This window comes from Heterodontus francisci, chromosome 37, assembly GCF_036365525.1.
Source record: "Heterodontus francisci isolate sHetFra1 chromosome 37, sHetFra1.hap1, whole genome shotgun sequence".
Lineage (NCBI taxonomy): Eukaryota > Metazoa > Chordata > Chondrichthyes > Heterodontiformes > Heterodontidae > Heterodontus > Heterodontus francisci.
The window spans coordinates 25,243,177-25,315,265 of NC_090407.1; the positions used below are offsets into that span (position 1 = coordinate 25,243,177).

The 72,089-nt window shown below is 44.5% G+C and overlaps 1 protein-coding gene across 1 annotated transcript; it reads left to right on the plus strand.

The window, feature by feature from the left end:
• The first annotated feature begins 3,805 nt into the window (after nucleotides 1-3,805).
• On the plus strand, nucleotides 3,806-49,444 carry epha2b (eph receptor A2 b). Its single transcript, XM_068017362.1, has 17 exons — nucleotides 3,806-3,933; nucleotides 10,547-10,614; nucleotides 11,511-12,171; nucleotides 30,182-30,337; nucleotides 30,566-30,895; nucleotides 31,994-32,118; nucleotides 35,552-35,714; nucleotides 36,414-36,501; nucleotides 37,335-37,393; nucleotides 37,913-38,038; nucleotides 38,299-38,481; nucleotides 38,634-38,695; nucleotides 39,421-39,630; nucleotides 40,946-41,095; nucleotides 42,105-42,298; nucleotides 45,021-45,176; nucleotides 47,493-49,444. The coding sequence occupies exons 1-17, from the start codon at nucleotides 3,861-3,863 to the stop codon at nucleotides 47,599-47,601; spliced, it is 2,913 nt and encodes a 970-aa protein (XP_067873463.1). The 5' UTR covers nucleotides 3,806-3,860; the 3' UTR covers nucleotides 47,602-49,444.
• The last annotated feature ends 22,645 nt before the right edge of the window (nucleotides 49,445-72,089 follow it).

Genomic DNA, 72,089 nt, shown 5'->3' on the forward strand with positions numbered 1-72,089 from the left:
TTCTATAACTTATCAAAGGTGGCAAGAAATCCTATAGAGGCACAGGATAATTTGAGTAGTTAAAAATAACCTCTGGACACTACTAAAAGTCTACATAGATATCAAGGTTAGTGAAGACACCCTTAAAGGCATAAAAAGTTGTGGTCCATCGAAGAGAGTAATCGAAAATTTGGGAGGCAAAAAATCTATTATAAGAATAGTAGAAAAGTTTCAGCTATGTGACCGTAGGGTTGAGCTGGGAGGATGTTGGGTTGAGGATGAATAGGTGTTGCCAGATGTAACATGCTGGATTGTGATTGATGTTACAATCTAAGGGCTGGATTTTCAAATCAGGGTCGAAAACCTGACACCCGGATAATTTCCGGGTCCCCACCCGGAGCTGACACTGCATCGCTCACGCGACGCCATCTTAAATGTTATTGCCCTAATTGGGCTGAAGGCGGGCACGGGGCCCAATTCGTGGTGCTGAGCGTCTCCAGGAGGCAGGAGCTGCCTGCAGAGTACAAGCAGCAAAAGCGGAAGGCAGCCCTGATGAGCCAGCCACTGCCTTGCAGAAGAGAACAGGTAGTACCTCTGAGGGCCAGCAGCCTCATCGAGCACAAAAGTGGCCAAATCGTAAAGCGCACGATTGTGAACGGTGAGGGGGATGGTGTAGAACTTCAAAAGGACATAGACAGGTTGGTGGAATGGGCAGACAAGTAGCACATGAAACTTACAGCAGGGAAGTGTGAAGTGATTCATTCTAATAGGAAGAATGCGGAGACACAATATAAAATAAAGTTCCGAAGAAGGGTCACTGATCCGAAACGTTAACTCTGCTTCTCTTTCCACAGATGCTGCCAGACCTGCTGAGTGAATCCAGCATTTCTTGTTTTTGTTTCAGATTTCCAGCATCCGCAGTATTTTGCTTTTATAAAATAAAGGGTGCAATTCTAAAGGGGGTGCAAGAGCAGAGGGTCCCTGGTGTATTTGTGCACAAATCATTGAAGGTGGCAGGACAGGTTGAGCGAGCAGTTAATAGAACATACAGCATCCTAGCCTTCATTAATAGGGTACAAAAGCAAGGAAATTATGTTAAACTTGTATAAAACACTGGTTCGGCCTCAACTGGAGTATTGTGTCCAGTTCTGGGCACCACACTTTAGGAAAGATGTGGAGGAATTGGAGAGAGTACAGAAAAGGTTCACGAGAATAGTTCCAGGGATGAGGAACTTCAGTTATGTGGATAGATTGGAGAAGTTGGGATTGTTTTCTTTGGAGAAGGTTGAGAAGAGATTTGATAGAGGTATTCAAAATCATGAGGGGTCGCAACAGGGTAGATAGGGAAAAACTGTTCCCATTGGTGGAGAGATTGAGAACAAGAGGACACAGATTTGAGGTAATTAGTAAAAGAAGCATTAGCGACATGAGGAAAACTGTTTCCACGCAGTGAGTGGTTAGGGTCTGGAATGCACTGCCTGAGAGTACGGTGGAGACAGGTTCAATCGAGGCATTCAAGAGGGAATTGGATTATTATCTGAAAAGGAAGAATGTGCAGGGCTGCGGGGAGAAGGCCAGGGAGTGGCATTAGGTAAACTGCTCTTTTGGAGAGCCAGCACAGGCACGATGGGCTGAATGGCCTGGAGCACCTTCTGTGCTGTAACAATTCTGATTCTGTGACCGCCAGCTCCCGAAATTTTTCATCACCAATAAAAAAAAACTTTAACCTCTGCCCGCTTTGAACCCGACAGCTCTGCACTAACGTGCACCAGACAGCACGGTTCAGCAATCTCAATTTTGAAAAATGCCCTTTAACCCTCCCCCGCCCATTAACAAGCTCCTCAAGGATCTTAATGGGCTGTTAATTGAGGGTGAGCAGGTTCCCCATTTCCCCAACTCCCTCCCTTCCCTTTGAAAATTGACTGGCGTTCCGGAGACGGCAGGATCCTGTGCCACCCTCCCGGTGCACAATATTCCAAATCGTGCCACACCCCTTCCCGACTGCACCGACAATTGAAAATCCCAGTCTGTGAGGGACCGGAATGTAACATTCTTTATTTACATTCACACAGATAATTGTTTCCACATTTAACAAGATATTTATTGGGAAGATAACCTGCTAGGGAGGGGTTTGGTGATTTGGGATAGATTGGTGATAAGAGAAAGATTGTTGAAGCAAAATGTTTCGAGCGATGTTTGGCAGAGAGCTTGGTTCCTGCTCTTAGGCTTTGGTCTCAAATGAGGTGATGTTTGCGGCAAAAATGTTGTTACAGCCCATTTCTAGGCACATAACTGACGATATGTTTCCATCTGATCCATGAAGCCCAAGGCGTGACACAAATTGGGCCTCAGGCTATTGTCTTAATAATGGCAGGTTGCCAGGGCTCATCTCCAGAGGCAGTTTGCTGGTGTACCGGAAGCCAAATTGGCTCATTTCCCTCACTGGCAGCAGCCCTCAGGTAAGTCTTGGGGACAGGGGTGGAAGGAATAACAAGCAAAAGACTGCGAATGCTAGGAACACACTTCGAATCAGTTAGCATCTGTTGAGAGAAGAAATTCCTTCAGTTCTGATGAAGGAATGTATGTGACACTACAACTACTTCAGGTGCAACTTGTGTTGTCATGACTCAAGAACATCCAGTAGCTAAGAGGAACCCTCATTGTCTCCTTACCCTCACACACTAATGGCTATTGATGCAATTCAATTCCTGTGTTTGCTCAGTAAATGAAGCTTGTGTGAGAATCTGAGTCTCAGTTTTTTTTTGCAGAGAGCCTTTAATGCTCAGTGGAAGCTTTGATCCCCATCGGGTGGGGGCGTGGGAGAGGGTGTTTCCTTTTCATGCAAAAGGCGTTGAGGTCTTTAAAAACATGTTAACAAGGGAGCAAAAATTGGTTTTGCACTGATCATTAAACTCCAGGCTTGATCCCTGATAAATGCACAGCTCAGCCAATCACACTCTGGACATCAGTGGGACAACTGGGCCTGGTGCCCCTGAACTAGGGAGGGGAAAAAGCAACCCGCCTGGATTTGTGCTCCAGACTGCTGTATGTACATTCCTGTCGCCCCGCCCCCGACATATACACAAGAGGATGGCAGTGTCTAACATCCTCCAGTTGGCATTTTGAAGTGTTGTACATCTACATACTCTTTAACCCACTTACATCCCACAACTGTAATAAATGCGGTTAGAAGACTGCAAAGCCTGGCTTTTAAATTCATAGAATGGTTATAGCACAGATGGAGGCCATTCGGCCCGCCACCTTTAGCTCATAGGACGAAGGGATGACTTAAAGGCAATGAGGAATTCACAGATTTTGTGGACCTGGAAATGATATAGAGTCGGAGATGGTGTGATAAATCCTGATTTCAACACAGTAAGGGTGGAGCGTCTAGGATGCTGCATCCCGAGGTGAGGAGGAACAAGCCAGGAAAGGTCAAAGGAGCTGTGAACTGAAGTTTCCAAAAAAAGAGTGGAGACAGGTTGGTGACGACGGAAAAGTGGATGACTCGACTTCAGGTGTTGGGTTAACTCCAGTCTTTCAAAGGCAGAATTAAATTCTCCCCAGCCTTTGAATCTACCTGCCCGGGCCTGTCTGCTAATGATAGGGCAAGTCAGAGTGCAGTATGTGGGAATAGCAGGAGTTCTCAGGCTCCCAGTTCCGGGCTAGGAGCCGAGCCCCGCCCACCTTGAAATTGACACCCTACCCAGGAATGTCGGCCGCTCGCTGATTGGATGTCTCCAGGTAGATTTCCATTGTTCAATGGGGAGGAGGCGGGGCCGTGACGTAACGTGGAATGAATGAAAGTTTGGCTGGGGGAAAAAAAAAAGTTTCCTGAAAGTTTCTATTGAAGTTTGCTGCAGCCGGGGGCCGCATTCAGCATGGAGCCGCGCCACCTGCACCTCGTCGCCCTGCTGCTCTTAAATGTGGTCCCCACACATCAGGCCGAGGAGGGTAAGGAGCACTTTTTAAACCTTTTTTTTAATTGTTTAATGACCGGGAGAGGGGGATCGATCCGCTGCTCGGTTCCCTGCGGACCATCCCGGATTTCGGTGGAGCGGGTGAAATAATTTTTTAGGACGTTCTCAATGTGTTAGAGACATCGCGGACGTTACTGGTCCTGCCTACACTGTGTATGTCTGTACCTTGTACATCGGGCTCCCGGGCTGTAGACTATTCCCCACCCTCCTCAGTCCCCTCGACCCGCGAGGTGACCCCTTTCCCTTCTCTCTCTCCCTTTAGAGTAATTTTTTTTCTGAGTGATCGATTGCTCGGACTTGGAGACTGTTGGGTTAACTGCCCGTGATTTTCTTTTCTCTTTCTGCCTCTGTTAACTTGCTAGCATTGCCGGACGGTCGGTGGGTGCTTCTACTCTACACCTGCCACTCCCTCCGGTGTCTGACGGCGACACGGCGCCAGAGACGGAATCTGTCTGTTGCGAAAGGGTTTTTTTTTAAAAACGTGAATCATAAGATCTTGCAGCATAGCATGAGGCTATTCGGTCCATCGTGACTGTGCTAGCTGCTTTGAAAGAGCTATCCAATTATCCCCGTTCCTTTTCCCATAGCCTTGAAAAATGTTCTCCCCTTTCAGATTTGTATCCAATTTCCTTTTGAGTTTATAGAGCGAAAAGGGCTCAATGTTGTCTCATGGTTTAACACAAATAATTTATTTTATCAGTTGTCTGTACTAGGAAGGGATTTTTGTTTTTGGGGGTGGGGGAGTAACAAAAAAACTGCAAATGTTGAAATAAAATGCTGATAATGTCCAGCCGGCGGGTCAGGGTCTGAAAGAGAAAAGACATCAACGCTCCATCAGAATTCATTCTGGAGCCCACTGACCTTGTTCCACTTTCAGATACTGACAGACCTGCTGCATCTTTCCAGCGTTTTTCCACTTTAGGCACGGGGTTGTTGCACATCTGGAGCAGTCTGATCGAAGAGGCTGGGGGAGGGGGAGTTGACTGGCATCTTTCAAATAAATCAGATGCAAAACAACTGTCTCTGGCACTGATAGGTGATGTGAGACTGTATAATAGGGGCCAAAGTGTCTGCTCCTCGATCTCTGAGTGACTCCTGCCATATGTGCCCATGTCAGGTGAGGTGATGGTGTGCCAGTGGCTGCCCAGGGGTGAATGACCACGTGAGGCAGCTACGAGATGGCACACTGGGTACCCCACAGCAGTGAGTCAACCTCTTCAGTCAGAGAGGGAGATAAATAAATGGCCATAAAGACAGGGGGTTGCGTGCTCCCTCTCTGTTTAAAATCCTGTATGTTTAATGTACATCGTGATGTGTGAAATGGAAGGTGTTGGTTTAGATTTCAAAGAAGTGGTTTAATCCTTTGAAGCTTTCACAAGGCTGTCTCCCGTCTTCTGTAAACAGACACAGGCTGTGAAGGAATAAATCCTTCCAATTTTTTTAATCCAGCAAATGCCTCCCATTATTAGTTTTCTTTATATTGGTTTTATAACTAATTTAATGAAAGATTCTACTGAGAATTGGGGATTGTCTGCTGTAGGTTGGATAAAGGATAATTTCTTTACCCTTTGTGAACACGCTGACTTGAAGAATCTTAGTGAAGGGACAAAAAAAATTCATTGAGCCCCCTTCTCTTGAATGTCTCTGTGCATTTTATATAGCCTTCCTCATCCTGTTGCCGCACCAGACAAAATTCTCTTTGACCACAAAGAAAATTGCTCCTGTTTTCAGGAAATGTGAAGTTAAAATGCAGCTGCTAGAGTTCCTCTAAACTCCCCCTGTTTGGTGATAGCGTCTTCCCATTTGGCTCCTGACTGTGTAACTGAGAGGATGTGAATGATGTATAAATGTTGCTGCAGAACTGCTTTTCCTGCAAAACCAACAATAACTCCCGGGGGAAGGCTCCTGATATCCTGTTACTAGTTGAGTTGGTTACTGGAACCCGGGAGGGAAGAGGAGGAAAAAGATTTGAGGCTGAAACTATATCTTTAAAAGCTGATTATTAACTTGTGTCTCTTGAGCACTGGTATTGTGGTATATGATTCCCAACCGAACTTTGTGATTTATGTGCACATTATTTCTCATTTGTTGGTTTGTCATGTTTGAGTTTTGTGGGTCTAGAGGTTTGGTAAGGGTTGATTTTTAGCACTGTGGATCTGACTCTCAAGGTCTGTTCGCAACTGGAGATGTTTGCAAATTAAAGGGAATGTGTGTTTAAACTTTATCCGTGGTCCCTGAGGTTCCATGGTGTGAATCTACACGGCCCACAAAGTCAAGAACTTGGTTGCCCTCGTTTAGTAAATCAGTGAAAAACAGAATTCCCCGTAACTAGATACTTGTACTAAAGGCAACGAATGTTGGAAATGCCACATTTCCATGCCTCATCTAAAAGAGAAAAGACAGGCTCCGTGTTTCATGTAGAAGCCTCCCACCAGAATACAGTGGAGACGCTGACCTGCTCTTTATCTCCAGCATTTCAAATTTTTTTTAACTTTAGATCTTTTAAAACTTTTTTGGGCTCCGTTGTTGTCTGGAGAGGTCCAGGACTGTCTGAAATTGTTCTAGTCCTGATTTCATGCACCCATGTAAGCTCAACCAATGAAGGATTTGTAACTTGGAGATTGTTGAAACTCTTCCCCGCAGACCCAATTTCCATAGCTGCATTCAGTTCTGATAAGGTGGGGACTGTAGAGAAAATTGTGAGATATGCTAATCTTGCCACAGCCTGACTCACCGAGACTCCATCACTAAACTCCTACACCTCATTTAGAACGTTTTCAACACTTTTTTTTTAACCTAACCTTCAGTGACCTCTTCCCATCAGTAGGCATCTGTTCCCCATATAATTTCTCTATAAAGTGCCTCAGAAGATTTTGAATATTAAGGGCACCCGAAGCAGATTAATAAGTAAGATTTTGTTTTCAAAAAGCAATCAAAGCACTGGGTTTCATTTTTAGAGGGATAGAATTGCAAAGCAGAGATTATGTTAAATTTGTAAAGAACTTTGATTAGACCACAATTGAAATACTGTGCACAATTCTAGTCACCATATTATAAAAAAGGTATACACGCACTGGAGAAGGTGCCAAAATGGTTTACTAGAATGATACCAGAACTGAGAGGTAATACCCATCAGGAAAGATTGAACGGGCTGGGGTTTCTTTCTCAAAAGAGAAGTTTGAGGAATAACCTGATAAGAGGCCTTTAAGGTAATGAAAGGGTTTGATCGCCTAGAGACTGAGGGCTATAAATATCAGATATTCCCTATTGGATTTATTCCTGACTTCTGGAGAAACTTCTTTACCCAAGAAGTGGTAAAGAATCTGGAACTTGCTACCACAAGGATTAAATGAGTCAAATAGCATAGATGCATTTAGAGAGAAGCTAGAGGGAGAAAGGAATAGAAGGATTTGTTGATGGGTGGGAGGAGGCTTGTGTGGAGCATGAACGTGGCATGGACCTGCTTGGGCTGAATGGCTTGTTTCTGTGCTGAAAATCCTGTGTAGTACTATGTAAATGGGAGTCGCAGTAATGTTGAGAACTGAATCTGAATTTGTCAGGATGCCTATTCTCAATGACAGCAGATGATTATTGACACTTTTTTTCAAACAAAACTGAAGCGTAGGTGAAGGGATCAAGGTCATAGTAAAGGATAGCACTAAAGGGCAGAAGAGAAGGTAAAATAAGTCAGAAAGTTCTGATTTGGTGACTCCAACTGTGAATTTAGATAGTTGTATAGGAAATTAACTACTTCCACAGACCAGTTTAGTTTGTCCCCCCTATCCTTGAACACTAATCAAGAATCATTCGTCTTGAAAATGTTCTGTGTTTCAGTCCGGTTAGACTGTTTAGTGCAGGGCAGTAAGAGAATATTTCAGAAAGTGAACAACTAGTTTGCCCCTAACCACCACCCATTCCCTGGGACACTCGCTGATTGCTCTTTTTACTACTCCCCATTACATTGCAGGATTTTGTTACTGTCACCAGTTGCGTTCCATGTAGGTAACCTACTCACAGACCACCTCTCCCTCCGTGTCATGACCAACTCCCTCAATAAAAGGCTACTGTTGATTCTTCCACCCTCTCCCAGATCCTTGATGTCATTTCCAGCCAGCTCTGCTTGGCGCTTTCGAACTCCTTGTAGAATCCTTTCATCAGGCTCCTGCCTCGACCACAGCACTGATTCAATTCTAATCACATGCCACCAGAGATATTGCCGGTCACCATGGGACACTGTCCCTCTCACAGGAGTGACCTGGCTCAGTGAGCTGCTTGCTCAGCAACAGGGAAGGTGGTGGTGCAGTGGTAATGTCACTGGTCTAGTACTTCAAAGGCCCAGCCTAAAGCTCTGTGGGCATGGGTTCAAATCCCACTGCAGCAGAAATTTGAATTCAATTAATAAATTTGGAATTAAAAAGCTAATGGTGGCCATGAAACTATTTTCAATTTGTTGTAAAAACCCATCTGGTTCAATAATTTCCTTTTTAGGGAAGGAAATTTGCCATCCTTACCTGGTCTGGTCTACATGTGACTCTTAAATGCCTTCTAAAATGGCCTAGCAAACCACTCAGTTCAAAGACAATTAGGGATGGGCAATAAATGCTGGCCTAGCCAGCGACGTCCATATCCCATGAACAAATTTTTTTTTTTAACGTGTAACTAATAAAAACGCAAAGTACTGCAGATGCTGGAAATCTGAAAAAAACCCAGAAAATGCTGCAAATACTCAGGTCTGACAGCATCTGTGGAGAAAGAAACGGTTGAAATTTTAGGTCTGTGGCCTTTCATCATGAAACGTCACAGTACTGAAACGTCAACTCTGGTTTTTCTGTCTCCACAGACGCTACCCGACCTGCTGAGTATTTCCAACAGTGAAACTCTGATGCATGCAGGAGGGGGATTTCAGTTCGGGAATTGAATCAGGAACTGCAGTGCGCTCAGGGCCAATATATGAGCTCAACCACTGTGACGTCAGTGGTGCCAAAGTGGCACCCTTGATGCTTTAGCGACGAAAGGAGCCTCTTAGTTGTGGCATTGAGCTAAACGAGTGAGGAAAGTCCCTGATCTATGATCTATGCTTATCTGATTTCAACTCAGACACCAGGGCGTGGGAGGGGTGGTATTAAATTAGCCTCAGTGTCCCTGCCTGGAGTGGGAAATCAGCTTATGTTCCGCTCCTGAAATTGCATGCCCTGAAACTGAATAGGGACAGGATTGAGTCTCCCTGGATTGTTGACACTATAGTGGGATAGCTTCTTACCACTCACTACCTCGGCTGGCACATAAAGCACAGTGACTTGGGTACGCTAATGGATGGCAGCCTTTGTAGCGTGTACCCGAGCAAGATTCCTACTTTCAGGGTAGGAAGAGGGATACAGTTTGAGGGGGAAAGTGTTGCATTCTTTTCTACCGTTGTCGTCTTTGTTCTGGTCGTTTCTGGATAGTTTTACACAAGAGTCCTCTCATCTTATTTAATGATGGACTCTGGAATTTTGCTGACAGCCCACAGGAATGTTCAAAGGCTGAGTGTGGATCAGACACTGATTAGCTCTGACAGCTTGTCTGTATCCAATGGTTAAAAGGAGATTGGTTTTTACAGAAAAAGAACCCTCAGCAGCCCACGCTAGTTTATGACATGAATCGACTTTGAGGTTCAGGGGTCACTCTGCATTTTGCTTTAAGTGCACTTCCTAATAAACTGCAGATGTCACTTTATCCGTGTTTGAGAGCGTTTGTGAGGGGCAGAGGGGGTGAAGGGTGTAAATGTGCTGTAATGTGATCTTGGCGCTAGTTTTCTCATTTGATAAGTTTCTGCAGGTGTTTTTAAATTGAGAAACCTAGATGATGTGGCCAAGGCCCATTGTTACAAATAGTCCCAAAGTTGAAAAGAATAGTAGAGGACAGAATCAAACTGGAAGTGTTGACTTAGATGATGCCAAACATGGGTTTTAAAAGCCTGAAGGTTGTTGAGAAAGGAAAAACTGAGAAATGTAAGGAATTTCACAGCTTTTGAGACCTGCGATAGGAGACAGTACAATGAGTCTTTATCTATGGAACGAGTGTGTAGGATGTGGTATTTGGAGCCTAGCATGAACAGGAGAAAGTCCAGAGGAATATTGATGCCGTAGGGACTCTAGGGTTTCTGCTGGTGCTTATTCCTGGTTGTTGAGAGGACCGTGTCCAGTAGCTGACCTGCCGTCATGTTCTTGGGGACTCGACTTTTGCGTCCGAATATGAACATGTACATCAGTCTTGAGTAGGGCTTCTGCAGTGAGTCTGAATCAATGAAACATTAAACAGTTGCCAGGGGCACTTGGGGAGTCTGCAATGAAAAACTGAATGAGAACAGTCATGCATTGGATATTTTCAGATATTCTACACAATGACAGTCTCATAATCTCTGTCCATATTTCACCTACACACTGATTCCTTCCAATACTTCATTGAATAGAAAAATTGGTAAATGTTCTGGGATATTCGATGATTTGTTTTCTGTATTTGACCTATGGAGTGTTTCCTGTCACTTGATATAGTGGGATTACTGTTTGGTGCTCCCTCTAACCCACTGTTGTATTTTTGTCCTTCAGTTGTCCTGTTGGATTTTGCCTCTGCACATGGAGAGCTTGGCTGGCTGACCAACCCATACAACGCAGCTGTAAGTACAGTGGCTTGATGGGAAACCATGCCTGCCACTCAACAACCCAAATCTATCTCCAATCTACATTAAAGTGCCAGTGATGGCTTCTATTTTAAGATAGTGGGGTGGGTATGGAGTTGGTAATTTGAAAATCCATGGAGAGAAGAAATGTGGCAATTTATAGTGGGAGGGGCAACTGAAGTGGAAAAGTTACCTTCCTGGCAATTCATTAATTGGATATAAAGTCCAGAGTACTCTCTTTTTTATTTCCTGTTCTCTTTTCCCTGCTCCCCACCCCCCAATAGCTTTGTCCTCCTAAGAGGCAATGATTCTTTCTGGGATATAGTTCCAAGGCCACCAGCCTCACAACGCACCTAAATGACCATTCCTCATGTGTGAGTGTTTATGGGTTATTGAGCTGTGGAGGCATCGCTGTTAAACGCAGTTGAACCCAGTCATCTGATATCTGTCTGTGCACTTTCAGGCGGAGGCCAATGGCCAGGGGTCAGCAATAGTAACGTCACTGTCTCTTAATTGGCATGCTATAACTTCCTGTGTCACCCCAGGGTTAGAGAAGAGTCATTTCAATTTGGGTTTCTGTTCCTGACCATTATCCAATAATCCACATAGTAAAAGTCTACCCTTGTGGCAGTTGGATGAGGGCAGGGTTGGGCTTGGTTATGATGCCCCCGGCTATGGTCTGATACTCTGTTAACACACTCGAATAGCGAACAGCTACATGCTGGTGGCACACAGGAAGTGACTGCTGTACTTAGAAAGTTGCCATCTTCAGGAGTGAAAGGGAGAAGATGTGGGAGTGTGGGAAGATAACTTTCCTTTTTCGATGAAACATTTCAGCTTCAACTGTGATTAGCTGTTCACTTGTATTTTTTTCATCCATTCTTGTTTCAAAGTGGGATCTTCTTCAGAATGTGTGGAACGACACCCCCATCTACATGTACAGTGTGTGCAATGTGGTTGAAGGAGATCAGGACAACTGGTTACGGACTAACTGGATCTACCGCGGAGAAGCGCAGCGCATATTTGTCGAGCTCAAGTTCACCGTGCGTGACTGCAACAGCTTCCCCAGCATTGCGACCTCCTGCAAGGAAACCTTCAACCTCTTCTATGCCGAGTCCGACTTTGATTACGGGACAATATTCAGAAAGAGCCAGTTCAAAAAAATTGACACAATAGCGCCCGATGAAGTCACAAGGAAAGAGGACTTTAGCTCCCGAAACGTGAAGATTAATGTAGAGGTGCGTGCAGTTGGCTCATTGAAGCAGAAAGGCTTTTATTTGGCATTTCAAGATGTTGGTGCCTGCGTCGCGCTTATATCTGTGCGTGTGTACTACAAGAAGTGTCCATCCATGGTGCGCAACATGGCTGTCTTTCCAGAAACAATAGCCGGAGCCGATTCTCAAGCACTCTCTGAAGTTATTGGGACTTGTGTCGATCATGCAGTGGCCCATGAGCCTCCAAAGATGTACTGCAATGCTGATGGCGAGTGGCTGGTACCTGTTGGTCAATGCCTCTGCGAGGCTGCATACGAGATGGTGAATGGTACTTGCCAAGGTAAGTGCAGCTATTGAAACTAAATGTTACCCATCTGGCCTTTCCTATCTAATAATACAGCGATGACTAACCAAGCAATAGTTTGTGAAGGAGTAGAGCTGAGGTGAATAGAGGGAAGGGCAAGGGCTCTACCTCAAAGTTCCGGTCCCTCTTTTAATACATGGTTCAGGATTAATCTCTTTACATTTATTTCAAACCTTTCTGTTGGCAATCATATCACTCCTCATTTAAATAAATGTCCTTCTAGTCACAATTATCTTCTATGTCCCCTCCCTGACCAATGTTTGGTAGTTTTCCTTGTCCCACATTTCTCTTGTTTGAGTTGAAGTTGGGCTGGTGTTATATCATGTTGGTATGGTCGTACGTAAGTACAGTTTGCAGCCAGAATTTAGTACAGAATTTGCTTGCATTAGACGCAAATAAGCCCAATTCTGCCAGCAACCAGTGTGTTGTTTGCAGCATCTTGCTATGTTTATGTGTACGATTTGTTTCTTTTTTGCTTTATTTGAATTGCACAGATGGACAGTTATGTTCAGTTCCATACTCCGGAACTGAGTTCACTTAGATGCAGCACCAGAAGGTGGCTGGGTGAGAGAGTGCCGATCACTGAACAAAGCCATGCTTTAAATTTTGACGAAGGGACATTATATGTTGGGGGGGAAAAGTGAGTTGTAGAAAGAATTCATCGGACAATGGGTTCTGTTGTGCAGTGAGTTTGTTTAATGAGATATGGCTTCCATCACTCATCAGTGATTTACTGGAGACCCTCCCTATTTCTGCGCATATGTGAAATTCCATTACTGTATAGAATAAACAGACATTCCACAGTCTCTGCCTCCCTGTTGCTGGGAAGGCTTTGAGAAGAGTGTTTCTCCTCACGTTTTAAGCAATTTTAATGGGGAGTAGGTTTGTTTTTGTGCCCTGTATTGTCCTCACTACTCACTGGGCTGTTGGTGAAAGGTGGGGAATTTAATTTCTCAGTTTGCTGCTCATGCAATGTATTAGTGAAATTGGAATGTTATCTATTTAGTTTTCATCTCTTGGTTTAACTGTGGCGATGAGGCTAATTTCCATCCTTACTGCCAGCAAAGAATTTTTCGCAACAGGAAAGGGTCAACAAGCCTGTCCCTTTTGGATGGATCGATCCATCTAGTCACCATATCCCTTGAGCTGTCTTCCCTCCATAAACATGTCTAATTGTTCCTTTATTCCATTTATATTGCTGCAATGCCCTTCCCTGGAACCCACTCTCTTGGGTAAATAAAATTCCCCCGACTTCTTTTTAATCCTGACTTCCTAATGTTAACTTGTGTCCCCATGCAGAACCTTTCACCACTGTGAACAAATGATTGGATCATTTTGTCCAATTCCCTTCATAATCGGGTCAGCTCGACATCTCTCTCTTTATGGCTTGTTACATCATAATTTCCAAAACAGAATGTCCCTCCTGCCAACGGTTAGAGCTGAATGTTCCATCCAGGGTTATGAATCCATACTTATTCCAAAGCCATCAGGAGTTCTGGCTAAGTACAGACTAGCTATAAATGTGGTCTCACAGGACTGTCAATATTGTTTGTTGCCCCATGCTGATCTCCTGTTGCTTATTACATTAAATGGTAATTTTCATTCTTTGGTATTTGACCTGTTTAAACCCTAGAAGCACTGCAGTCCATTTGAAGCACAGAAGGTGTTTTAATTGGGTAAGTGAGATGAGTCAGGGGCCCGACAAATCATTAACCTGCTTCCCAGGTGTTCAGCTCCATTTGGGCTCTCTGGGAGTGGCTGCTTCTATGCAACGAACGAGAATGTGTCAGTTGCCTGCGGAGGAGAGGAGTAGCAGCTCTAACTGTAGGGAGTCTGTGTAATCTGTGTATCAGCTCATTTCCTTTGCTTAGGCCTCAACTGGGCTTTGTGCACCTTTTGACTAATTACAGACTAGTGCACTCCAGAATGTCCTTCACTTGCAAAACAGGAAGTTAGGTCCACCCTGAGGTGGAGGTAGATTTATTCAACAAAGGCATTGAATTTAGTGGACGATCTGATTCTGTAGAATTCCCACGCCCAAGCACGCAGCTCACTAGATCTTTGTGTAACTCTCTTTCTGTACGACTCAGCGCTCAGATGTCCTTGGATTTGGTACAAGGCAACAAATGACTCTTGACTGTTAAAGGGAGTCTTCCATTCGGCCTGTGCTTTTCTTTTTCCAAAAAGAGATTGGATGATATTTGGGGAGGGACTGGATAATCTGCATTTTGTACAAGATCCAATTGTAGGTGGAATCTGGCAAATGCCCAAAATCATATTGGATATTTTCTATAATGCTTGTTTCTCCAAGCTAAACAAATCCTGCACATTAAAGACAGATGCAGGTGTCAGACTGGTTGGCACCAGCCAATTCTTCTTTAAAGTAGGTCTAATAATCTGGTTATAACGTTAAATTGGATTGATAATTATACCAGCGTGTGTTTACATAAGATTTCACCAAGCAGGAGGTGGGAATTTCACCTAAAAAGGATCTCCTGTAATCCTTGGTACATGTGACTACTGCAAGGGTCTCCAAATTCAAAAGTGAGTTCCTTTGATGGCTTGGTGTGGTGTTGGGTTACAAAGACCAGAAATCCTCCTACATTGGTTCCCACTCTGCTGAGTTAACTGACCTCAACTGGGGTCAATTAGCCTCCATGTTCCTGGGAAAACATTAACTGAAAGGGGGTCCCTACTCTTGATCATCATTCAGTCTTCCCCAATGGAAAGTGCTTGGGACATGAGTGAGGATAGGAGTGGGCTTGGCTGTGAAGTGTTCTGGGAGTATTGAACATTTTGCTTTGCAACAGGATTTGCTGATGATGTTGTGCATAGATAATATGGTTACATCACTGGTCAGTCAAATCCCGCATTCTAATTGGACAGCAGTCCGTGCCAAACATCTCAGCCAACACTCCTGTCATGCTGTGGAGCAGGTGGCGTACGGCAGGATTGGGGTTAATGTGCTAGAATTTCAAATCTTTCAGCAGTCCTGGCCCGGAGTGATGGAATGTGAAACCACAGGCTGTTTGAAAGTCAGCAGAGTAAAACTAGAGAAACCAAGGGGGCTGCTTGAGAAGCAACACCTTTTTATTTTAAAAAGAGAAAAGTACAACTCAAGCTATGACACAACGTACTCATTAAAGTATTGAGAGAACAGGAAAACAGGGCATTAGTCTGACTGCAGAGGTAGCAGTGAGCTCCCCTGTGATGAATGTTATTTTTGTATGGGCACTTGGGCCCCTGTTGCCACCTCTTTCCGCCCCCCCCCCCCCCCCGGAGAATGCCAATGCTCTATAAACATTCCGAACTTTACTCTCCTATATTTTAAGCAGCCGGGATGCTGTGCATTGAGTAGGATTTTTGTGTGAATTCTCCTCCCTCCAAAGCACCCCCCCCCGCCCCGCCCAGTATCTAAGTAGGTAATGGCTACTGTATCATTCCGAATCTAGAATGGTGCCCAGGAGCAGAGATTAAACAAACTCCATTGCTGTCAGCTAATCAGTATTTCTTGATTTACTGCGCTTTCCTACAACTGCAACCTTGGTGCTGTTGTGTACCATACACCTCCCCCTGTCACCTGGGTTCCTTAATTATATGGGAGTTTTTTTTAAAAAAAAGCAGACGGGAGATTGACTCTTGCTCCGTCTCAACGTTTTGTGCCAATGACAGTACGGCTGGTACAATGTTTGCATTTTTGAGTTTGTCCCCATTGTATTTCTAATTTCCCGGCATATAGACAAAGGATGCTGGTGTCATCGCTGTCTGATGTGACGCCACCACTTTATTCAAACTGAAAATCTGTTGTTTTTTTTTTAATTGAATTTTTTTCATGTAGTTGTATACATTTTCCTGTTCGTTATTGTGGTTAAATTATCAACCACAATAACGATGTGGCTGAGTATGAGTCTAAAACGGAAAGCCGCGCGAACTGTGAGGCTGGCTAAAGCCTGGGGTGGTTACAGTTAACTGGGAATGGTCCGTGTGACCTGTCAACTGTTTGTGGTTTGAGTGGAGACACTGGCCTTGAATGAATTCCCCGTGATGGCGAACGACATACAATGACTAGTTGCCTGGATTCTATCCATCAAAGACAGCCCCAGGCTACTGAAAACCTAAAATTGCTAATGGTTTTGTTAAAGATTGTGGACTGGCTTTGGGACCCTGAAATGTTTTTTTTTTAAAAAGCGTCATTCTCCACTCAACATGGGGACTTCTCACTAATACTAACATGTGATTCCAACCCCACGTCCGGCTTTGACCTAATTCAGAATTTATTTATTGTTTTTTTTTGTTTCCCTTGGCGGAAGCATTTAAACAAACAAAATATCCGCCACAGAGGAATTGCTGTTCCATTTCTCTTTCGAGCGCACTCTTTCCTTTGCTCCGTCATTCCCAATTTTATCACCATGCTGTTCTCCCAGACGATGAAAGATTGAGTCTTATCTGGACACACCAGAGTGTGGTTCAGTTGCTGCTATAATGCTTCTTGTCCAGCTGGCATGCTAACTGCACAAGCGCCGCACTCTTTTTTTTTTTGTTCTGCCCCACCTACAATTTTTTTTGCATGAGTCACCCTGTTATCTTTTAAGTAGAATGGTCAGTCAGTTCCTTCCTTAACCCTCGTCACCAGTTTTGTGATTTTCTGATTTTAGTTTTGTGTGGGCGGAAGGTTGCTTGGCTGCAATTTACAGCATTTTTGCGTGACCCCATTCTAGCTCAGTCTATCTAAAGGCAAACGAGCCTTCTGGAAGCTTTTCTTTCATCATCTTTTCCTAAAAGACATTTCTTTGATAAATAAATGTCTCTGCTATTTTTGGTGAGGGACACGAGCATGAATGAGCCAGGGCATCACGTAACAATCTTTCCTGACTTAGAGGCTCAATGTCCCAGGGGTCTAGGAAGATAATGACAAGACTGACTGACTTATTTTTGCCTGTAAACGCACCAGACCTCATTTCACGGACATTGTCTCCGGTGTAACGAGTCTAATAAATGTCTGGAGAATTTTCATTCTACTGCGATGATCTGAGACCCTACTTTTCAGCTATCACTGTTTCTTGTTAATGCTCTAATAACCCTTTTTGTTTTTGCTATACACACATGCTAGGGTTGAGCAGGTTGCTAGCTGGAAACAGGTGTGGTTAGCTGAATGGCTTCCTTCTTTGCTGTAATTCCTGTGATTCTATCTGCTGTCCCCAAGAGTCTGGCAGAATGTAATGCTTGGGGTGCTACTAATCCACATGCACCCGGAGTAATGACCCTTCGGAAAGGAATCCTGCTATCCTTGCCTGGTCTGGTCTATGTGACTGCAGTCCCAACCCAATGTGGTTGACTCTTAACTGCCCTCTGAAGTGTCCTAACAGGCCACTCTGTTGTATCAAGCTACTAGAAGGGCCATTACTATGTGAATTGGGCAACTAGGGATGGGCAATAAATGCCAGCCTTGCCAGTGCTACCAACATCCTGAGATTGAATTCAAATAACCCAGGTGCCATCCCCAGTTAACTGATCTCATTTGTGGAGTTACAATTAGTTTTAGTGTCTTTAGGCCCAAGGAAGAAAAATCATTTGGGGTTGACACCATTCCTAGGGTCACATGTGAATTCATACTAGAGGGAGGTAACAGGATACCTGCCACCTATAGAACTGTACTCCAGTCACATGTCAGTGCAATGGGTGAAGGAAGAAAATCGGTATACTGCCTAGTGATGCAGTCTCTTGTACAGAGATGATTATCACGAGAAGATACTCACGGCAACTGTGGACATAATATTGACTGAAATGTGAACAGCAGCTCCGACAGTGCTAAAGCCATCTATGAGACTGTATTAGTGCTAACCTTGTGTCTGTTCAACTGCCTTTAAGTACGTGACTGCTCCCTCATAGCTATTATTTAATCTGACTTTGTGTAAGTCTTGTTACAACGTCGTTGCCATATCCTGTTGTTAATGGCAATATGTTTAATTTTCAATGTGCTAATTTATGGGTGCCATTATGAGCTCAGCTGTAATTATTATGTTTTTAATTTCCTCTCTTTTTAGCTCTAGCCCAGTATCCAATTTTATTGCGGAGCGACTCTAGGGCAGTGTTAAGCCATAAATATGTACTTAAGCTGCTGATTCACATCAGTCCTGGGCCCATCACAGCAGGAGAGGAGGCTTTTATCCAGCTGGGTTTTCTCCTAAAGGCAAAATGCCTGTTCAGTGCACTACCCCTCCACCCCTAGGAGAAAGGCAGCCTTCATCATCTCTGCCTGGGCTGAATTTGAACCCAGATCAGTTTTCTAACCTTATCCTTAGTAACCTGTTCTAGTCTAAGTGAAAAGTTCCTTCTTTAGGACGGACAACTAGAAAGTCTAGATAAAGTAAGGAACCTCCGATGCTGGAAAAGCACAACAGGTTCGTCAATATGTGGAAAGGGAAAAGTCAGGATGTGAATCAGCAGCTTAAGTTTTAGCTGGAACCGCCTTTGTTCTCATGCAAGACCTTTCCTTGAAATGTTGACCTTTTTATTTTCTCCTCTTAGACCTGTCGTGTATTTCTAGCTCTCAAGTTTCCAAAATTGCAGCTGAAGCAAATTTTACTGCCTTGATGCAGATGTTGCTGGCCTGTTCCAATGTGTTGCTGATTCTTGGAATGTTTTTGCTGGTGGAGACTTGCTGTCTTGTCCAAAATGTGTTAAGTCCCCAGTGAGTCCTGTTTCAAACCTGTAAATTGGCGCAGCGCAGCGCAACTCTGCCCTAAAGTTTGAAGTCGCACAAAAAAAAAAGTTTTTTAATAGACTTCCCATTCCGTCTCCCAACATAAGACTTCTTTCCAGCCTTGTTGAATGAACATTTACTGCTAATTTCTCCTATGGACAGACAAGTAGCAAAAATTAGTTACATTTTCATTCTGTGGTTTGGGTTGACGTGCTGATGTGGATTAGAGAGCAAGGTGAAGGAGTGCATATTGTTTAACAAGTGACTCAGTGGTTCGGCTAGTTAAAGCAATGAATACTTCAGCCATTCAGACCAGGAAGGTCCCAGGGATATTTGGTCTGTGCTGAATTGGTGGCCAGGCTGTGGCAGGGCTGATACAGTTAGACTTTGTGTCCCTGGGCTAGCAAGGCAAAAATCACCCAGGGTTCTTGCTCGGGTTTGCTATCCAGGGTGAGTATGTTGGGTGAGAGCAGAATGGCAGTTAGTCATAATGTTCCTCCCAACAAATATTCTGCTGACACTCATTCTTCATGTTCATACATGAGGGATTGGCACTTGGGAAAGACAGTGGCAGGGGTGGGTGGAGGTGGGGAAACCAGGACATGTGAAACTGTCGTGCAGCTAGTCACATCACCTTTGCGAGAGGAGGAGGAAAAGGTTGCAAGGAAAAAGAGGGACAATAATTTCTTTAAAAATTGGAACTTGAATTTGGCATTTCATGAGTTAATCTGTAGACATTCTGGATATACCCTGATTAGTAAGTGTGAAATAAAAGCTTTTCATAATGGCCCCCAGTGTCAGTATTTGAACAGGCCCAGTCCTGCCTCGTACAGGTCCAGCATGTTTCAGTCTGACACAGTTTGAAGTTGCAGTGTGGCATTACAGAGTCTGAATACCTTTGCAGACATTCTTGGAGAGTTTGCTCATTTCCTTGGTTGTAGGATAGAGTTTGATGATGGATATGTCTGGGCTTGTCTTCCCCCCTCCACCCCCGCACCCCCCCCCCCGCACCCCGATTCCCTGCACTCTTGCCACCATTTCCAAAGTGCGCGGAGTGCATTCGCTGTCTCTGTTGACAATATTAGCCATTTCCCCAGACTCTCCAATGTATAGTTTCTCAGGATCATGTCGATAGGAGGAGGATCTGACCTTATCAGTCAGAAGCCATTACTCGCCAGACCTCACAGTCAGTAGAATCCTTCCAACCACAGGTCTGCATTGTGCATTCCGAGTTGTACCCAGTACTGGAAGTGGCACCACCAGGTTATGAGGTGGGTGAAGGCTTTTTATTATATTTACAGCATGAATATGCACTTGGAAATTTTTTAAAAACCTGTTGGATTTCAAGTGAGGCCATGGCGATTCACACTGGATGACATCATTCTATTCATAGATTCGAATCACTGGTTCCGCAGGATATGCACAGTAAGTCCAGCAATAACTCCAAGCTTCCTCCTGCTGCACCAGATGTGGGGCAGCATCAGGAAAGCACTGACTTGTCATCCTCCAGGAGATGGATGAGCCTCCTTGGATTGGTGCCAGCCTGGTTTTTCCCTTGGTTTCCATCTCATATTTTCTAGACAATTGTGCAAATACTGATATGAATCATGAGGGGTCTGGACAGAGTAGATCAGCAGAAACTGTTACCAGTGGTGAAGGATCCAGAACAAGAGGGCACCGATTTAAGGTGATTGGCCAAAGAATCAATGGCGACATGAGGAAAAAACTGTTTTTAATGCGGAGAGTGGTTAGGATCTGGAATGCTCTGCCAGAGAGTGTGGTGGAGGCAGATTCAATCGAGGCTTTCAAAAGATTATCTGAAGAGAGAAAATTTGTAGGGCTACAGGGAGAAGGCGAGGCAGTGGGACGAGATGAGTTGCTCTTGCAGAGAGGCAGCACGGACATGACGGCCGAATGGCCTCCTTTTGTGTTGTAACCATTCTATGATTGTATGTACTTCCTGGCAAACTAGTATGGCACTGAAAATAAAAGCTAGATCTTGACTTGCCTATCCTTTTAACAGGCTGCTTTAACAAGAACAGCAGACCATTGGCACTGTGTTGCCAAACAGGTCTCCTTTTGTATAAAGAATTGTGGTGCTTATGACTCAACTCTTTCAGAAGACCTTGTGCAATTATCCTACACTTTAAGCCATTGTTTCTTAGCTTCTTCACTCTGTTCCCAAAACCCCTCTATCCAGTTGTCCCTCAGATTGGCTCTGTTTTTTTTTAACTAATCCACTCTAGTTCATGTTGTCCTTTATCTTCAGAGTTCCCTCATCCCTTCACTCTGATCCTGTCATTATTACTCTTGATTTTCTTCAGCTCCTCACTGATTTCTCTCCCTGTGCTCTCACTTTCACTTTGTTTCTATGTTCTCTGTCGCAGCTCATTTCAGCTCCCTCATTAGTCAGGCCATCATTCATTCGCTCATCCACCAGGAGACCTGAGGCGTTGAGCACTGTTTCCATCTGGGGACAACTCATCTGTTTCCTGCATCCAGGTTGTTTCTTGTGTATCAATTGTTGCCACAGTTGGCTGTTGCTGACTGCAGGTAGGCAGTGATCTGAATGGTTGGAGGGTGTGGGGGGAATCATAACTGGGTCATTTTCAGCTCACAATCTCTTTCCTAATCCCCCTGCCAATGGGTTAGTAGATAAATGTATTGAGCCAATCGTATCAAACAGGTCTTGGGGTTCGACCCCCCCCCCCCCCCCTCTCTGTACTATTGCTGATCTCGGCTACAATTTACTTCAGAGCCTCTTGGGGAAACTCCTGTCCCTGATCACTATACAGTGACCCCCACCCCGCCACATTGGAAAGTGCATAAGTGAACATCGCATGTGGATACAATTGGGTGCAGTTTGTTTGCATCCCATACTGGTTGGCGACTGGCCAATGTGAACGCCTTTTCCATATCTCTGGAATGTCTGCAGGTCGATTTGTATCTTCCTTGTGACTTTACCAGTGCACTTGCTGAAAAGTTTAACTGATGGGGCTGGGCACCACCTTAAATCAGGCTCACTGTATATCAGTCTGAACCTAATAGCTGCCAGTCCAATCTAACCGATCGCCAGCCTCATTTTCCAGGTCATATCCTTCTCAGTAAATGCTCCAGTCTGATTATTGAGGCCACATTGTCCCTGAGGGACTGATGCATTTGTGTTTGTGTTGCTAGTTAATTGGAGGATCACAGAACGGAACTGTAGCCAGGCTGGTGCTGACAGCTCGCTCCTAATGACGAGTCATTATCCTTTCCTAAAGCCCTGTGCACCCTATGTGATAAAACCCTGGGCTTTCAACTTCCTTTCAACTCCGCTCACTTACAGAAAGGTTAAGAGCTGTGACCTCGTTCTGTCTAGCTGCTCTTTCCCTCCCTAGAGGAGCCCCAGTCAGTCATAATGCATTTGAAATGAGGTGGAGACACTGTCGCCAGGACCATATCTTGGAGATGGTGCTGCTTCTCATCTGCAATGAAACACTTACTTCAGAACTTTAATAATTAGATGAATGCAACGTGGCCTTGGCAGCCTTTGAACTCTTCAATCTGCAATGCCAGACTAGACCTCATTCAAAAATCCACCAACACACATTTCAACCCTCCCTTGTATGTTCTTTCATTTAAAACATAAATGTCTGAAGCATGCGTGTGTGTCTTTTAATAAAATAAACAGCTCTGATTTGGAAATTGACTTCCTGTCCTGTAGTCTTCCTGAGATTGCTGAATGTGTTTTACGTAAAGATTAATAGAAATGATCTGTAGGCTTTGACCTGCTTGTCCTTGGCTGCAATTCCCTTTATCCTTACCTCGCCCTACCTCTGCAACTTGTTCAAGCCTTATATTTCCTCCCATGCCCTTGTTCTTTAACCCTGGACTTCTCGCACCCCCCCCCCCCCCACCCCCCACCACTTCATTCCACTATTAGTGACAGAGCCATCAGTTGCCTTGATCGTGCTTCATGGAATCCTCCTTGCTGGTCCCTCTGCCCCTCCACAAACAAAAGCCTGTTCAAAATCTCAACTCCTTGACTGACATTTTGGTCACATGCTTGACTGCCCACTGAGGCTTGGTCTCCATTCCTTTCTCCCTCTGGGAACAGTTTTTCTACATGTAGTGTAAATACAAGTTGTTCTATATTAACTTCAACGTGAATCTAGCTCAGATTTACATGAAAGTGTCAAGTGTTTGGGATCCATCGTATATTAGCCACATTGACGCTTAACACCTGATGAATTGACGCACGATCTGTGATACCCAGTGACCACATTTCATACTTTCTCCTCTTTGGAACAGATTGGGAATACTAGCAGAGCAAATGATGCTGGATTCAGCAGGTTTGGAACTGCCGCATCTTAGTGTAAATGCTAATTGTACGTCTTTCCTTGTAGGAGAGTTGTTCTTGTGGTGAAGGTCATGGTACTTTATCCTTGGTGTGTTGGCAGTGACACTCATCCCAGTTAGAAAAAAAACAGCTGGGTTGTGTGTTTACATTCTGTTACTGATTTACAGACCTGTTTGATGCTAAAATTATAATGTATGATCTCCCCACCCAAAAAATTCCAGTGTAAAGAGATCACCTTCTTGAAATGTAAGGAAAGTAGTGACTAGCCCTTCTTGCAGCACTGAACCGCCCTATTCAGAATTATGAACAATGTTCCCCGTGATTGTGACCATACTCCTTTACCTGTCCTCATTCTCCTCAATCTCTCTGATGTTTGGGGTTAACCTCTCCATCCAACACGTCTTTTCCATCACTGGGCTTTGTGGATCTGTCTAAACTTGGCCAGTTCAATTCCCGCATTTGGCTTCTCTTCCTCACGCCATTTCCTCGCACTATCACCTCTGGAGTCTCCTAAGGATTTATCCAAGGCTCCCTCACTGTTTCAGCCAGGAGTTCAACTTTCGCCTGCATTCCAATGACACCCAGCTCTACTTCTCTACCACCAACCTTGACTTTTCGACATGTGCTGCTAGATTGTTTGTTTGTCCGATATTCAGTCATGGATGGGTCATCCCTTCCTCCAGCTTAATATCAGTTAGGTTAAAGTCATTGTCACAAACTCCGCTCCTTGTCACCAATTCCTTCATCTTCCTTCGGTCACTATCTCACGCTTAATCAGACCGTTTGCAGCATCAGCATCCTGTTTGACCCTGAGCTTCGTTTCAGACTCCATATTCCGTCTACCATAAAGATCACCGACTTTCATGATGCTAAGCTCATGCCCACTGGTAACTTCCACCACTGACTCTGCAAGAATAGGCAGGTTAGTGGGAGTTCACCCTATTTAAATATTGCTGGTGAGTGCCCTAACTACTAAGGGGTATCTCTCTGGTTCCTGACGACCGCAGGATGCAACAAATGCACTTTGTAAAGGGGCTGTTTACAGATGCTAAAATTGAGCTTGTACAGTCCTGGCTGTTTCCCGGGGTGCACAAAGTGCTCTTCACATCTGGCAATAAAAGCCCTTTTCTGCAAAGATTCCCTGACTCCTACAAAGTCTAAGGTCCCAGTGTAAGGAATGCCTGCACCCGCACACTTCAGTGGCTTTGTAAAGGGTGGATGGGGGCTCCGTCCTTTAGAAGACTGAGTAGGATCTCCAATGTAGGGCTGGGATCAGACATGTCCAGGTCCTGGTCTGTTTTCCAGCTATTCTGCTGCTGGAAGGTCCAGGGAATTTTGGTGCCAGTGTGACTCTTACATGGAGGAAGCTCATCTAGCATTTTTCTCAGTGTAATTCTGCTTGCATTGACAAGCATATTCCTTTTGGGACTGTCTCCAACGCAGATGGGTCCAGCAGTAATGTGAAGCCACTTTTGTACCAAATTGTTAAATCAGATTTCTGTTCCAAACTGGAAACTCACCAGTGACCTAGAATAAACAAACAGAGATATTCTTAGAATTCCTCCTCTCCACAAGAGACTAAAAAAGACCATCTCTGCCTTGCGTGGGAATTCTGAGTGCTTTTGAACTGTGTTAGCATATGTGTATGAACTGATCAGGCAGCAATCTATCCTGCCAATGTGGGAGAGCAGGGTTACTTCAGCCAAATTGTCTGTTTACCAAGGCTACGTAGGATATACAACACACGATGCTCCACTCAAGCTACCTCCTGATTTTCCTCATCTAAATCTTATCAGCATAACCCTCTGTTCCCTTCTCCTTCATATGTTTGTCTATCCCCTCAAATGCATCTATATTATTCATTCTAACCACTCTTTGTGGTAGTGAATTCCACATTCTCACCATTCTCTGGGTAAAGACGTTTCTTCTGAATTCCTATTGGATTTCTTGGTGACTATCTTATACTGATGACCTCCAGTTATGCTCTTTTTCACAAGTGGAAACATTCTCTCTCTATCCACTCTATCAAAACGTTTCATAATTTATAAAGGTCCCTTCAGGCCCACCCCTTCAATTGTCTTTTTTCATGAGAGAAGAGACCCAGCCTGTTCATCCTTTCCTGATATTTCTGGCTTCATCTTTGCAAATCTTCTCTGCTCCCTCTCCAGTGCCTCCGTGTCCTTTTATGATACGGCAGCGGGTAGAGGAGGGGCCAGCATAGCACTTGAAGGTCAGTGGAGTGGGGGGGGGTGTTTGGTCTGGCAGACAAAACTCCTACCTTTACACCATTGCCACCCCCCACCCTTCCCCCTCCTTCCCTCCCCACCTTCACCCTTTTCTTATTCTCCTGAAAGCACTAATGGGTTACAGCTCCCTGATTGCCTGGTGCCTTGTCTAAGTGGCCATTTTCTTGCTATAGAGGGAGTACAGCGAAGGTTTGCCAGACTGATTCCTGGGATGGCAGGACTGAGGAGAGATTGAGTCGGTTAGGATTATATTCGTTGGAGTTCAGAAGAGTGAGGGGGGATCTCATAGAAACCTATAAAATTCTAACAGGACTTGACAGGGTGGATGCAGGAAGGATGTTCCCGATGGTGGGGGAGTCCAGAACCAGGGGTCATAGTCTATGGATACAGGGTAAACCTTTCAGGACTGAGATGAGGAGAAATTTCTTCACCCAGAGAGTGGTGAGCCTGTGGAATTTGCTACCACAGGAAGCAGTTGAGGCCAAAACATTGAATGCTTTCAAAAAGGAGTTAGATCTAGCTCTTGGGTCTAAAGGGATCAAAGGGTATGGGGCGAAAGCCGGAACAGGCTACTGAGTTGGATGATCAGCCATGATCATAGTGAATGGCGGAGCAGGCTCGAAGGGCCAAATGGCCTACTCCTCCTATTTTCTATGTTTCGTTCTCCATGCATGAGTGTCAAAAGGCTGCTCAGCTGGGGTAAAGAAAGCAGCACTGCCAAGCCTGATGCTGTTTTTTGGTGATGTCTGCAAATGTGCTCTTTCCTGCAGAGGCTGAGATTCGGAGGAGAAACCTTGGCTAGCCTTTCCCACTTGCCCACCCCCCCCACCCCCCAGTCAAAAAAAGGGCCAGGGGTTCAAGGGTCAATTATACCTCCCCCCACCCCCGCCCCCCCAACTATTGTTGTCTAGCTATGATCTAATTTAGGCATGAGCTTTTGTACCTGGGGCCTTCTGGTTTGCTTGGCTCAGTACTACACCAGCATTTATCCATTGAGCTATCGGGGCGGGTGGTGGGGACAGAGAGTGGTTTTTTAAAAATCCAGTGATGTTTTTTAAAGTTGAACTTGCTTCATTTGGTTTTCTGTTTTTCATTCGAGGGGTGGCATGGGCGTGGCCTCTGCCTCTGCTGGTATGCGCTGCGTAGTGTGGTGTGGGAAGGATCTCTGCTGCTAGCACTAGGCACAAAGAGGATATTCCCACGTCCTTGGGATCTCTCTCTTGTTTGGGGGAGCAATTGAATTCTCCTTGAAAGGGACAGTGTAGTTTTGTGATGAACGTTAAAATTTATTTGTGGGTCATTGGTGCCATTCGGGGCCCCTGTCTGATTTAAACCTTTTCCATTCATGAAATGCCCTGTACTATTGGGTGTGTACCAGGCGACGGGGATACGACAGATATAGTACCAGCATTAATCCCTCAACAACAAGAGGTATTGAGGCAGCCTGTAAGGGGCCTGGCTTCACTTTGTGTTAAAACAATGAATCGAGAGAATAGCCGGGCATTTTGATTGAGCCCTCAGCATGTCAGCACCACTCCTGTGTGCATTAGTATTACTCTTGCCTAGATAGGCATTCCTATTCTATTAACTGCAAGCCTGGCTCAATATGAGGTCTTGACTCAAACAAAGCAGCCTCCCCGTTCCTGCTCTCCCAGGCTCTCTGCAATAAAGCAGCTGTGCCATTTGAGGTCCCTTGCTATTTGGGCAGCTGTCTGACATCATTATTAAGCATAATGTCAGTGTCAACATGACTCTTGTCAGTGAATGTCCTCTGGAATATAAAAAATGTTTGAGAGTTGCTGTCAAAGGGTCTCTGATTTCCTTTGATTCTGGTGATTGATGTCCACATGAATTGGGACAACCTAAAGGTGCGGGTGCAGTTTGAGAGATGAACAATTCTTGCTGTCCTGGTGTACCAGCCCAGGCTGCATATCCGGGAAGTGCAGGCACATTTGGACAATGGGGTGGGTGTATTTATATTTTGGGACCCGGTCATTTCAAGTAATCTTTGGGGCTTTGTAGATAGGTGTATTATCTTATTATGGAAGGAAATACACCTATCGGCCTTGGCTTCATGGTAGTCTCTGAGTTAGAAGTTTGAGAGTTCAGGTCCCACTCCAGGAATTTGAGCAAATAATCCAGACTGATCCTTCAGTGTAGTACTGAGCGAGCATTGCGTTTCTGCCGCTGCCGACCTTCGGATGAGACGTTCAACCGCTCGAGTGGAGGTAAAAGATCCCATGGTGCCATTCGAAGGCGAGCAACAGAATTCTGTCAAGTGGCCTGACCAATATTTAGCCTTCAACCAACATCACTAAAACAGATGAATTGGTCATTATCTCATTGCTGTTTGTGCGTCCTTTAATTAGCTGTCGTGTTTCTTGCCTTATGACACTGACCACACTTCAAAAATACTTCACTGGTTGTTTTTAAAAAAAACTTTCGTATGTCCTGAGTTGGGAAAGAGAAAGTTCGTTCATTTCCCCCCAAATGCCTCTTGTTGCATCGACACACAGCCTCACCAAAGTTCAGTGAAGCTAGGAGTTGGTGATTTGCAATGTGCGTTATTAGGGTATGAACACTTTGTATATTTGCATGACAGTCCTCTGCTAATAATTCATGTTAACACCTCTGTTGCAGTTGCAGGCAAAGGGCAGTCATATGAACATGTAAAGAAATTGCCTAATATTGCAAATGGTAATTTCCAGGCAATAGGTGAATGGAACATCTGGAAGTTCATAAAATGCCTGATAGGCAGATGCTGAGTGCAGGACTGGGAAGGGGAATCTCCATTTTCTGTTTAATGTCTGCTCAGTGCTCTGAGGGTTAATCGATGAGTCATTTGATTGTCTGTCACTTGGTTGCTAGAGAGATGGAATGAACAAGCCAGTTGGGGTGGGAATGCCTGAGGTCGTGTGAAGAACTCTTTTTTTTTTTCTCTTTCCCCCCCTTTTATTCCTTAGTCTTTTGTCTATGTTGGGAATGTTCTGTTTGAGTGATTGGATGCACTCAGCACATACTCGCCTACGAGGTCAGTTGTGCTCTGCTGTGTACACAGAGGAACAGTTATATCGTCTGTCATAAACCCAGGCTTGAGCTCTTAACCCACTGTGTAACCAACAGGAGGTGGCTGTTTGCTTGGAGCAGTTGTCCCCTCAGCTGTTGAGTATGTGTCGAGTTGGAATGCAGGAGAATACCAGGAATTCCCCCAAAGTGAGAGAAACAGCCTAGGATGAGGTTTCAGGGCAGCACAATTGGTACCTGCTGACGCCTTTCATTAGAATGACAAGCTTGACAGTTAGAATAGCCTGATTGTCAGGCAGTTGACATTCTGTTTATACAAGTAAATTGAAGTCACTTAACCCAACTTCACATGAGCTCTCAACTGAAGAGACATCTTAAACTCTCCTACACGGTCACCATCTATTTTGCACTCTCTGCCTCGCTCCCAAGTGCAAAGACGATGCTTATAGTTGTTTTCTTATTGGGTTTGGTGGGTTGCTAGAATTGCCACTTCCTAATTTGTGTGGACAGTGGCATCGCTGCAGAACAGACGCTGAATATATTAAGACTGGTGGGAAAATCCAGCGAACAAACCAGTCATCCCAGCAATCGGTCTCGAGTGAAAACCACATTTATCCTGTGGTTAGAAACATAGAGGGTGATGATATAGAGGGAGGCCATTCGGCTTCATGTCCATGCTGGCGCTCTGCAAGAGTAACTCCACTAGTCCCACTCTCCCGCCTTTTCCCCGTAGCCATGCAAATTCTTTTCTCTTCAGGTAATTACCCAATTCCCTTTTTAAAGCCACAATTGAATTTGCCTGCACCACACACTTGGGTAGTGTATTCCAGATCCTAACTACTCATTGCATATATTAAAAAAAAAAAGTTTTCCGCATGTCACCATTATTTCTTTTGCCATTTACCTTAAATCAGTATCCTCTGGTTCTCCACCCTTCCGCCAATGAGAGCCGTTTCTCCCTATCAAGTCTGCCTAGACTGCTCCTGATTTTGAACATCTCTATCAAATCTCTTCTTCTCCTCTTTAAGGAGAACAGACCCAGCTTCTCCAATCTATCCACATAACTGAAGACCCTCATCCCCGGAACCATTCTCATAAATCTTCACCCTCTCTAATGCCTTCACATCCTTCCTAAAGTGTGGTGCCCAGAATTGAATACAATACTCCAGTTGAGGCTGAACCAGTGTTTTATAAAGGTTCAGCATAACTTCCTTGCTTTTGCACTCGATGCCCCTACTTATAAAGCCCAGGATCCCGCCTGCCTTATTAACCGCTTTCTCAATGTGCCCTGCCACCTTCAATGATTTGTGCACATAAACATCCAGGTCTCTCCTGCTCCTGTCCCCGTTTTAGCATTTATCCTTTATTTTATATTGCCTCTGTTTATTATTCCTAACTTCACATTTCTCTGCATTAAATTAAACCGCATCAGCCTTCACTATAATGGCCCTAGAGTTGAACAACCTGGCAATTCATAGCAGCCTAAATTTACAAATGAATAGTCGCTTGTGGGAGCTACCAGAAAGGTGCGGGGTGCGGTGTGATACAGTTATTAAATATTGCTGCTAGATCACGTCACAGACTTGGAACATTGACCCCTGCATGTGATGATTCTGCTGAGTTGTTCTTGATGTATCTGCTTCTCCTGATTCTTGTGGATTTGCGTTTCAGTGTGTAAGGAAGGGTTCTTCAAATCGGAGGCCACCAACGATCCTTGCTTGGAATGTCCTGCCAATACCCAGCCCTCTGCAGCAGGTTCCACATCGTGTCCGTGTGAGGAGGGTTTCTACCGAGCCTCCAGTGACCCCGCCACCTCTGCGTGTTCTCGTGAGTACAACCACCTTTTCCGCACTTGCTTGTTTGTGTACTGTATGTAATGCCTTTGTTGTTGAATAGTGTACATGCTGAAATGTAGGCTTTTGCTCTTGCCTGCTCCCTGGAGTGGGATTGGGACTACCAGGATGAGCAGTGTGCAATAATGGCTGATTGCTCGCATGACTTCTCTATCGCTGAGTAAGCTGTCCCATTTATGTCTCTCTTGTGTTTAATCTACAGGGCCACCCTCCATGCCAGAGGCTGTTACTGCTACTGCCATAGGTTCCATGATTGTCTTGAAGTGGATGCCGCCCAGTGACACTGGGGGCCGCAGTGATATCACCTACAGTGTGGTGTGCGAGCGTTGTGCTTGGGACACTGGAAGCTGCAAACCCTGCGAGGCTGGCGTCCGCTTTACTCGGCAGTTCCCATTTATGGAGACCACAGTGAGCGTGATGGAGCTGGAGCCGCATGCCAACTACACCTTCAAAGTCGAAGCGAGGAATGGGGTGTCCGACCAGAGCTTGACGCGCAGCATCGCCAGTGCTGTTGCCTTCATTAACGAAACGGGTAAGTATTCAACTGCACCGCAATGTGAGGCAACAGCATTCCAATTGGGAACACATGCCACTTAGAGTCAGGAATGTAGATTGTTGGCACCTATTGCAGTGTTGTCTCACCTGCGCTGAGGGTGCTGCTCATGGGTCCTGGCAGCCTTTCCTGTACCTTTGCCCAAGTGGCCATTCCTCATGTGAAAGCCGGACAATGACTGATGTCTCATCCAGGACTCCCAGCCGAGTCCGATCCCATTGTATTTGATGTATACGCGTCAACACCTCCAACTGGAATCGCTGAATGATGATCAGGAGTAGGAACTAGATGATTTTTCTTTCTCTTTCTCTAGTCCAATGAGTATTGTTGTCGCTGTGCCCTTTAGGCTGGGTCTACAAACAATGTTGCATTTATGTAACACCTTTCACATTCCAGGATGTCCCAAAGTGCATCACTGCCAATGAATTGCTCTTGAAGTGTTGTGTAGGTAACCATAGCAGCCAATTGGTGTGCAACAGGTCCCATTAAACAGCAAGTGCAATGAGTAGCGACTTGATCTGTTTTCAGTGGTGTTGGCTGAAGAGGGAATGTTGGCCAAGGTGGCACCAAAGCCAAGTGTTCTAGAGTAACAGGATAACTCCTTAACATTGAGATGTGGGTGGGGATGGTCTCTGGGTCAGGTGAGCAGTTTCTGGATTGGGATAGCAGTCTCTGCAATTTACAACCATCTTAGCTTTGCAATTGGAGTTTGTGTACACAGTCATAAGCCAGTGTTTAGCTCCTCAGTGTGGTATGGAACATTGACTGACCGGTTTATTAAGCACGTTCAACCCATTCCATATGGCGCATGGGTTACGTGTATATGTATTTTATTTTACAAAGCCTGTGCACATCCGGCCAGGTCTTTTCACCGTGCACATGACCTTTTTTAAAAGTCTAGCATTGCAAATTGACTTTGGTTTAAATTTCTCAAAACTGCTGAGCTGCTACCCCTCAAACAAACCTGCTGATCACCCTTCTGATGACTACAGTATGGTTTGGTACTGAGCAACCTGTCGTTATGTTCAACTGAGACACTTACACAATATTTATTACTCCTCTTTCTCGCTCCCACAGAACCTCCTAAAATCACCTCTATAGTTATGGAGAAACGGGAGAAGTCCAGCCTTACTCTGTCCTGGAGTGTTCCCAAGAGGCAAATGAGAGGCATTTCAGGCTACGAGGTCATGTACAGCAAGAAGGTGAGAATATATCACTGGACTTTCCCCACTTCAGTGCAGTCGGGGCAGTTACTTCCCAGACCCTTGGCTGTGCTCCCTTACTGCTGCTCCTCCAAAAACCCATTGGTATGGTTGGCTTCCACTCCACTCCAGTTCTCTGTACAGAGTCATGGCATCTACCATTTCCTTTTGTCTTTCTATAATTCTTGTCCACAGATGTTTAAGGAGTGGGTGTTCTTTTGTTCTTTGTTCCCCCAGATACCAGTCTCCCTTCAGTACCTCATCAGTTGGTCTTTCCTCATTTTTGAGCCCAGGCTGGGACTGTTGACAGGCTCACATAATCCATCCACACAGCCATTGGGTAGGGATTAGCAACGGGAACCCTGATTTCTTCCATTTCCCCAAGCACTGAAGCCAGTTGTCATATCCGTTATCCTGGCTGAGGTCAGCTAACCGAGTATGGACCAGGGGTCAAACCAGGCACCCTGGTCATCGATGTGGCTCTACCACGCTTCATGTTGCAACTAGCCATTGATCCATCAAGAGCAGCACATACCCAAATAAACCACTGCTGTTTGAGGATTCTGTCAATCCATTGTCAGAATGAGAATCTGACATCTTTGGAATGGCCTTTGGGTGCCTGTTCCAGATATTTTGGATGATATTATGGTGCTCCTTTTCACAGATTCAGCCAGGGATTTAGTGTTCCCTACTCACTATATTCAACAGCGGGCTAGTTGGTAAGATAAAGTACTGGGTGGTGTCCTAAAGATTCAGTATTATGGCCTTAAAGCAGCTTGAAAGGACCATCAAGGTGTTGATTGGGAATTCAAAGGACATCTGATCGAATTGTTTTATATCAATACCTGGACAGAGCCCTTTAGAATCGGGTTGAGAAAGGGCAAAGTGCACTTTGATCCTTTTCATCTTTCTTGATGAAAGGAAATTCGCAGTGCCAGTTTGTAGTGTATGTGACACCAGTCCAAAACAGTTCTCTTTCACAGTTCCAAACTCTTAAGTGCATAGCAGAAGGGCTTCCTCCAGGCCATGTATGAAATCCAGGACCAAGCTGTGAGGTGGGTTTGTGGCAAAAAGTGAAGCAGTTAAAGGGACAGAGGGCTTTCTGAATGGGGAGTTAGCCTGATCACCTCCCTCACATATATAGTTGGTGATGATTTAAGCCTGGTACTCAGTATTGGACATGAATGTCAAGCAGGATGCAAGCTGCTCTGTGTAGGCCCTTCTGAAAGCAAATGCTAGACCTGCATCTAAGCTCTCTGGATTTGATGTGTCCTGGAGAGGTAACGTGAGTGAGCACATTATCCTGGGGAAACAAAAACTACAGGTTAAGTGTCAATTTCTCAGTAGTTTGATTTGGATTTAAACATGGTGATGGTTTTCATGCATATCAATCATCCAGCTGACCAAAGGAATTTCGCACCAATAGATCCACTTAAACAAGAAGTGTTCTGAAATCAGACTGCAATTTTTAATTAAGGAAACGTGCAAACCAGTGAGGGTGTTGGACTGTTGGGCAGCTGCAAGGCTGTGTAGTCTGTAAGTGTAACATCCTAAAACCCAGATACTGTTACAGATATCTGAGAACTAGTCAGACTAATCCCTTGTTGAGATGAATAAGGAACACCCCGTTAATTCCCTCGAGGTGTTAAGTGTAAATTGACAGATTGTCAGTGGGAATTAGTAAAACTGCATGTTGCAACGCAGCTTGCGTATCCTATGAGAAGAGACTTTGTTGTGTGAAATTCAATCTCCAAAAAACCTTTATTTAAAAAAAAAATGCAGTTTGAGAGGTTTTACATCTCACGCCAGCAACTCCCAACCATCCGAGAAACTGCAAGGATGTCCGTGGCATCTGTGATGGCATTGCGTCCTTAAAGCAATACTGAACAGCACCAGGCTCAATCCCTGATCTGTGCTGGATAAACTGGTCTCAGTAAGAGCAGCAGTTGGGGGTGTTAATCTGGTCTTAATGAAATCAACAAGCGCATGGGAAAGGCGTCCGCTGCTATGTCCAGACTGGCCAAGAGAATGTGGGAAAATGGCGCACTGACACTGAACGCAAAAGTCCAAGTGTTTTAAGCCTGTGTCCTCAGTATCTTGCTCTACGGCAGTGAGGCCTGGACAATGTATGTCAGCCAAGAGTGACATCTCAACTCATTCCATCTTCGCTGCCTCCGGAGAATCTGTGGCATCAGGTGGCAGGACCGTATCTCCAACGCAGATGTCCTCGAGGTGGCCAACATCCCCAGCATATACACCCTACTGAGCCAGTGGCGCTTGAGATGGCTTGGCCATGTTAGCCGCATGGAAGATGGCAGGATCCCCAAGGACGCACTGTACAGCGAGCTCGCCACTGGTATCAGACCCACCGGCCATCCATGTCTCCGCTTCAAAGATGTCTGCAAATGCGACATGAAGTCCTGTGACATTGACCACAAGTCGTGGGAGTCAGTTGCCAGTGATCGCCAGAGCTGGCGGGCAGCCATAAAGGCGGGGCTAAAGAGTGGCGAGTCAAAGAGGCTTAGCAGTTGGCAGGAAAAAAGACAAGCGCAAGGAGAGAGTCAACTGTGTAACAGCCCCGACAACCAGTTTATCTGCAGTGACTGTGGAAGAGTCTGTCACTCTAGAATTGGCCTTTATAGCCACTCCAGGTGCTGCTCACAAACCACTGACCACCTCCAAGTGCTTACCCATTGTCTCCCGAGACAAGGAGGCCAAAGAAGAAGAAGATTTGACCATGGCAAACATCACTGACATCCAAGCACCTGCATGCTCCAGCAGGAGTCACTGGACAGTGAGCCGGAATATTACCGATTTATACTCCCCATCTCTTTAGCCCAGTGGCATTGGTCAAATGGCCCAGCAATGTTCACTATTTTTAGGTTTGCTCTGGAAAAATGGCCATTTAGGTGAAAGCCGACCTATTCCTGAGTCTGTCGTCATGAATGGGGAGAGAAAATAAAATTCTTTGTCCACTGCACATTATTACAGCACATTTACAACCTCTGGAGTAACAGATGATGAATTGAAGTAGCTTTGTTTTGTGGTTTACGATGCAAAGCTTTTTGTTTTGTGAATTACAAAAACTGTGTCCTTTTTCCCCTGTTTAACATGCATGTATTCCTTGTGCTTAACTCTCAGTGCATCTAAAGGTTTACATATTAATGAGACACCCTGAGAACCATGTTCTCCTTCTGCAATAATGGCTATTCACTGCCGCAAAGAGATCATTACCACCTCTTAATCACCAAGCTCCCATTGCTATGCCGAACAAGAGAAATCACAAAAAGGAGAGGTTTAATTCTTTTCACTTTATATTCTGTTGAGAGCAACTGCCCCATCCTGACCCCCAAGAGGATGGGGGTCAACTCATTTGCCTTGATAATGGGATCTGCTGTTTTATCTGTCTATTCTCCCAATGTCCTCCTTGTAGGTGGATCAACAGAGCTACACAGTGCTGCGTTCTGACAATAACTTTGTGAAGGTTTCCAACTTGCTGCCTGGAACAGTGTATGTTTTCCGTGTGCAGGCGTTGACGCCAGACGGGGCCGGGTTTTACAGTGAGACGTATGAGTTCCTCACCCTTCCAGATAAAGGTGATGTACCGTTAACAGTTTTGAAGATTGCTCTTTTCCTCTCTCTCTCTCTCTCATGTCTGTAGTGCCGCCTTCCCCTTTTTCCTTTGAAAATGAAAACGGAACATGCAAGGAATACAAACCAATGCCATCAGCATGCGAGAAAAAAGAAGTTTGAGGGAGACCCTTTGTCAGAAGCTAAATCATTAACTCTTCCGGATGATGGTGGAATGTGCAATGTATTGCCAGCATTTTTGCATTCAATTTCCAGCATTTGTTTTGTTCTTTGTTCTCCTTTGTGATTACTTTTAAATCTGCTCAGGCCCTTTACAGTCCTGTCCAAGAGGTCGGGTTGGCAGATTAAAGGCTCCCGTGCGCCCCCTCCCCCAGTTTGCTCTGTGAGCTAATTTAATCTATTGTGTGGTTACCGGTTAGTGCTTTGTATGTCGGTTGCTGTACTTAGCTGCCTGGATGCAGAGCGTTAATTCTACTCTTCAGTGCTACTTTTATACTGAGCGTGGGCCGGCTCCGTACTGCACTTGATGGATTGGTGGGTTTCCAAGTTTCCAGGGATTTCATCCAAAATATAATGGTTGTTGTAGATAATCAAAAGAGAAACTGCATGGCGTAAATCTGAAATGAAATGGAAATGTACAGCAGGTTAACACATCGGATGGAATCCAGGATGAGAAAATCATTCCCTTCCCTTTCTTTCAGCAGATTCTAATTGGACAGCCATTATAGTGGGGATATTGGTCGGAGGAGTTATGATCCTGCTGCTGATTGTTTTTCTCTACATTAGGCGGAGGTGAGTTTTTAAACTTGCTTTTAGCAATCAAATTAACACAAGAAATGGGAGCAGAGGTAGACCATATGGCCCATTTGATGCAATCATGGCTGATCTTAGGCTTCAATTCCACTCTCCTGCCGGCTCCCCACATCCCGTGATTCCCTGCAAGACCAAAAATCAATCTGTCCCAGCCTTAAATGTATTCAATGATGGAGCGTCCACAATCCTCTGGGGTAGAAAATCCCAAAGATTCACAACCCTTTTGAGTGTATTCATTTCTCCTCATATCAGTCTTGAATGATCGGCCCCTTGCCCTGACACTGTGCCCCCTTCAGTACTCTGTGTATTTGTTGCGTTTCCACACAGACTGTAATTTTGCAGGTTGTAACTGCATACTTGTGTGATGGGCTCCAGATATGGGCCTAGCCCAGATGCACCGATGGCATGCTGAACTTTTCAGTAATGTTGTTGTTTTTGCGGACGTCAGTGAGAGTTTGATATAGGGCGGAACAAGCACATCGAACAAAGTCTTGCTTTGCAAATCATGTAATTAGCCCAGACGGGCCAGTTCTCCCCCACCCCCCCCCCCCCCCCCCTCCCCACTCCCCACCCAAAACCAGATGGGAGGTGATGCATATTTTTCAAAAATTGTAGCATGCAAGCACAACACTGTTCAGATGTCAACACATGGAAGAAATCCTCACTTTCATTGACTTTTTGCAGCATTGAAAACGAGACCTTTCGTTGTTTGGTTTGCGATGATCAAAGTTACCGAGCACTCTACTGAACTAGGATAGTATGATATGGTCATTTGTGCTTTTCCTAACTTTTTTTTTAAATAATTTTTTTAGGAGACGCAGTTCCCGTGCTCGTCAGGGACCTGAGGATATTTATTTCACCAAACACCCCGGTAAGTCTCATTTAGATAAAGATCCTGCCTCCGGGAGATAAACTAGAATGGAGGCACTGAGAGATGATTTCCTTATTTATAAGATGCATCATGTCTTCTGGTTTTACCGCTTATAACTGTTTTGAAAATATGGATTTTTCTATTGCCCCAACTGCATGTGTTCAACACACTCCTACTTGTGCTTGCTGTAAACCTTGTGTGTTACTGACTGAATATTGAGAAAGCCAGTTCTTCAAGGCTGTACCAGTCTTGGCTCTCATGGGCACCCTCATCCTGCTGGGCCACGTGGCTCTGTTTGGGCCACCCCCTGCTAAAATCACTTTGTACTGTTTGGGTAACGGTGGACCCCACCCTGCTAGACCTGGGTCGTTTTATTTGTGTCTCTGCAGCCATCCTCCCTATTTGGGGCCGTTTGGCAATCCACATCACATTTGCAACTGTTAATGTTGGTATCTTACCCATTGTGTGTAACAGACACAAATTACACATAGAGAATGTTTATATTTTCTGTGCTTCCAGACCAGCTGAGGCCTCTGAAGACCTATGTTGATCCACATACATATGAAGACCCAAACCAGGCAATCCTAAAGTTTGCTGATGAGATCCATCCATCTGCAATCACCAAGCAGAAAGTGATTGGAGCTGGTATGTAACTCTTTACAATGACAATGACTGAGTATCCAACTCTAGAACTATACGCTGAGCGACACGATGACCATAAAGCATGGGCATTGCCTTAGTGCCCTAACTGTTGGGCAGTATTAGACAGTGCTGGTATTGAATCAGGCCTGTGCCATTGACATTGACAGTATCAAGCCAATACTCGCAATAGTGTTTGTATTGTGCCTTTTAGCTAATTGGCAAATCACTGAATGAAACAAATTCTCTGCTTTGCACCCAAACAGGTGAATTTGGTGAGGTCTACAAAGGAATTTTGAAGAAAGGGCGGAAGGAGATTGGTGTAGCTATTAAAACACTGAAAACCGGTTATACTGAAAGCCAAAGGATCGATTTTCTGAGTGAAGCAAGCATCATGGGGCAGTTCAGTCATCACAATGTCATTCACCTAGAGGGGGTCGTCACCAAATGTGAGTAACTCGGTTGAATGAAGAATTCCATCCATCTTCTGTAAGGTATCAATCAGTCTGTAAACTCCTGTGGAATGGCCCAGGGAGAGAATGAATAAATGTGTCTTTTAGCGATACCCTTGTCTTACAGTGTCCTCCCTGTCTCCTTACAGACAAACCCCTGATGATTGTTACAGAGTATATGGAAAATGGAGCACTAGATGCCTACCTCCGGGTAAGTATCTACATTTTAGATCTCTGGCTGGAATGAGAATCTGAAACATTTAATCAGTTTTAAGCAGTGAAATGGGAATCTTCTGGAGCACCTTGTGTATTGCACCCTTTATTCTGATTTGTATAGAGGACAACATTCCTAATCACTTCTCCATGCAACACCCAGTAATAGGATGTGGTGTAAAAAGTGGACCATGCCACACAGCCAGCACAGATACCCTCAATTATGCAAGTCTCTATATTTTCATACGTTCCAATGCCACAGCTGACACATTAAACATATACAACTTGTAACCATTTCCTTGAGTTTGATTTTAGCAACATCCAAAATGTGTTCAAACGAACGTCTTCCCAAGAGTGAAAGGTCACCAGAGTAGTGGTACGCGGACCTTTTGATTCTTGCGGTTTGAGCTCCGGGATTGGGGACATCACTGCAGGCAAGCTGTGGGTGTTGTGACACAAGCAGCTCATTAAAACTACTCTGCCTGTGAGTGAATATTGGATAATACATCAGTGCAGTCCACCACTTTTCTTTGTGATGCTTCCACATCTTTCTAAAATCATATTTAGGTTTAGAGGATGTTAATGGAGCTCTTGGGTGTTTAACTAGCTGATTCCTGTAATTTCCCAGTTGTATTCCTTTGATTAATGTTAACTGAGTGAGTGAGTTCATTGAGCTGATGGTGCTACGGAGATTATGGGAATTAATTTCTCCTTCCGTTGCAGAGTAATGATGGTGACTTCTCTTCTCTCCAACTGGTCGGAATGCTGCGCGGCATTTCGTCCGGCATGAAGTACCTTTCCGACATGAATTATGTACACCGAGACCTTGCAGCTCGCAACATCCTGGTGAACAGTCAACTGGTGTGCAAAGTGTCAGACTTTGGGCTCTCCCGAGTTTTGGAAGATGATACCGAGGGAACGTACACCACTAGTGTGAGTACATCTCTTGTAGAAAGAATTGATTTCTTTGGTAGTGATGGAAGGAGAACCCCTTTGCGAATCTTCGTACTGCCAAGTAGGTTCCAGGATCACGGAATTCCTTTAGTGCTTTTAAAAAAAACTTTGGAGTGAGCGGTGCCACCTAACCAGATGTGCAGTATAAATCCCTTCTATGCAACTTGTTGAAAAGACTCCAAAGCACTGAGTTTCAGCGGCAGCACTTTAACTAGAGCTGGACTGAAATACTGCCTGAATGCTTTCCCCTGGATTGTGAATCCATTTTGGTAACACCTGAGTTGCTAAGTTACTTAGCTACAAAGAACATTTTCTTTATTGCTGTGGAACTCCCAATCTTGCAAGCCTCCTTCCAAAATAGAGAAGTATGAGAATGAGTGTTTGTTTTTTTTTGTCTGTGTCACTACACTAACCTGTCTCCTTTCCTTTCCATCATTGTTGGACTCTCTATTGTAAGTCATCCCTCCAAATCTTGAACCTAGCAGCGTCCAGCCCAGCAATTCTAAATTACGTTCTTGGGCATCTGCCATTCTGTATAACGTCTCCACCATTCAAAACCTTATCTTCACTACCATTTGATTATGGTGTCAGTGCCATTTCCTACCCCTTGTAATAAACCTGTTATTGTCTCTTCCCAAATGCAACATGGGTACAATGAATGGGTAATGCGCAAGAATTGCAGAAATGGGAAGAAGTGATTTGGCCCATGTTTTTCCAACTTCTCGCCATATAACTCTGATCCAGTTAGAACCCATTTATATGGTCTGTTTCAGTGTCATTTTCTGGTAACACACGCTCCATTCTATTACAACTTTTGGGTAAAAATATGTTGACTCTTTCCATTTTCAGTCCTAAATTCCTAACTTTTAACATGCAAGTTGCCAATCAGTTCTCCAGTACTTTCCATAAATATCCTATGAATATGGTGACTGCCATTTTCTCTGGGGCATCTTGTGTCACCTGTTGGCATTTTAACAGAAATCTGTTATCCGGCACAAAGATCGATAATTGCCCACAGGGCAAAGGGCTGAGCATTGTCCATTTGTGGCAGATTGTGTCCATAGATCAGCAAGAATCTGGTTGAAAGATGCATAATGTGGAAAATGTTAAAGTAGTCGGTGTTGTGGAAAATGTACTTGAAGTGGCACAATCGTTATGGGCAGTTGTCCTGTGACAAGCTGAAACTTAACAATATTAAGCTGGGGATTGTCATGCGAGCTCTTCCTGGGACCATTAGTTTATACTATTGGGGAAACTCTGCAATCTTCCATTGCTGATGATGTGTTTCTTTCAGGGAGGGAAGATTCCAATCCGCTGGACCGCTCCAGAGGCAATTGCTTATCGGAAGTTTACCTCGGCAAGTGACGTATGGAGCTTTGGCATAGTAATGTGGGAAGTCTTGTCCTATGGAGAGAGACCTTACTGGGATATGTCCAATCATGAGGTAAGAGGCAGAGTTGTCCAAACAATACAAACTGGTGTTCTGGATTTAACAAAATGAGGGGCAGGAACGGAGTGTACAAAGAAATTAAGAGTACCAAGTGGGGCAGAAAAACAATACATGGGATACTGAAGAACATAAAAGTACATAAGCAGCAATGCAGGGGTGAATAGAGGCACAGAGGAACAAAAGAGGCAACGCAAGAGTAACCAAAGAGTATAGATTCAGTAGAGGTGATGAGGGAGGGGGCAATTGAGCAGTGAGGGGCAGAAAAGCTGCTCTGGAGGACAGTGGGGCAGGAAGTGTGTTGCAGAAGAATGCCCACAAATACAGTAATATTTGCAGAAAAGATGCCGTCTTCTAGAACTTGCCTAATTGCAAACAAACATTTTAACCTATGAATTAAGAAATTACCTCAAGATACAGATGTGGAATAATAATCTATAGGAACCAGGTTCCAGGCCAATGAATTTTGAGGATTTCAGTTGCATGTTCTTGCTTGGCTGGAGAGATGCGAGGAGTTTGGTAATTTAATGCACTGAAGACCAAATTGTCATTAATGCTAATTAGAGTGAGGGGTTTTAGTTCTGGGGACTGGAATATTTTCCATTTCAGTCACCCAGTGTCAGCACCAAGCACTCTTTGCCTTTGTCAGATGCATTGTCTAAACAATGTACATCTTAACCTCCTCCTTTGAAAGCACTCTACTGCGCTTGTGTGGCATTTGCCATTTTCCACACAACCTATCTCACTGAGTGACATTGCCAATTTAGGATCAGTTTTGTGCTGTGGATCTATGCTTACTAAGAGCTAGACTACCTTCATTTCAAATAGGAGCCTTACACCCAACATTTAGGCTGAGGGACATTAAAGAGTTCGTCACCTCCCTTGACATGCGATCTCTCGATTTTATTATGCTTTACTTCCTCTGGCACTTCAAGTTGCAAGCAGATGATACTTGTCCGTGTCCTGGGTTATTGAATTAAACAGCTTCTGTTTGCATTTTTTGTAGGTGATGAAATCGATAAATGAAGGATTCCGCCTGCCTGCTCCGATGGACTGTCCCTCGGCCATCTACCAGCTGATGATGCAGTGCTGGCAGCAGGAGAGGGCCAAACGACCTAAATTCTGTGACATTGTCAACATCCTCGATAAATTGATCCGCAACCCAGACTCTTTGAAAAACATTGCAGATTTCGATCCACGGTAGGTTCTGTGGGACAGGAAAGCGCCCCTACATTCTGTTCACAACAGCAGTTGATGGCTTTTGCAGTACTGAGTTTAAATCTGATTAGCTGATTTTAGATGGGGCCACTGCTGTTGGCCTCAGTGCTGCTGAGGTGGGAAGTGGGGGGAAATAAATCAGCCAGGGTTCCCAGTCCTGATCACTATCTGGTGACCGCAGCTTGAAAGTGTGCATGTCAATGCTGGATGGAGGGCATCCCAGCACAAATTAACAGTGAGGAGATAATTAACAAACTACTCCCAAATCAGTTCACTTTCTCTGCTGGTGGGATATAGTCAGTGCTATCAATGCCCAAATTTGAACAATATGAAGGTGAACAGGCTTTATTGACCTGATAAACAGCCAGCGTATTGATTGATTGATCCAAAACTCGCTTCAACATTGAAAGGAAATTGTCCAAAATACCTTGTAGATTGGTAGGCTCCATTGAACCTCCAGCTGGGCTTTCTAGCTCCCTTGATGGTTGAGAGTTGATGGGCACAGAAGGGCCTGCTGGAATCACAAGTAAACCCAACCTGCTTTAGGGTTTTATCTAGGGATTTATTGGAACAATTTACGAAGTTTATTTGGTGACCACCAAGATACATATATTCAACCACTTCACGCCCTTACCCATTCCTGTCATGGTCACTCTGTGTGTGCGTGTGCGCGTGTGTGTACGATGGGGCTATCCTGTATGTATATCTGACTTCTCCATCTGATGTTGAGAGTGTGTGTTGTTTTCTATCTGTATGTGTGACATCTGGGTTATCGGTATGTGCCGCAAGGAATGAGGGAGGTGTCCAAAATTGTGGGGTTTTTTTTAACAAAGCATCTATGTTTACAAGAAAGTAATATTCTCTACTGGTTGTACTAAGTATCCAAAAGGTTAACCATCAGCTGCCAAAAAACATGAAAGTGCAGGGACTGAGTGACCTCTCCATACGAGTGAGAAACGGTCAAAGACTCGGGCAGTCTATAGATGAGTCGTTTGAACAATTTCTGCAGCCAGCCCTGCTGGTGCCAAGCAATCACCGGTACGGGTCAGGCCCTGACTGGTGCTCTATGCATTGGGGTACCAATCTGGTCCTAACTGGTAGCTTGGATTCTTTGCATAGCAGATCTAGTAGTGGTAATGAAATAGGCTGGCGGGAATCCAGCTTTGTACTTGATGGCTCTATGGTCCAGGAAGTGCACATTCCAGTGCTCCAGGTGCATGAACAATGGAAAAACCACGAAAACTCCCATTTGAATAATGGCTGTGGGCAATTTGATCGGGACCCAGCAATCGAGGCCTGTCTGACTAGTACAGGGCAGAAATTAAAGATTTACATTTACCGAGGGTGAACTTTGGTAGATCTGTGCCTTGCGTTATCAGTCTCTGCAGTGAACTGGCTGTCTTCATTTTCTGACATTTCACCCCTTACTGCTTTGGATTGCAGTTAATCCCAAACTCGAAGATTGATTCAGGATGGCAAACTTTTGTAGAGATTGCAGTAAAACTAGTTGATACTGCTGAGTGAATTAAAACTTTCAAAAAGAAATGCAGTAAATCTCTGGTTTGGGAGGTTCATAGGGACCAAGTTGACCAACGACTCCATGTGATGCAATGATACCTGTTCCTGGGGCCTGTGAAGAATGATGTCTGTGAACCAAGGTTAAATAGTGAAGGTATAAGAATGGATTGATATTTTTGGAAGTTTTCTTAATTAGATTTGGATACCAGGGAGCAGGTACATGAACTCTTTTTTTTTTTGAAAGGTTAAATGGGTGGGGTAGAGTCCATCATGGGGTTTGACTGTGCATGGTCTGTGGAAAGAGTGAGCTTGATGGGATGAATGGGAGGAAAAAGCCGTTCTTGTGTCTGAGAGAATTTTGACTTTTATTTTTAAAGCAGCTCAATGCTATAATTAAACCACTAAAGCTTCAGTGATTTGATGTCTATACACAGCCTCGGCAATCCGTGAGACAACTATTTAACACCGCGGTTGTGTTCAACACCTGACATTTTATCCGTCTGATCGCTCCTTGAAATGGTTGGTTTGGCCATTTTGCTTTCAATACGCCACAATTGACTGAGCTACCAAACATGCATTCCCTACAATAACATCATAACCATTTCTATTTTTTCAAAAAACAGCATGGTTCATAAATTTCTGCTGCAAAAATACATTCTACAAACATCCCACACCCTCACTCCCAACTGTTGCTGTTGGGGAAATGTTAGGAAGGAGGCCCAGTTTAAACACACACTGTTGTGTCCACCTTTTAAGCTGCCTTTAAAATAGGCAACTGTTTTAAATCGAAGTATGTGTGTCACTCCAAATTCGAGTCTGCATTTAATGAGGATCAATCTGAAATAAGACTCTGGATTGGGCTGAAAATCTTGGCTGTCCATGAATTGGATTTGGGACCATCTCTTGTGAAGTGTGTCCACAGCAAACTTGTCCATACTGTGACACAAATTGGCAGGCTTGTGAAGGTGACCACAAGGATAGCTGTGTAGACAATCCTTTAACCTCTTTAACAGCAGAGTGTACTGAGGGAAGGGAATGATGTTAGCTATTTACCACAATCGTGCCTCAGTAGGTGCAGTTTTGCGATGTAATTGGAGTTGGCCCATGCGTAACATGACTGTGCATCCCCATCTTGTAAATGAATTCTAATTGCCGATGGTCTAACTCATCTGATGGTTCTCTGCAGCGTGTCCATCCGCCTGCCTAGTACCAGTGGAACTGATGGTATGATCTTCCGTACAGTCACCGAGTGGTTAGAATCTATAAAGATGGGGCAGTACTTGGAGAATTTTATGGCAGCAGGATACAATACTATGGAGCATATTGTTCAGCTAAACACAGAGTAAGTACATTTAAGGACAGCTGCTGAGGCACTGTTCTGTGGGTCATAGCACAGCTTGCATTGTGTGCTCGATCTGGAGGAAATGCTTCCTGCTTGGGTCAGTTTCGAGGTTGCTGATTTCTCACACTGGCTTTTCTGGGAGCTTCCAACAAGTTTTGGTTGTTCCCTGTGACGTGGTGTCTGTGTCTAATACCTTTTTAACTGGCCAGGTTGTTGTGTATGGTTTCTAAACCTTCACAAAAGTGACGGCCATGCCCACTCTCGGAGATGGTACACCCAGTAAGTACCAGTCACTCCGATGCCTGTGGCATTCTGTCGAGGGTGAATTGCAGGGAGATTTTTCTCCCTTGCCCTTCCCCTCCACCCTGTATAATCTCAATCTGCTAAATTCTGAAACTCAATCTGTTCATCAGTTTACAGCTAGAGCCCCCAGCATGAAAAGGATGTTTAATAAGAATCCTATCTCAAGTTGCTGGGAAAATATCTGCTTCCCTGGGGAATATCACATGGATATGTAGGCACTTAAAGGATATGCTATTAATAGTTTCCATTGCACCATTAAGGACAGTCTAACCTCTCAGTCTGGCATGGAGCTATCACTTGACTACATAAACACGTCTGGCCCAGCACACTGACCAACAGTGCCTGTGGCCCGATTTGCTGTAACAGTGGGAATATTGCACCACTGTTACAAACCAAGCGTAAGAGGTTGCTTCATCTTAATGGAGGCAAAACTTACCCATGGCCCTAAATGAGTGTGAATTTGCTCTTTAATTGCTGAGCATCGTGTGAAAGCTCCGTCTTCATTAATGTGAAAACCGATTCAACGGATTCATAGCAAGATGAAGACAGAACATAATGATGCCCCTAGGAGTGGTTGGGACAGACAGAATTAAAACGCCCAAAGTTATCTGAGTGCTCACTTTATTTTTTTAAAGGTGAGAGAGAAGACAATTGAGAAAGAAAAGTGGGAAGTGATAGCAAAGCCAAGCAGTTTACAAATCAGGTGTTGCTGTTCATTAATACACAACTGTCAATCACAACACTGGTTTCAAAGGAATTTGCTGAAGGACTGTGTGGGCGGGAGAAAATGCATTTGAGTGAAGCAGATCTATTGCGTTCCTTAGTGCTGGCTAAATAAGGGTAGGCATCCAGGGAGACAAGGGGCTTGTCCTGGAAAGTAGACCCAGTGGTCTACCCAGTGGGCGGCACAGTGGCGCAGTGGTTAGCGCTGCAGCCTCACAGCTGCAGGGACCTGGGTTCGATTCTGGGTACCGCCTGTGTGGAGTTTGCAAGTTCTCCCTGTGTCTGCGTGGGTTTTCTCCGGGTGCTCCGGTTTCCTCCCACAAGCCAAAAGACTTGCAGGTTGGTAGGTAAATTGGCCATTATAAATTGTCACTAGTATAGGTAGGTGGTAAGGAAATATAGGGACAGGTGGGGATGTTTGGTAGGAATATGGGATTAGTGTAGGATTAGTATAAATGGGTAGTTGATGGTCGGCACAGACTCGGTGGGCCGAAGGGCCTGTTTCAGTGCTGTATCTCTAATCTAATCTAAACAGGATGTAGCAACAACAAAAAATTCTTTCTGCAGAGATTTAAAACAAACTCTGTAAACAGGAGAATTTGCATTAATTGTAAACCATGCAGAGCAGTGAAAGATCCTGGGATCACCTTAGAGTACATTTTGCTCATGATCACAACGGTCTCTCCCTGAACAGGAAGTGCCAGGTTCTTTTCTCCATGGAGATGAGGACAAGTAGAGGTGGAGCACAAAAAAACCCAATGTAGAACTTCCCTCCCTCATCTGGGAGACTGTAACTATTGGATGGAAAATGACATGTTCTTTCCCAAGCTGTTGTGGAAATAAGTCTGATCTGTCTCAGAGTAAAGCTTGCCTGTGGGGATGATTTCTGCTGGTGTCTGTAGCTTTGAAATGACTGTTGTAGATTCTTTTATCATTTTTGTTTGACATTCCTTCATCTGCTATTCAAACAGAGGCAATTGGAAAAGGGGTTTTCACTTCTGTTATAAGGATCACTAAGCATTCCGATGCTCATGTTGCAAACGAACCTCTATGCTTGTGCAGAGTTACATCAGAACCAGATGCAGGAAGGCTTCCTCTGCTTGCTATTTCTCTCATTTGCATGGTCACAATTTCATTAGACATACCAAGCAGATCAAATCTTGCCTTTTTTATTTGCAAAGTCATTACAATGGCTGAGTGACTGAAAATAAATCATCACGCTGGAGACGAGTAAACAGATGAGCCCCTTCCATTTTACATGTGGTAACTCTGCCTCTTTTTTTGTTTCAGGGATGTGAAAAAGATCGGAGTCCGGTTACCAGGGCATCAGAAGCGAATTGCTTACAGCATTCTGGGACTGCAGGAACAGGCTAACAGCATGGGAGTATACACTGTGTGAACGCTTCCTGCACACTGTACCCCAGGGGCTAAATCCCCAAAAAACCTTTTCCAAGCGACTTGCAATACTTGAATGGGTTAACAATTTTATACTCTAGACTTACTGGAGGGATCGAGTGCTGAAGAAAAACTCTGTTCCTTTTATCACTTTAAAATCTGCAGGAGATTTAAAAACAGGGGAATGCATCACCACCTGAACTTCATGACTCCGGTCATCCAGTGCTTGGGATTCCAACTGGCAAGGGCCCAACATGACTCTCTATTGGGAGGAGGGAGAACCTTCCTGAAGCCCTTGACCCAAAGTGGCTATAATTGAATTGCCGAGCGGGTGTGTGTGTGCGTGCGATGAACTGGTTTATTTGGATCCAAGCAGCATTCAGTTCTATTAAGCGTTGTATAGTTTAATCAGTACGTTGTAGATTGGCTTGTTGGCATCATTCCTTCAATAGCAACTGGGGACTGAAGTGCCCAGTAATAGGACTGTCGTAGGGGATGTCTCTATCTAACACCATCTTCAGAGTTTCTTTTATACTAAAGTTGAGATTATGGGAACTCTACATAGAGTTTTGAACTCTACATTTCCTATTTCTTAGGGTTTGATGCACCAGCTTGATGTTGACAAACTTGGTGCCGTTGAATCAGACTAAGTTTAATAGATGGTGTGTAGAAGACTAATTCAACGACTGTATCAATGTAATTTTTTGTAGACTTTTACCATGTTTATAATACCATTTTAAACTCTAGAAATAACGAAAAGAGTGCGACAGTTGGGCTATGACCGGCTAAAGCACACCCAGCGTTTCTCAGTCTGTTGAGCCTGATGATTCTTTCATTGGGTTCTGTTGAATGATCTCCACATGTACAGTCTCCCGCGATTGGACTGTAATGTGCTTGGTGCCCATGAAAGTTGATGGTCATCCTAGTGTGTGATCAAACCGTTGGAACACAACACCACACAATGAGGTACTGGATGCATTCTTTGGATGTTGGGTTAGTGCTTAAAATCTATTGGGAGCACTACTGACCCATGGGCAATATTCCATATGTATAATGAGGGACAGGTTTTCCTACCGCAGCCAAATGATAGCAGTCATGTGCCACTCAGCCAGCTCAAAGACTACCTCTACCAACTCCTGGAGGTGCAGTGATGGGTACTTTGACTGTTTCCCAATACAATCTGCCAACAATGCACCATATTGCTAAATCCCAAAGGTAAACTCCCCTGAAATTCAGTGTCTTGATTTCCACGTCCTGCAAACATTCCCCATTTCAGAGGTTCCCTCTCCCGATGTCTGTGTCATTTTAATGCACTTCCGAAATAATCCATAAACAAAATAGCAATAAAGACCATACAGATCGTTGCTTTTGATGGTGTGGGGGTGGGGGAAGCGCGGTGTGGATTTGCACACAGAGGTGGGGGATATCCTTTATTTTTCAAATCCGGGTTATTTTTTAAATTAAAAACAAAGAGAGTGAATTTGCACAGCCTGAATTTTTATTTCTTGATTTATAGAAATCTGACAGATATATATATATATATATTGTGAATCTTTTCAGAAATAGTTTGATAGCAACTTTAGCTCTTTTTTTTTAAAAAAAAAGGAAAAATATGTTTTAATTTAAACTGTATTTATTCTGTGCTTTCCTACCCCACTTTTTTTTAATTTATTAAACTCTCAATTTAATTTTGTTGCCACTGGCTGCAAGTGTGTGATTTTACTCTTTTTATTGTCTTTAATTTGCTTGTATTTAGAAAGTGATTTATTTATTCAGAGCAAAGTGAATGGAGCCTGTGGAGAGGCGGAGAGGCTCCCTGTCCAGGATTTTTGTTTTGTACAATAAAAGCTGGTGTACTGTATAGAGTTTCCTATGATTTCCTCTTCTCTCGCTTTAATGTACGTTTAGGACAGTGCGAGTTTCTACAGCTAATTGAGAGTACACTGATGCAGCGAAATGGTAAATAGATCCCAGAGCCCGGTACAGATGCGCACAGTCTGCTCAGTTTGCAGTGGGGAGCTTTTGCTGCATCGCACTCTTGACATGAAGGTCTACGATGTGAGGTGACTGGTACACTGTAACCTTCCTGCATGGGTCCTTCCACCATACTGAAGGCAGGTCTCTATCAAACAGCTGATGAGGTGACTCTCTGAGGCTGTGGATGTGAACATGTGCTCAAATATTCAGGGTTCAGTCACTTGAGTTGAGGACCGGTAAGGAGTCACTAATTGGAAATACACCTTTAGCTGAGGTATAGTTTTTTTTTCGAGGGGGCCTTTATTCCTCAGGCCCCCTTTTATATATTTATATTTTTAAAAATAACTATTAAAAACAGATAAATAAACAAAACAAAAAACTCAAATTAAAATGCCATTCTCGGCGTCGACGATGCACTCCAGTCCCTGCGGTGCCCACCAGTCGCGGAAGGCCTCAAGCGTGCCGGCAGACACCGCATGCTCCTTCTCCAGGGACACCTGGGCGCGAATGTAACCGCGGAAGAGGGGCAGGCAATCGGGGAGGACGGACCCCCCTGACGGCCCGCAGCCTGGACCTGTGAATTGCCACCTTGGCCAGGCCCAGGAGCAGACCGACGAGGAGATCCTCCTCCCGGCCCACGCCCCTCCTCACCGGGTGCCCAAAGATCAGGAGCGTGGGACTGAAGTGCAGCCAGAACTTGAGGAGCAGCCCCTTCAAATACTCAAACAGGGGCTGCAACCTCGCACATTCCATATATACATGGAATACTGACTCGTCCAGGCCGCAGAATGTACAGGCGGCCTGCAAGTCCGTGAACCTACATAAAAGTCTATTGCACGGGACTGCCTTTGCAACACCCTCCATCCCAGGTCCCCGATGTAAAGGGGGAGGACTCCCGCGTAGAGAGACCTCCATCGCGGTTTCCCCTCGCCGCCAGATGGTAACGCGGACCGCCAGGGCGTGTCCGGCCGGCTGACAAGGGCGAGGAAGTGGAGAGTGCGCAGGAGCAGCCTGTACAGGAAACCCCTCCGCGCCGATTGGAATGGCACGGAGGGCATTTCCGAGAGGCAGCTCGGGTTGTGCGGGACCGGCTCCCAAGGAGAGTTTTGGGGCCTGGGTTCGATGAGCAGTTCCAGCCGAGCAGGGGTCAGCTCGGCCGGGAGCGCTCCACTCTCCCGAGTCCCCTCGCCAACCACAGTGAGGGGGCGTCCCAGGCTTCAGCTACTCCTCTGCCCTCCGGTCCGTCCCCGGAGTTGGCAGCCCGGACAGCCGAGGCGCTCTCCTCCGCTGGGCAGGGGAGCGCCCTGACTGGAGGCGACCATGTTCCAGACTCTGAATAGATCCCGGTAAAAGACAGGCAACTCTCTGAGAGGCGAGGCTAACGGACTCCGCCGGGAGCTCAGTGTCGTCTTGAAGGCAGTGACACTGGCGGAAAAAATACATCGCCAGCGCACACCATCTGGGAGGACGCTCGACATACAGGTATCTCTGCAGGGTCCGAAGGCGGAGAGTCGCAGCCTGGGTGCGGAGGCACACCAGCGACTGGCCGCCCTCCCCGATCGGGAGACTCAGGACCGCGGCAGAGACCCAGTGTTTCCTCTTGCCCCAGAAGAAATCAACGAGTTTCTTCTGGATCTTTGTGGCAAATGCAGGGGGCGGGGCCCAAGTGACCAACCGGTACCACAGCATCGAGGCCACCGGTTGGTTTATGACCAGTGCTCAGCCCCTGTAGGAAAGCACTCGGAGCAGTCCTGTCCAGCGCCCCAGCCAAGTGGTGACTTTTGCCTCCAACTCCTGCCAGTTTGCCGGCCAGGCTTCTTCAGGGGAAAACTTGACTCTCGTCACACTGCCTATATTCTATGTTTTTAAGGTTAGTGGGGAGAGAATGCATTTTGTATCTTGCAAATGGAATCGATACTTGTGCTGATTTCTCAGTAGTTTGGTTTGGGGTCTTGAACATTCTCATGGGTTTCTGTGAGTGTCTGAACTTGGCTGCTCCAAAAACTATTATTCTTGCCTGTGTGTGGGATCAGTGGAGGAAGGCATGTGAAAACTCCAGTTCATTAGTGTGATACTGATGCTGGGAGGAGTGGAGGTGAACAAAGTAACTGCATTACAGTGAATTTTGTACTTGATTCCAAATTAAGGTGCTAGCAGCCAGATGGACTGGAGCCATAGCAACATTACCAATGAAGGGAAACTATGAGATTACCACTCTGGTGCATGCATTGTAGTGATGTTGGATTCTAAACCTGTGGAGCTGCCAGTGAATGCTGAGAATACATTTACCAATGAAACTGCTCCACAGTGGAATGATACACTAGCCATTTCACAGTGTGACTCAATCTATCTTGTGACCTTGGTCTATTTGCAACCTGCCCATGCTAGTTTATGACTCCTGTCATTTGGATTCCCACCAGTATGGTCCGGTACATTTAATTACTCCTTTCTGTAAGGGTAAAATTGCAATTAACTAATTCTAAAGTGAACACAATTCTGCACAGTCAGTAAGTGCCAGCTCTTACTAAAGCTCCTTTGTACAAGTGGTATTAGTCTAAATTCCTGTTCCTCAGCACAAGATTTGGTTTAACTGTTCCATACTACTCGGCTCTACTTATTGGTACAGCATATTGATGCCCCAAGCCAGGGCACTCCTTACCCAACTCTAGTATTTCAAATTTAGATATATCTCCAAGTACCTCATTTCTTGACAGTGTTTCACCCCATGACCCCATCAAATGTGCAGCAATACTGGCCAAACCAATCAGCAAAGATAGCAACCATCAAAGAAACTCCACTCAGTATAGATAAGGGCTAGATACCTGCCCTTCACTGAGCAGAGATAAGAGCCAAAATCCCATCCCTCTTTGAACACAGGATTGATACAAGTTTTTAGACATTGCTATCTCTTCCCCTCCCCATTTAGCAGGGATAGAGACCAGTATGACTCCACATCATTGAGCAAAGATAGTGAACAGTGAGCAAAGATAACAACCACCGTCCACCCTCTAAGTATAGGACAGGCACTTTACTCCCAACTCCACTTACCAGATATTGAGGCCAGCTCCCACCCACAGAAACATAGAAAGATTAGTGACGCAGAAGGAGGCCATTTGGCACATCATGTCCATGCTGCCCAAAAAGAGCTATCCAGTCTAATCCCACCTTCCAGCTCTTGGTCCATGGCCCTGTAGCTTATAGCACTTCAAGTGCATATCCAAGTGTTTTTTTTTAATGTGATGAGGGTTTCTGCCTCTATCACCCTTTCAAGCAGTGAGATCCAGATCCCCACCACCCTCTGGGTGAAAAAATTACTCCTCAACTCTTTTCTAATCCTTTTACCAATTACTTTAAATTATGCCTCCTGATTATTGACGTCTCTGATAATCTACATAGGTCTTTCCAATCCACTCTATCTAAGCCCCTCATAATGTTATACACTTCAATTAAATCTCCCCTCAGTCTCCTCTGTTCCAAAGAAAACAAACACAGCCTATGCAATTGTTCCTCACAGCTATATTTCCCCATTTCTGAAAACATCCTTGTAAATCTCTTCTGTACCCTCTCTAACATGATCACATCCTTCCTGTAATGTGGTGACCAGACCCGCATGCAGTACTCTAGCTGCAGTCTAACTAGTGTTTTATACAGTTCTTGCATAACCTCCCTGCTCTTATACTCTAGAACTCAGCTAATAAAGGAAAGTATCCCCTTCACCACATTATCTACCTGTCCTGCTACCTTCAGGGATCTGTAGACATACACTCCAAGGTCCCTCTGTTCCTCTCCACATTTCAGAATCCTACCATTTATTCCTTTGTCTTTTTTGTCCTCCCCAATGACAGCTCCATTGGAGGGGTGGGGAGGAAAGCATTTTTAGCTCAGGTTTTACAGTGGTGCTGAGTTACTTCATACTTCTCCGGATTCAGTTCCATTTGTTACTTTTCTGCCCACCTGACCAGTCCATTGACACCTTCCTGCAGTCTAAAGCTTTCTTCCTATCAGCGACACAGCCAACTGTTGTGTCATCTGCAAACTTCTTAATCACGCCCTCTACATTTAAGGTTAAATCATTAATGCATGCCACAAACAACAAGGGCCCCAGTACTGAGCCCTGTGGAACCCAAATGGCAACAGTCTTCCAGGCACAAAAACACTGTCGACTATAGCTCTTTGCTTCCTGCCACTGAGACAATTTTGGATCTAATTTGCCTGCGCTATTTCTTCCCTTGCTTTCCTTAGCAACCTGGGATACATTTCATCTGGGCCTGGTGATTTATCCACTTTCAAGGATGCTAAACACCTTAATATTTCTTCTTTCACTACATTTATCCCATCCAATATTTCACACTCTCCCTCCTGAACTACAATGTCTGCTTCGTTCCTCTTTTTTGTGAAAACAGACGCAAAATATTCATTAACAACCGTACCCTTCACACGTAAGTTACATTTTTGGTCTCCAACCGGAGAACAAATCCACCCCCCAACCCCCAACCAATGAGCAAATTCCCACCCAGTCTCTCAGCCAGAAGCCTCAGCACCACCATAAAACATGAGCCACAAATGCTTTCCGACCCCCACCTCCAATAGGGCTGTCATTGGGTCCTAACGCAGTGCAGCTCCCTCCTCACACTGAAAGGAAAATTGGCCCTGGCGCCATGTCCCTAACCTTTCCCTATCCATTGTTGTCCCCTCTCCTCTTCTCCCTCTCCCCCTCCTCTTTTCCTATCCCATCTCCCTCTCCCAGGAATTGGGGGGAGGGACAGAAGGGTGGAGATATAGGGATGAGTCCTGTAAGAAGCAGGATGATGGTCTGATGGCTATTTTTCAGCCTGAGTAAATTAAATAACAATTGGCAAATCCTGGATTAGTCAAAATAGTCCCATTCCTTTTGTGAATAGAAGGAGATAGTTTCTAGGGTTTTATAATGGGGGAGAAAAGGTAGCAGCAGGATTGAGTGCCAACTTATCTGACCAACCTGGACAAGGCCCAGATCAGGAATCAATTCCCAACTTCCTGTGGGACAGGAACAAGATAACAAAGCCCACATTTGGGCAAGTCAATTGGTGACGTCTACTTCGAAGGAGGCTTGTAAAGTCCAGGCAAGTTACCTTCAAAGAGGGATTCAACCAGACCCTGTGTAAAATCAGCTTCACAATTTGTATTAAGTGTCCTATCAGTCTGCCTACTGAACAATTGTTGAAGTGCATGTGAGGGCTCATGCGAAAGTCACAATATCGAGTTCGGTTCACAAGGGGGTACTATGGTTATGTCCGGGTTAAGTTAATTGAATGGTTAGATAGTGGGAAGTGCAGGAACCGTCATAAATGTAGGGATCACTTATGGAAGTGACAAGTGCTGCTGGATCTATAAGAGAATATCTGACACAGGTCTGAAATTTCTAACATCTCTATTTATCTAATAGGAACAAGTCCCTGGCAATTGAATGTGGTACATACAGGGGTCTGAACCCCACCAATCTCAATGGTCACACTAAATATTTGAAATGAAAACTTTGGATTCAGATTCCAAGGAGGTGAATTTTGTACAATTTGAAAATGGATTCCAGGTGTCTCTGAACATCAGGTTCTAGAAACCTGTGATCTGCTGATGACAACCCTCAGTAACGACCTCATTATATCTGTTCTACCAGAGGGTAATAAAAAGTAAATAACATTAATGGCATCAAGCCATCTTTCCTCTAGGTAAACCAGTTTTTGTAAGACTTTTTAATTATAATCAGTAAACACAATGCGCCCACATGATTCAAAATACGAATAACTGGGAACAAATGGCACACAACTTGATAACTGTTGCGTGCAGCAGAAGGTTCCTTTCATCAGCACCTTGTCAGGAAACTATGAATGTCCTACAGAGCTCCAAGCATCAATAAACAGGTGAGTGTCAAGCCAACAAAACAAGTTTACACTGATTGAAGCAGTTGGTTAATGGTACTATCAATCATTCATCATCAGCCCTTCATCCTCAATACAAACAGGTAATCATGCAAGCAACAAAATCGGTGGCACACTATCACTTTGAGATTATTGTAGTCCTATCACATCCAGCCTTGCTGTAAACATAAGGCATCTCACCCTTTCCTGTGCTTTTCCCCTCAGAGTCTTTGCAGAGCTGGTAAAGTGACATTTATCAATTTTTTAAGAGGTTCTGTTTGATTATCTTCCACCATTCTGCTGCCCCACAATGTGGTGTCAAATCTTCACTTTGAGTTTATTTGTTTTCTGTTTGTGAGTCTTTTGATCAAGATATGGATTGGTTGACCTTTCTGGGCATTATCGGTGATCACAACAGAGTCTGACTCCTCAAAATTCACCAAGCTCTCCAAGGGCCTGGTGCAGCACTACATCATACAATTGGTGCACTTCAATCGATCGTAACTGTCTAGAGGTAGGGGGAGGGGTTGAGGGTGGGGGGGGGTTGTATCAGATTCTAAGTGTTCCCATTCCCGATTGCCATTCAGTGACTTCCTGGAAGTGTGTGATAGTTGAGGCACATACACGTATGTTAACACAGCAATATTAGTACTTCCTTTTTTTCCTTTCAGCAGTGAAACTATTCAGATCTTTTTCAAGCTACACCTTTTTAGTTTCAGGGCTTGTTAGTCAAAAAAACTGTAGCTGTGAACACAAGTTGAATAATATCAATGAAATTGGCTTACGTCCCTCTCTATCTAGACGAGGAAGAGAAGGAGGAAGATTGGAGTTGACATGCAAGACAGGTGCAATTGTACCTTAGTAGTTCAAGAGGGAGCTTTCCTAATGCTACCATCTTGTCTACAGGCTAAGGTGATTGTACCTGGATTTGTCCAAGGGCATCTGCATGATTAGTCTACAATTTTCCAATGAAGCAGTGACAGCCGTACCTAGAAACCACTTCCAGGGTAAGGACTATTAATTTAGTAGCTGCCAAGGTAACCACTTCCTTGACTTTTTATACCATTAGATTCTTCCAAGCAACATCACAGAATATCTGTCAAGTTTCACAACATGCAGTGCACAGTTGCATCATGAAGCTGCTTGTCTGGACCAGCGATTTCATAAATTTCCTTATGAAAAGCTGGCAACACACGACAGAGTCGGCACTTTTACAATTTGGCTGGATTCCACAAAATGCAGGACATTATTGGTGGCAAACATGGCCATACTGACCCTTAAGCCCAATACTATTCCCTTCTTGAATAGAAGGGAATTCCATTCCATGAATGGTCCGTAACCATAGGTATAGAATTATGGATATGTGGGTGAAAATGGGTGCTTATGGTGCTTTGTTAAGCCTGGACTTTAGGCTTTGCCACCTCCTACTCTTGGATACCTACAGAAGAGAATGTTTTGGAATGTTGACAGTAAGGGTACCCTTGAAACAGCTTACATAGCAGAATATCCGAGTGTGTTATACAGCAGAGCTGCCTTGTGTGTGAGGCAGTGAATAAATGAGTGACAAAGGAGACGGTGAATGAAAAAGGTTGATGCTAGCCGCGAGCCGGGAAGGACTCCAACCACACCCAGTGTTGCTTCCAGGCCCAAATCCTAGAGCACTCTCCTTGTCAGAAGTCAAAAGGCTTGGATGAGGTGACACCCTCATCAATCTTTACATGCTGTCGTCTGTCATGTGAGGCTTCTGTTGTAAACATGTAGGAAAGGGACAAATGTTGGAATAAAGAATATCAGAGGATATATATGCCAGCCAAGTACTATCCCAGCAATCTGCTTCTCTCTTGTGAACACGACACATGCAGATATCTGGTGATGGCAGTGTGCTTAATGTTTGTTGTTTGCCAAACACATTGACCTGGTACCTATAGAGAGGGTCTGGTGAAACATGGGCACACCCACGCTTTTGGAAAGAGTATGCACAATTGCAAGAATGCTGTGCACTCTTCCTTTCTAAGTGCTGTTAACACGTGAGTACACTTTACCTTGCAGCCTCCCTGAGATCAACACATTTCTTTCTGAACTAATCCGAGGTTAAGTGCCCAGGTAAGACAGCATTCAATTATTCAGCTGCTTCCCTTCAGGCTGCTCTGACTGGAGGATGGCTCTTAAACCCAAATCGACCACCCCCACTTTACGCGACGTCCAGCAGCAGGACCTCCATGGCTGCATCTTCTGAATGGAACACCTCTAATTTGTATCTTTCTCCCACCGTTTTGCCTTGTCTCCAGTGATAGGCTAGAAAATGTGTCTCTTGACTCTGGTGTGCTCGAACTACCATGTGCTGTGCAGTGGGAATGCTGTAAAAGTACCTCAATGAGCTGACCTCGGTGATAGGGCGATATCAGCTCACTGCACAGCAGGGGCCTCACAGTGCCCAGTTCCACTAGCACTTGGCTGGCATTGATTCAGGATCATATTTAATTTTCAATTGAATACTGTTACAACCAGGTGAGAAAGGTGTCTAGGGTTCCCTTTCAGCCTTCACCTGATCTTACTATAACAGGGTTTTATTTTTAAACACACTGTTTTTAGCTCCCCCTTGGTGAATCCTTGTTCACCGCTTTCCAATTATAAGGCAAAGAAACGAGTACAAACAGGCTTTCTTAGGTTTAAAGAAAAAAGGTGAAATTTTATTAAACTTAAACTCTAATTCAGTTAGCGCCTACGGATACACGATACGTCCACACTAGCATGCATACGTGATACACACATGCAAATAGAGACAGAGAATAGAGTCATAGTCATAGAGAGATACAGCACTGAAACAGGCCCTTCGGCCCACCGAGTCTGTGCCAACCAACAACCACCCATTTATACTAATCCTACATTTAATCCCATATTCCCTACCACATCCCCACCTTCCTCAATTCTCCTACCACCTACCTACACGAGGGGCAATTTACAATGGCCAATTTACCTATCAACCTGCAAGTCTTTGGCTGTGGGAGGAAACCAGAGTACCGAGCAGAAACCCACGCAGTCACAGGGAGAACTTGCAAACTCCACACAGGCAGTACCCAGAACTGAACCTGGGTCGCTGGAGCTGTGAGGCTGCGGTGCTAACCACTGCACTACTGTGCCGCCCATGAGAAGAGCAGAAGAAAAATAAAGTGGAAAGGTTTGAGGCAATATCTGAAGAGTTGTTGTTACGGTTCTTCGAGCTGTAAAGTCCTTGCTTGTAGGTAGATCTTGCTTTTTGTTGGGGCCCAGTATTCTTCTTAAACCTTGTTCACTGTAGGAGACTTTTCTCTCTTGGGGTTCATGTGTCTTCAGTCGGTTTTTGGAGTTCCATGAGAAAGAGTTGGGAGCGGACAGGAGAGGTCTTTTCAATCCAGGAGCAAACAGCTTTCTGCCGGCTTTCAGTTTAAAACTGTACAATTCAGAAAACCCCAGGTTGCCAAGCAGGTTAGTCATGTGACTGACCATGTCTTGGCTCTGTGTATAGTGTGGGTCAGGGAATTATCTTTTTTTCTACAAACACAGTCTGTTAATATTCAAAAATGTCTTTCCAGCCAGGGGCCTGGCAACCCCTTGTAACAGGCCTTCTCTTCTTCCCAGCAATAATTTGAAATTTAATGTCCATGTGGCGAAATTAATGTGCCTCATTCTTGGCATGTGGGGGCCTGCATGACAATACCATTTGCAGAGAAAAAGTCTGAACCCAAAGGTGAAGCTACTCTTCTGATTGCATTACTCAGACATTCCTATGATTATGTTCAGGGTGTCATTATACCTATAGATACTGGCCTGATACTGGAGAGTTACTGGTTCTGTAGATTTTGGCTACAACGCTGACTCTATGTTACCCTTCGATCAACGAAATCACTTACTAGGTTCCAAACGCTGGTTATATTATAATATAGTGCAAAGGTGAGGGCCTGGTGAGGACCTTTTTCAACTTAGTGTTGCACCATTTGCTGTACTACATAGAATGACATAGAATTTACAGCATACAATCAGGCCATTCAGTCCAGCTGCTTCATGCTGGTGTTTATGCTCCACATGACCTTCCTCCCAACTTAGTTCATCTCACTCCATCAGTACATCCTCTTATTCCTTTCCTCTTCATGTACTTATCTAGCTTCTCCTTAAATGCTATTCCCCTCAACTACTCCATGTGGTAACAATTTCCACACTCTCACTACTCCCTGGGTGAAGAAATTTCTCCTGAATTCATTATTGGATTTATTGGTGACTATTTTACATTTATGGCCCCTAGTTTTGGATTCCCCACAAGTGGAAACATTGTCTCTATGCCTAACCTATCAAACTCCTTCATCACTTTTAAGACCTCTTTCAGGTCAATGGGAGGGGTGTAAAGCAAAGTGGCGTTAAACTGCTTCCTACAGGGTTGTTTCTCCTGAATTGCCGAAATGTGACTTGGTGACTTCACACCGGAATCACACGACACAGTCTGTATCAATGCAAAGTCAAAACCAATTCACACCAACACAAATTGTGGAAATTCACTAGCCTATTGGCTGTTACCACCAGCTTCACAGGGACCCCTGTCGTTTCTCACTCTTGTGTCTCCACTATTCTGTTATCATAGTAGAATGCTTTGCTGGTGAGGAACCTGACCATGAGGATGATGTTACTTCTTCTGAGAAACCTTCACTAGAAAGATGATCTCATGGCGGATAAGTGATTTGAAATGTTTCCCATGCCTGCTCATTAAATCTGGAAGAAATCATTCATTAAATACCACTCCCTTCAGCTTTGAAGCTCTAATCAGGACATACTGAGTAAGCAATGTCATCAGCTTTCAGGTATTCCACTGAAAGTGATAGTAGCTGCTGTTTGTTTGACTCAATACCTGGCAACACGCTATAAAAATCTCATATCCCTTCACTGCTGTCAGCTTTAATAAAGTTTAAGTCTCCTGGTGAACTGACACTTCTCTCATTATGAAGGTGGGGTCAAAGCAACTAACTTCAAAAATTCCTGCCATCTTGAGGTAACGCATTCCTGGTAGAAGCACTGACTTTAGAGTGAAGTGGTGTAAAGTGAACATACCATCTGCCTTATACTTTCCATCTGATATGACACTGCAGGTTTGGTGCCATTTACATCTGCTGTACAGAGCAGCTGTGATCTTACTCATGTCCTGAAGCTAATTTGATTTCTTCTAAGAAGAAAAGACTTGCTTTTATAAAGTGCATTTCACAACCTCAGAGCAACCCGAAGCATGTTAGAGCCATTAAAGTACTTTTGAAGTATAGTCAGTGTTGTAATGTAGGAACCGCAGCGGTCAATTTGTGCACAGAAAAGCCCCACAAACTGCAATGACATAAATAGCCTGATAATTTTAGTGATATTGGCTGAGGGTGACTATTGGCCAAGGCACCAGGGGAAAATCCTCTGCTCTTCTTCAAATAGTATTGTGGGATCTTTTGCATCCATTTGAGAGGGTAGACAGGGACTTGGTTTAACATCTCATCAGAAAGACAGCACCTCCAAAAGGGCAGCGCTCCTTCGGTACTGCACTGAAGCGTCAGCCCGGATTACATGCTCAAGCCAACTGGAACTTGACCTGCGGCCTTCTGACTGAAAGGCAAAAGCACTACCACTTAATCAATGCTAACATGGCAATGCTACTACACTGTGTTATACACTCTGCCAGTGCTGGTTAGGCTGTATTATACACCCTGTTAGTGTTGAGTGTTACCTGCACTGTGTTATACATTCTGTTAGTGCTGGCTAGACTGTGTTAGAAAACCTACAGAATGATACCAGGGCTTAGAGGGTTAAATTATGAGTTTATAAACTTGGCTTGTATTCTCTTGAGTATAGAAGATTGAGAGATGATCCAATTGAGCTGTTTAAAATATTACAAGGATTTGATACAGTAGAGACAGAGAAACTATTTTCCCTGGTGGGGGAATCATGATTGAGAGCATAATGTTAAAATTAAAGCTCTAGAAGCTCTTTTTCACACAAAGGGTCATAGAAATCTGGGGTTTTCCCCCCAAAAGTCTGTGGCTGCTGGGTCAATTGGGGTTTTCAAGACAGATCGATAGACTTTTGCGAGGTAATGGCATTATGGGATATGAAGCGAAGGCAGGTAAATGGAGTTGAGATACAGATTAGCCATGATCTAATTGAATTGCAGAGCAGGTTTGAGGGGCTGAATGGCCTTGTCCTGCTCCCGTTCCTATCAGCATTGGCTGCACTGTATTATACACCTCGTTATCGCTGGCTGGGATGAATTAAAAAACCTGCCAGCATTAGCTGAACTGTGTTATACATTCTGTCAATGTTAACTGGACTGTGATATACCCTGTCAGCATTGACTGGGCTGGACTAGAGATTGAAGTGGTAAAGGGGCAGTACTGTGGGCCTAGTGAGGGCAAGCAACCCTTATTGCCACAACATTCAGTTCTAACGTTTTGGATAAAACCTCTCCCTTGAGCTAAATCATAGCTGGCTCAATGAAGCATGCAACCACTGTCGCTGCTTTGAATACAGACCCAGATATCTAGGGCTTGAGATCGACACCTCTCCTTGACACCTATCACTCCATTGAATCCAGAAGAAATTTCCCAATAGTGCACAGTGTTGCAATTTGAGGCAGAAACACTATTGTGTCTTTGGATTAACTAGCTTTCTTGAACAAAACCAATCTAGTTTAGAACCAGTTTCCTGCTGCAGGGTAGCTGCTTACTTAGTTGGCAGCTCTCCGCAGCCATTTCACATCATTACACATCAAGAACAAATCAAAGCAGACACTTGTAGGCTGGCCTGCGATCTGCTTCTCTAGGTGTCACCTTCTCACAAAGCGCTGCAAATCCTAATCCTAGAAATAACTGACAAGCAAGAGCATCCCTCAGGTGTCTATGTGTCAGTTTTGTCTGGTTTATTGGGGTTGCAGGGTGGAGCAAGCTAGATATGATCTCCCCAAGCACTGCTCCAGCAGCTTGGTGCCAGAAGACATGTGAGCAGCGCAGTCCTTAGGGTACAGGACCCACCCTTCTGGCAAAGAACGATAAAATGACTGATCTGATGACAGATCTGAATGTGTCATAAACCATCTTTGGAATGAGGCTATTTTGGAGGGAGGAAGAATTCAAATAATAACATTGCAAAAAAACTATTCTAACCACAATACAGACTACTTTTTTTTGTTTAAGTCAAATAGACCCTGAAATTCTTGAGTTGTGGAGGACATGGGCTGGATGCCTGTGCAAGACGGGAATTTCTGATGGCCTGGTGTAGGTTGAAATTCTGTGGGAGCAGCATCCTGGAATAAATTCCTTTTGGATTCCGGGTGTGCTGAAGAAGACTCTCCCTTAGTGACAGTCACATGTCAAATAATGAAGTTAGGACAGGATGGTACCACCTCTCCTAAATTCCACCACTTCCCATCTGGTCTTCAGAATGGGTGCCACTTTTTAAAAAGGGCAGTTTGCCTGTCCACCGAGGCAACGAAAGGCACACAGATCAACTGAGTTTGTTAGTGGAGATTTTTGGCCACACCTTGGAACTCCTGGCAGGTACTGCAAGACGAAAAACACTATTACACTCAGAAAGCCTTCCCTACAGATTGCATTACTGTTGGAAAACATTCTGTTTCAACACAATTACTGAGCTAGGAGCTTGGGGCTGCCCAATGGCAATCCCACTTTATATGATCCATGTACTGGAGGAAGAGCAACAGCAGAGAGCAGTAGGGAGAGCAGATGAATCAGGCAGCATCAGAGGAGAGTCAGACCATCTCAGCACTACCCATCCAGCAGGATGTATAGATACAGGAGGACTGTCCGATCTCAAAAAGGCAAATCGTCAATGCCCTCTTTGCCCACTGAATTTATATAATACAGCAGTGCTCCCACACGGAATTCTTGGATTCCCGGGGGCTTTGATTGTCATCATGTGACCCAAATGTAAGCTGCCATAAATATTTGAAGTGCAAAAACTGCCATTCCCTGAATGTGTAGCTCATTTACAATGACGAGCTTAGCTTCTTGCATGTGAATTCACAACATGCTGGGCACTGTCATACTTTGTTAATCCAGTGTCTCAACTCTAGTTCAACAGCAAAAGCAAAGGGCAGGATGGCTGATGGGTCACAAGGGGTTTCCACCACTCCCATGGCTGATCAAGCCTCCTTGTAGGACGACCAGTGCTGCATGTCAAGAATAAGAATCAGTAAATCCAATGATAAACCCACTGCTGAACATTGTGCTTGTAAGCTGTGGGCTGGGGGTCTGGTGGCAGTAAGAATGCTACTGCTGGAGGTTTGCACCAAGGCAGTGCTGAATGCAGAAAAACAGTCGCAAGCTGCCAGGAAAGAAAAATGAGTACACTGGTTCTAATTGCTGCCCAGGCCCTAAAGCTCTGGAATTCCCTCCCGAAACCTCTCCACCTCTCTCTCCTCCTTTAACGCCTTTCCTTAAAACCTTCCTCCTTGACCAAGCTTTTGGTCTGCTGCCCTAATACCTCCTTATGTGGATCGATGTCCAATTCTGTTTGATAAATGCTCCTGTGAAGCAGCGTGGGACGTTTTGCTATGTTAAAGGTGCTATATTGGGCGGCACAGTGGTGCAGTGGTTAGCACCGCAGCCTCACAGCTCCAGCGACCCGGGTTCAATTCTGGGTACTGCCTGTGTGGAGTTTGCAAGTTCTCCCTGTGACAGCGTGGGTTTTCGCCGGGTACTCCGGTTTCCTCCCACAGCCAAAGACTTGCAGGTTGATAGGTAAATTGGCCATTATAAATTGCCGCTAGTATAGGTAGGTGGTAGGGAAATATAGGGACAGGTGGGGATGTGGTAGGAATATAGGATTAGTATAAATGGGAGGTTGATGGTCGGCACAGACTCAGTGGGCCGAAGGGCCTGTTTCAGTGCTGTATCTCTAAATAAATAAATAAAATAAATATCAATGCCAATTGTTGTTGCTATAGTGCACACAATTCAGTTTGGCAAGTCAAAAGCAGTCTGAAGCATCCAAGTATCCAACATCAGGCAATATAGCCTTAAGCAGTGGAGTTCTGAGTGTACAGGCTGAAGCTCTCAATGGACTCAGCACATCAGAAACTGCACTGCTAAAGACCAAGGGGAATTAATTATGGGACTTCTTAGAATGAAATTGCATAATTTTTGGAGGCCAGCAGATGAATGTGGCATTACCTCCTAAACTGGAAAAGCATTTACTGCCAAGGATTCAGAAGTTCAGTACCATGAATGCGGAGACCCACCAGTCTGAATTCACAGGTCTTGCAAGCTGCTAGCTAGGGGCCACTCTCCAAGTGTAATATTGGGGAATCATTCCAAAGGAGACCAGGAAAACACTGGACAGGGGACAAAGAACACAGAGAAAGTACAATCACTGGCAGAGAGTGGGGAAACACTAGAGAAGAGACAGAGTAAGTAGAAATGCCAGGAAGATATGAAAGGAGTGAGGAAACATAGAAAACATGCAGGTAGCACAGAGAGCCACGATTAGACAACTGGCTGCAACATGTATAATTGCTGATTGTCGCGTGCAATTCAAACAGGTTCCTGCACACCTTTCCAATTATAAATCATGAGATTTTTGCAAAGGAGATATTGACAAAAAGTAGCAAATTGTTCACTAGTGTGATATATGCAAACAGGTTGGCAGGTCTGTGACACGACTGTAATGTGGCTTTCTGCTGTTTTCTCAAATCTATCCACCTGTCATGTGGAATTTCCTTCCTGATTGTTCACTCAGAGGTCTACCTAGTGCCAATGGATTATCCAACTTACAGCAACCTCCGGTGTCAACCTATTAAATATGTTTACATTTCTTTTAAACCAAGGAGACCGCCCAAAACTTCAGTGCCAGATTATATGGCCATTTATAATTGCAAGATAGAGACACACAAACTGCTATTTTTGGCACACAAATCTTCTATGGCCTTGTACTCTGCAATTAACCTCAATACTTCTGCCATTCACAACATTCCTCAGAACTAGTTAGCCCAGGTTTAACATAAAATCAACTACACCATCTCTAAGAACTGTCTGTGCTTGGACTCATGTCTATCCTGACCTCTTCCTCTTCGTTTCTCTGTATTTCTCAGTATTTATTTTTCTGCCTCTTTCTCTTTGTCTCCAGATTTGTGTCTTTTTCTTCTTCTCTGCAGCCTCTCATCTTTTTTCTCTCACTATTCCTTTCGCCCATGATCACATGGAGACAGGTTCAATTGCGATTTTCAAAAGGGAATTGAATAATTATCTAAAGAGAAAAAGTTTGCAGGGCTACGTGGAAAAGGCAGGGGAGTGCGACTAGCTGAGTAGCTCTTGCAGTGAGCTGGCACGAACATGATGGGCTGAATGGCCTCCTTGTGCATTGTAACCATTCAATGATTCTATGATTATCCAGATTTACAGGCAGCATAGACATTGATGCATGGATTGGCAGGATATGGGTTCACTGCCCCCAAACCTTTATGTGGTAAATTGCCTGATTCAGCTACAATATTACAAGGAACAAAAGGTAAGAGCATCCCAAAGGGCGAGGATCACCCTTGACCACCATCCTGCACCACCCAGTAGCGGGCTGTGAATGAGTACTGCAATGATGCTCAGTTTAACTCCTTTAATAATGGATTTGCATGGATACCTTACTGGGAAGAGGACTGGAGGTTAGAAGGGGCAGGCGTTGATTGAGATGATCAAATACTCCAGAGGACACCCTAGTTCAGGTACTGCATTAGGGCAGGATATTGTCTATGGAATGCTTCAATTTTAACATTTTCATCTTTGTCTTCAAACTGCTCCATGGCCTCGCCACTCCCTATCTCTGTAACCTCCTCCACTCCACATCATCCAAGATATCTGCGCCCATCGAATGCTGGTCTCTTGAGCATCCCTGTATTTAATCGCTCCATCATTGGTTGTCATGCCTTCAGCTGCCTTGGCCCTAAGCTCTGAATTCCCTCCCTAAACCACTCCACCTCTCTATTTCTCTTTCCTCTTTAAAATTTTGACCAAGCTCATGGCCATCTGCCTTAAAATGCTTTGTGTGGCTCGGTGTCAAATTTTGCTTCATAACACTGCTGTGAAGTGCCTTGGCATGCTTTATTTCTTTAAAGCAGCTAGATAAATGCAAGCTGTTGTGTTATTTTGGAAGATGCTCAACTAGGATTGAATATTGGGGATGTGGGTATGGTTGAATAGTTTGGGATTTCACTTCATTGTCTTTGGGATTCAAGGCATATCGACACAGGATATTCCCTCAGGACATGAAATAGATGAGGAGAGTTCATAATGGTGTGAAATGTATGTTGTCTGTGGATGGAAAGTGGGCTGAATGGCCTTTCTTGTCCCATGCTCCTTCTGTATTTAAGATTCAGAAGCAGAGAAGGGAAAAATAACAAATACTTTGCAGGAGACAAAAAGCGAGGACCGTTGAGATTGAGTCAGCAGAGTACTGATGTGCTGGCAGCTTTTAAATTATATCCTTGCCCCCTAAATCCCATGTTGATTTCATTATTTCTTTAGTGCAAAATGAGGGCAATGGTCAGCTTTCTGACTCAAATTTGATGCGCCAAATTCCCATGTGCTTTTTATCCCTTCCTGTGATCAGTCCACGAAGTCCTCGGCCATGTAATTAGCATAAATTATAATGAGAGCCATTGACGCTGCGGCCTTAAATTTCCCAGTTTTACAATAGCAATGCACTAGGGATATGGTTGACTGAGACTTATAAGGTGTAGCTGTAGCAAAGATCGTCGACACAGGCAGAATTGATGAACTTTTGAGCCTGAAGATTGCTGAAGTAGCAGTTGGTGCAGTTTGGAATAACTTTTTGGGGTGTTTTTACTGGTTGCATTCAGCCAAGACAGCCTTCAACTTGCTTCTCACTGCCTGGAGGAGTGTGAGACCACTGGGAGATTTTGATTGCCAGAATGAGAGTTCCTTAATACCCAACCTAAAACATTACAACATTTCAGAACCCTTTGCCCCTTTGTGACCATGCCAATAATAATCACTTGATTGAATTAAGTCAGTATAAACCTTTCCTGGATGACTCCAATCTCCATGAGTAACAGAGCATTACATGAGTGCACAGTCTCCCATATAACAAACTCCAAAGTACATACAAGGTAACCTACTCTTTCCTAACTGAGCTTCTCCTGGGTGTCTAAATGTGGAACCTGAGTGCTAGTATTGCAAAGGTGATTGGTTGCAACCTGGGCACAATATCCAGAGATGCAGCAAGTAGACGCTTCCTCCCAGGAGCCTGGCACGTCCTGAGAATTGACAGTGTCAGACAAGTCTGCTTCAGTCGTCACCATTCTGCTGGGATGTGTGGCCCCACTGACCAGCGAGCAGGCTGGTCTAATGGCAGCTTTCAGATCCTGACAGCCCTGAGAGATAACAGCTGGGTACCAGAGTCTGCATGCTGGTATGCAAGGTTCTTTTTAACCTGTCCTCCCAGTGCTGTCAGAACTGCAGTCTGTGCAGCTATTCAGGAGACAACATCAACTGGTCCTTGGCTGTGGTTGTGGGCTGCTTTTCAGGCATGTTTCGGTGGGCACCCATTAAAATGGCACTGGCGCAATACTCTGACTGTACCATCTCTTCCTGGCTTGCTCTTCCTAGTGGGTGATATCCTTAATGTTGATACCCTTTCTAGTGCCCTACCTCCCAGGGACATCATGCACAAATTTCTCTTGCAGCAAGTTTGAGAGAATTAGATGAAAGCTGACAATTAATTCCCAGGTGGCATTGGACAGTTTATGTATGAGCAATAAAAAACAGAAAGTGCTGGAAATACTCAGAAAGTCAGGCAGCATCTGTGGGGAGAGAGAAGCAGAGTTACCGTTTCAGGTCTGCAACCTTTCATCAGCAGTTTTGATGAAAGGTCACACACCTGAAAAGTTAACTCTGTTTCTCTCTCTACAGATGCTGCCTGACCTGCTGAGTATTTCCAGCACTTTCTGTTTTTATTTCAAATTTCCAGCATCTGCAATATTTTGCTTTTATTAATGTAAGAGCTAGTTGCGCAGCTTATAAATTTAGAAGGTGAGGAACGTGTTGGTGTCCAACTAAGTAAAGGGAGAGTGGTTGATGTGTTACCTTGCCTGCTTAATCATATCACTGAACTTCTTGTGCCACTAGTGGTGGTGGGGTGTTGGTGTTGGGGAGGGCGCGGACAGTGAGAGAGTACTGTTTCCCTCCACATGGCATGAGAGACATTTTTTCGAGGTTTCCTCCTATACCCAGTCTGTCTCCTTAAGGTGAGTTTGGAGGTTCATCACACTCTGCCATTCCTCTTTGTACCACGCTTGTCCCTTTTCCAGCTCCCTCTGCCACATTCTCCAGTGGAGGATCATCCTGGAAAAGTGGAAGATAATCACACGTGCGCCACCTAGTGCAGCTACCTGGCAGTGAGCTCAATGACCCCACTTTCTGACTTAGAGACATAGAGCCACTCAGCCAGACTTGGCTTTTTAAAGGTTACACTCCAAATTACAAGCACTCCCAGCACCGTATTTCTGTTGTACACTGGATTTACACTGAAGATCCTCCAATGAATAGGCAAGTGATCTCACACATAACACTATGGTGGTTCAACTACAGCTGCTGGGCTGATCTCCAGATGCATTGATGCAAATCTAGTGCAGCTCACCACTTGGGATTCTGGGGCCTTTTCATTTATTTCCATCCCTGTTAAAATACATTTGAGAGAAATGTTATGTATTAATTTTCCTCCTTCTATGTTTCATTTCCTCTCTTCTTTTTGGTATATGTGTGCACACTCTATCCCCTAACTAAAACAAAAACAAGAAATGCTGGATTCACTCAGCAGGTCTGGCAGCATCTGTGGAAAGAGAAGCAGAGTTCCGAAGAAGGGTCACTGACCCGAAACGTTAACTCTGCTTCTCTTTCCACAGATGCTGCCAGACCTGCTGAGTGAATCCAGCATTTCTTGTTTTTGTTTCAGATTTCCAGCATCCGCAGTATTTTGCTTTTATCCCCTAACTAAAGCTGGGCTTATATTGGTTTTGTGCCATGGTAGTGCCACTGGTTTCTGCCGCATGGGCCTCATGCAGCTGACAGCACTGTCAAGCAAATTCCGCGAGTTTGCTCTAGGGTGCCACCTAGGCACAAGGGACCTGTGGGTCAGGAGCTGGGATATTAACACACACAGAAGCAATACAAAAGTTGTCAAGGAAGCATTTCTCAAATCTCTGCTTGCCCCAGTTGCCAGGTAGGTCAGATTTCCTGTCCCTTGTCTCTCACTCAACGTGGGGGAGTACCAGCCTACTTCTTTGCATCTGCTTCTTCATGTGTCATAAGTTGGACCTTGCTGAAGCTTCAAGTATTATGCACAAGGACCTGTGGTATGGACCCTGCCTGCGGGCTTTGATCTAAAGTGATTTGAGTCTTGCAGCAAAACCAAGCAAGAGGCGGAAAGGATTAAACAATATGTCTGTGCAGATAATTACCAGCTGCTTGACTTCGAGAAAGAAAACAAGTAACGACAGGACATGGAGATATTTAAAGGCTATGTTCAAGTTTTATTCATGCAAGTGAATGTCAGGAATTTGCTTAAGCTCAGGGAGTACCTAATGGGAGGAGAGACTGAATAGTTTGAGAGGAATGGATATTATAAAACAAAGCCGTCGATTGTAGTCTTTTGCTTGTTTTCCCCATTCCACAAGTTAGGAAAAAGTGCAATGAATTAACTCATGGTATTGTGAATGGGAAAGAGGGGTTAGAGTCAGGGCTTGCTGAACAAAGATGCTTCTGAGTTGTGCATTCCACAAGTTTAATTTGCAGTCACTGATTTCAGTGCACCCACCATTAGAGGGATCCTCTCTAGATGCTGAAGCTACATCTTAATTCAGTGGGTAAAAGTAATTGCTGTGGGTAAGTGCTAATACTAATTCCCGTACTACATGTTTGCACTTCTGTCTGTGTGTGTTTACATATGCACAATGCAATTTTCCTGCACCCATCTTTCTTCCTAATGACTGACTGAATTAATTAGGGGCCCAATGATTGAACTTGCACCACGTGCAATTACCAGCTTCAATTTTATGAGCTAATCAGAGCTGATAGACCCAGATGTTAAGGGTGGGTGGTCTGCAGAATAAATGATACAGAACAGTGCTTTATACAAAATAAGCCACGAGTGGTGTTAAAGGGGCACAATTCTCTAATAACACAAATTTGGAAGCTATGCACACCCATGTTAGAGGAGTCCTGTGTGTGGTGCCTATGCAGTCTGAACTTATGAACTATAAAATGAACTTACGAAATAAACCCAGAACAGACACTTTTCTTGTAAAACAAAATGGAGTTAAGAGGTCAGGTGACCTTTCCTGCCGATACATATAGAAATACAAGAACCCTGAGCTAATTTTCATGTCTGGACAAGTCTTGGAGAAGTCATTAAAATACAAACGACCTTTCTGGACACATCCCTGATAAATCATTAAAATACAAATGACCCTTTCTATGGTATGGCTTCTTCCCTCCAACTGATTGGGTTCACAATGCTGTTGCAAACTTTTTGAGTCCAACCTCAAATTTCAAAGAATGGGTGTGAAAAGCCCTATCTCATCAAGGTGAGATGAGGATGATTGATATCTGGACTCCATTATCTAACAATGGCCTCACCTTTTATGAGGGCCATGGAAAGAGAAACTACGGTCACATGACAGAAACTAAGTTTCTGATAAGGAGTTTTACTAAAGGTATATTCTGGGCAGACAAATGAGATCCATCTATGCCATCAAAGAGAAAGGACCCTGACTAAGATTACCAGCTTTGAACTACACGTAGGCAGCGACTGGAGTTTGGCCTTGAACTCCCTACCTGAGAAATCGTACCAGGACTTTGCCATTGACCTTTGGCTGGAATATAACAAGAGCAGTCTGCAACAGAGCATCCATCTTCATGAACTTCCCAAGTCTTTCTTCAAGAAAGTGAACAAGGGAAAAGATTATAGGCCTGCACCATTCCAAGTCTTCACCCAGGGGAAAAAGCAAGTTTAACTGAGGACTTGTTACAAATCATCAGACCTAACACATGTTATCTTTATTATCTCTATCTTTTCTTGAATGTGTGTGTATCTATATGAGTGAGAGTAAGTGTTGTTGTGAATATTTCGGGTGCTGTATAATAAACATTTATCTTTCTTTTAAACTTATGGGAAAACCTGTCGTTTTTCTGTTCTTGACAATTAAAACACTCGGGTTAAAAACACCTTTATTTTAAAAAAGCGTTATCTTTGGCCAGTCAAGAGGTGAAAAAGGGGGAACCATCCCTATGATCTCTCACCTGTTTGTAATATGTGTCTGTGATGCATTGAACAGTCAGCGCCCAGTTTTTCAGCATAAGCTCTGCCATCTATTTTTACTAGGCTGGGGATTGCAAAATTTGATGTAGGAGCAGCTCTTATAGAGCACAGCTCACTTTAAAAGAGGAAGTTTTGGTAGGGACAGAAAAGTTGGCTAAGTATTCTATGGAAACCTATGGGCCATGCTCTGATGTTGAAGGTTCGGGAGGCCTGCTGCAGAAAGTGCACCAAAGGAAAGTGGCCCTTTTTTGGGCTGTCGGCCACCTTTCTGCAGAAGTAC

Coding starts and splice junctions, on each gene's coding strand:
- epha2b (XM_068017362.1), top strand. CDS start 3,861: ATGGAGCCGCGCCACCTGCACCTCGTCGCCCTGCTGCTCTTAAATGTG. Junction 10,615..11,510: donor CCAACCCATACAACGCAGCT/GTAAGTACAGTG, acceptor CTTGTTTCAAAG/TGGGATCTTCTTCAGAATGT. Junction 38,696..39,420: donor CACTAGATGCCTACCTCCGG/GTAAGTATCTAC, acceptor CTTCCGTTGCAG/AGTAATGATGGTGACTTCTC.